Raw genomic sequence first — 72,089 nt, forward strand, 5'->3', positions numbered from 1 at the left:
TTATATTTTTGTGAATATTACCGAAAACCTCGTAATTCCAATGGGCTAAATCCGAGAATATGGATTTTAATTGTTATAGGTTTGAGGAATTTATGGCTTGTAGTTTCCAAGAGGCCTCAACAACTGAGGATAAAGTAGGGTGGTTTAACCAGGATCAGATGCATCTAAAAGGTTTCTTGAGTTTCTTGGGTTCTGGGTTTGAGTCAAACAATATTGGTGTGTGATCTGACCCTACTCTTGATAGATGGCTTACCTTTGTATCCGGAAATAATTGGATCCATTGGTAAGATTCCAGCGCTTTGTCAATTCTCTCGCAAATGTTTGCTTTGCCTTGTTTGACCAAGTGAAAGGTGCCCCTTCATAACCTGCATCTTGTAGACCCATTGAGTCTATCACTTTTGTAACAAAATATTTACTACTAGAGCTTGTGTTGTTTCCACCTTGCTTCTCTCCCGGGTCTAAGATGATGTTTAGATCCCCACTTAAAAACCATGGATTTTTAATCCCTTTTGCTAGATCTGAAATGTAAGACCACTGGGAAATTTTTTCATCAGCTTCCACTGCACCATATACACAAATAATTTCTATAATTGTTTCTCCTATTTTTGATTCCAAATGACAAATATTAAGATTCTCAGATAATAATTTTATATCCATGTTATTGTGCCAAGCAATTGCTAACCCCTTAGCTATTCCCACAGATGGAACAATGAACCAGTCATGAAAATTGGATTTCGTTAAGAAAAGTTCCATTTTGTCTAATTGGGCTTTTGTTTCATATAAAAACATTATGTCTAGTTTGTGATCCTGGCATAGCTGGTTTAAATTATCTCTAGTTAAAGGAGTTCCAATCCCTTGGACATTCCAAGAGAGGAGCTTCATTGTGAAAAACAGTGGAGGATAACAAAGCAAACTAATAATGCCAGGGAGGTGAAAATAAAGCTTTAAACCAAAATACGGTGGAAAAAACAGTTCAACAAAAACCAGAAAGAGAACATAACTAGCAGTCAGAGCAATTTGAATAAAACTCAGTTAAGAAAGAACAGGTAAAGGTACAACAAAAGATTTCAGGTAAGAAAAAAACAGAAAAGAGGGATACACCAGGGACAAACAACTTTTCTTATCTTGGAGGAAATTCAAAAGAAAAACTATGACAGATTTTCTGGCTATGAATACAGTAGAGTAAAAACTGAGGCTCTAAATTCAGAACACACAAAAGCACTAAAATTAGTCACCTTTAAACATGCAAACTAAGATTCAGATTTTAACTTAAGATTTCAGGCTAGAGAAGCTGTTAAAATTCACTGCTTATCTGTCACTAATTTACATTAATGTTCTAGTTCTGTCACAGAATTCAGGTAGGGTATGTGAGTTTTCCAATATCTAAAGCAAAACAGAGAATAAACAAAACTAATACTGCCAGTAAAGAATTGACCAGAAACAAGCAAACAACAACAACAAAGCAATTAAAAACAGATTTATACTAGGAAATGAACACGGGAGATGGTTAACAGGACAGAATAAGCAGCAGCTAAACTAAAACTGCAAAAGAACTAAAGTACATAAAAAGAAAGAAACAAGTACAAAGACTGACAAATGAACAAGCTAGAAAATAGAAGTAAAACAGGAGTTAACTTTTGGGCCCTGATGGCTGGATATCCATGAATTCTTTTCAGTTTTGTTGTAGCATTGAGATCAAATTTTGATAGACTAATCTTCATTGCATTTTGGCTTGGTGTTACCACTTGAAGAATCCCCCTTAAACCATTGATGAGGGTAGTTCTTTAAAGAGCCCTCAGATTCAGATTCTTCCAAAACCCTGATTTCTACCTGACTTGGATTTAGAAGAGCTAAAGTCAAGTCCAGGCCATCAAGTCTTGGCCTTTTTGGGACAGGTAGAGAATTGTCCCAATGGAAATAACTCTGCATTAGAGTCCAGTTTCTGAGATAAGCAGTGTTGTCAGTACTGTTTTGCTGCTGGGAAGAAGAGGCCTCATTCCAAATTCCAGGTGAAAAATTGAAAGGATTCCCAGGCCTGTCTCTTTACTGTATAACTTTTCACATATAAGAGTCCCTATTGTTGTTTCTATCAGCAGCAGTATTCTGGCCAGATGGTTGTAAATCCACTTGAGCAGCATTAATAACTTGTGAAGGCATTGAAACAATCTGATTTTCCTTATCATCATCTAACTGAGAAAGGTAATCATGACAAGTTACCTCAGTTGCAGCTTTCTCCACAAATGAGTTGGAAAGAGAGTCTTCAGATAATTCTATGTTGTCTTGAACCATCATTGGCTGCATCTGTTCTTGTTGCAGAACCACTTGTTGTTGCATTGCAAGTAAAGATGCATCTGCATGTGCTTGATTAACTTCAGCCTGGTGTTGAGCAAGATCATCTTGAATACAGTCTCTCATCTTGTGGCCAATTAAGTCACAATATTCACAAAAGTTGCAAGGGAAATTATGAAACTCAAAACACACAGGATTAACAAAGCCCAATTCATTTTCTGCGCGTACAGTAAACCTTAATCTTTGTCTGAACCTAATACTTGCCCTGACAGTGATTGAGAAACTTCCATTGCTTTTTCTTACAGGGTAAGAAAATGATAAAATCTCTCCCATGCAAGATAGGTATCTCCTTATATTATCACTTGTGACCTGAGCTGGTGAAAGATTGCTTATGGTTATAAAGAACATCTCCACTGTTGGGTACCAATTTTGTAGATCATCACTTTCTTCCCATTTTTTGATGCAGAATAAATCTCCAAAAACTCTTCTTGTAGCCAGGTTTAAAACCCTCTGCATATCATAGTCATGTTGAAATCTTATGATATAGATCCACTCACTAGCTTTTCTGACTGAAAGTCCACCATGAATCTCCCATTGAAATAACAGTGCATTTTTTACATCCCAGCAGTTTCTTTCTACTAGTTCTGCAAAGGTTTCTATCAGGAAATTTGTCCATAGAAGATGGGTGTTTTGGTATCTGGATGGAATGATTTCATTGAGGTTGAATTTCCTCCCATTACTCAGATTCAGGGACTGTTGGAGTTGATTGGTAAGTTGTGAAACATCACCATGCCAGACTGCAAACATGGTGATACAAAAGCACACGGCAAAAGCTACAGGGTGTTGAATAAGAAATTGGCTAGACGGTGAAAGAAGAAGGTTGAAAATATTTCTTAACATGTATGAGAGGCACTGTGTTGCTATGGAATTCATCTTCATCATCAAGAGTATATATAGTATCAACAAGCATCAACATGGGAATAAATAATTCTAGGAATTCATTAAAAAAACTTTTGTAATATCCACTACCAGCGTGTTGCAGAAGGAAATCAGAGCACAATTAGAAAGAATGGGAAGAACTTCACCAAGTGTATGAATTATGGATTGATTTCTAACAGATGTCAATAAGTAATAATCTAATAACCCCATTAGCAAGTAGATTAATCAGTTTCTCATAGATCCGGATAATAAAATTGTCTTTTCTAATCTGTGTAATTTGATTAAATCAATAAAACCATATCATTACTTGACCCTCTGAAGAACAAGTGAGAAGGAGCCGTGTGATATTGGGTTGAATCAGAGAGAAAAAAAACTAATCAATTATGCAATTTTTAATCCGATTTCTCTACTTTTCCGTTACAAAACTTCATCTTCGTTTTCATCACCCACTGAGATTGTTAACCTAACCCTTTTCATTTACCAGATTCAAAACAAGTTGAAGCTTTATATATATAATGATATATGTATATATATATACATATAATGTATATGTACTATTTTTCTTTATCAATAATCTTTCTCACCGAATTTTATTTGTCACGTAGGATTCTAAGTCATACCAATAATGCTAGTGTTGTTTCAAACATGACATAGTGACTCAAACACATTCTAACCATTCAAGTTTTTTTAATGTTGCGAAGTTTATAACACTTCCAGAAAATGAGAGGTGTGTGACCCTCATGTTTCAAAAGCCTTTCCACTTTTAGGAGGCGTTTAAAATACAACCAAAATTAATATTTCGAGGCAATTTGCGTTTCAGTCGGGTGATGGTATACTCATCGAATAATTTTCCTGAGAAATCTTCTGATACACACAGCCCCGGAGTCCCACACCAGAGAATTATTAGGGGTGGGTTTTGGGTCCCACTAATTTATGTGTAGTGATGTAGTGAGAGAGTTTTCGGGAGAAACTCTTCGAGACATGAATCATTTCTGGTTTTAGTCACCGCCTAATTCCTTTGTATATATTAAAATACCATGCATAGTTTCCAACATTGTCTAAAAATTTGTGATGTTTTAACCATCTTGGATAATTTTGAACGGAAGTGCTATACATCCCGCGTGATATAAATCATTTCCAAATTTTAAACTTCTCTGAGATGTATTTGTTGTTGTAAACCCGGCTGAGTTGTTATACTCTATCACTAAATATACAATTTTTGTACAACTTGTCCACTTTTAGAATGTGGATGTTCTTAAGAACACGTGCATTATTAGTAAACCTAAAAACAAAAAACCTATTTTGAGGCATATTCAAATACTTTGAGGGATACATAATAATGCAAAACATAGTCACTAGGTAAAACAACTCATCACCCCTTATCTACCCATTTTTAATTATGGCATGACAACCCTTACATGATTAATGTTAATGATTATGATTAACTAGGAATGTCAAGGATTGATTAAAATTAAATTATTAGTGGTAAATTAGTGGGATGATTTATGTGAGAGAGTTGGGGTTTTTTTGAGAAGAAGAAGTGAGAAAAACTTGGGTTTTGAGATTTTAATGATTAGAAGGGCCAAGATGTGTGATTCAAATCAGGTTCACAATTATACTTATAAACCCATTCTAGATTTGAAAATGGTTTTATATGCCTCAAAACAGGTTTCAAAAACAAAATACCCATTCAACTAAGAATACACGGAAGTTTCTATTTGATAAATACGGTGTCTATTAGGTCGGAATTTTCATATAATTGAAATTTACACTTTAGAAGGTAAATTACTTGTATACATATGTTCTGTGGGTTTTGAATTGGACTGCGTCTAAAATTACTCATATAATATGCTGGGATTGATTTAAGAACTGATCTGATAAGTGTTGTTCTTGCTGGAAGATTCAGAGTCTTCGAACACCAACCTTGGAGTCTATGCTAATAAGAATCTTTAATAGAAGCAAAAGAAGTAGTTATAGCTTTACCTAAAAGAATTGGAAGACCCAGATACTTGTCTGAAGAACTGAGTTGTTTAACTCCTAACTCTTTCCTAATAAACTCCTTATGCTGGACAGATATATCCCCCGTAATAAAAGCAGAAGACTTATTGAAGTTTATCATTTCTCCTGAGACTTCACTAAAGTTTTGGAGAATATCTTTCAGTCGATTAAGACTATCTTTTTCCACTTGAAAGAAAAGCATGCAATCATCTGCAAATAACAGATGATTGACAGGTATGGAATTTTTTATTACTTGAATGCCTGTCAGCTGTCCCAACGCTTCAGCATGTAATAAAGACCTAGTGAGATATTCCATTGCAATGATAAATAGATAGGGAGACAAGGGGTCTCCCTGTCTAAGACCACGAGATGGAGTATAAGATTTACACATGCTCCCATTAAGCCTTACTGAGACATAGGTAGTCGAAATGCATTTCTGAATTAACATTCTCCAATTTTGACAGAACCCAAGAGACATTAACATTTTATCAATGAAAGACTATTCAACCCTGTCGAAAGCTTTCGACATATCTAATTTAAGAGCCACTTGTGCTTGTTTCTTTTTGTATTTTTTCATAGAGTGTATGAGCTCATGGGCCATTACTATGTTGTCATTTATGTACCTATTCGGGACATAGGCTGCCTGAGTAGGTGAGATAATTCTCTCCATTAAGGGTTTCATTCTTGTAACTAGAATCTTGGATATTATCTTGTAAGTGATATTGCAAAGACCAATAGGTCTATAGTCAGTTGGAGTAGAAGGATGATGTGTTTTAGGAATTAGGCAAGTGGTTGTTTTGTTTATACCTTCCGATAACTGGCTTGTTTGAAAGAAGGTTTGCACAAGATCAAAAACGTCAGACTTTACAGTGGACCACTATGTCTGATAGAAGCCAGCCGGAAAACCATCCGGTCCCGGCGCATTCCAACTCGGAATAGATTTTAAGACAGAAAATATTTCATCTTCTGAAGGAATGGAAGTCAAATATATATTCTCCTCTTCAGTAATAACAAGGTAAATTATATCAAAAGAATTCTGCTTGAAAACCGGATTAGTGGTAGTGGAAATGGCAGCAAAATGATTAGTAAAGAGATTCTCAAGTTCTTCATGCGTATGACACCAATTACCATTAGGATCACGCAATGCCGAAATATAATTTTTAGTTCTACGCCTGTTAATTCTTGTGTGAAAGTAAGTTGTGTTATTATCTGCATCCTTAAACCAATGATCTCCAGATCTTTGGTGCCAGAAGTCAGCTTCAATCTTCTTCCAATACTCTAGCTTTTGTATAGTGATATTAATTTCATCTGAAATTGAGTCACTATAAGGCAAAGATTGTATGTAAGAAAGATGTTGTTGTAGCTGCTGCACTTGGATATTTATTTTACCAAAATGGTAGCGATTCCATTTTGATAAATTGCTCCGAACTTTAGCTAGCTTGTCATTAATAACTATTTTTGCATGAGAACACTGCCAAGAATCTTTTATTAATTCAGAACAGGAAGAATCGGATAACCAGCATCTATAAAATTTCCAATTATTTCGGGGTTTCACCACACTTGGATCTGTGATAAGTAGGAGAGGACAATGATCCGATCCTAAGAATGGAAGATGCAGAACCCTAGAATTAGGATACTCAGTAAGCCAATTTGAATTCTGTATATCCATATCAATCCTAGCCCTCTTATAACCCTTTCCATTAGTTCTATTTGACCAGGTATGCTTAGACCCTATAAACTGCATGTCCATCAAACCCATACTGTTAATAACCTCGCAAACCCATTTGTTAATGGAAGTTGTACTAGTAGAAGCCTCCTGATTGTTTAGGTGGACATTTAAATCACCCATAACAATCCAAGGCTGATAGACATTATCACTCAAGTCTTTAAGGAATTCCCATTGCCTTTGCTTCATCTCATAATAAGTCGAACCATAAACACAAGATAAAAGCCACTCTTGTTTAGAAGCATTAGAGGAAATCAAGAGGTGAATCATATTATCATTGCAACAAGCAATATCACATGGAAACCCATCCTTCCATAATAAAACTAGACCCCCAGAAAAACCAATGGAACTTACAAATAAGGAGTTTGGATAAGAATTATTGTTGCGTTAAAACTTTAGCTCTATCCTCAGAAACTTTCGTTTCCATTAGAAATATGATATCTGGATTATATTGTTAGATGATATCATTAAGATTATCCCTAGTTTCCTTAGAAACTAGACCTTGAACATTCCAAGTAAGAACCTTCATACTATTATTAAAGTAAAATAAACCAATATGCATATAACAGTTAAAATAACAATGATAACTCTGGAACTGAAAATAGTTTAAGAGAGAACGATATGCCTGAGCATCAGTTCCTGATGTGGAAGCTTTGAGACATTTAGATTGGTTTTTCTCAAAAACTGTCCCATGAAAGGAATGATAAGAGTTAGCGAAGGTGTATTATCATCAAGACTGACACGAGCATTTGAAGAAGACTCCTCATCAAAAGTATTAGACAAATGGCTTGAGATGTTAGCTTCAAAATGGGTTATGAGTTCTTGTAAAGGCTTTTTAAAAGTGCTGGGAGGATGGAAGTCATTTGGATCTAAATTACTAACATTTAGATCTTCAAAAGTGATATCAAAATCACCTAGAGCAATATATGATCTTAAAAGATCCATGTGAGATCCATATCCAGATTCTGGACCCATATTTGGTACTGAATGTTGTTGAGTATTTTCAACTTGACTATTCTCTATGTTAGCACCACTTTCCAGCTCACATCTTAGTTGTTTATCCATACCACTAATGTTACTAGGCCCACCCTCTTCTAGTCTTATTTTTTTTCCATGTCTATGAACCATGTCTGGTGTATTAATAGAACTAGGAAAGTTAACCTTTAACATACCTTGAGTATCACATCCCACTAGATTATCCGCCTGAGACAATTCCAACTGATTGTTTAACCGTGGATTGACAATTTTATGCTGAGTCAGAATATTCAAATTTGTTGGAACTGAGATAACAGTAGATACAGGAGGTGCAATTACTGCTTGCTCTTGCATGCATGCAACCGCATTTTGGACATCTTCATTACACTGATTCTCAGAGACTTGAATTTGTGAATCCTCTCCTTCTTGTCGAACTTTTTGATGGGTAGCCTGAGTATTCTTGACCTCCCTCATATCTGGATTCTTCCATGAAGGCAGATCAAAAATAGAAACAACTGATAGATGACCTCTCTGTTGCTGAAGGAGATAACTTGCTATTGTTGCACACTCGGACTCCTTATGATCAATGGTATAACAGAAATCACAGAGATTAAAAGGTTGCTTTTCATAAAACAGACGGATCCACTTTTCTTCTCCAGCTGCATTTTTCATCCAGAAACCTCTTCTCAGAGGATCACGAACATCAACCAACACTAGTGCTCTTTGAACTTTACCTTTGGGTACTACATAGTCTGGAGGATCTAACTCTTTAACTTTATCCATAGCACCAGCAATCTCATATACAATATCAGTATTTGCAAATCCAAGTTGCATGTTGTATAAACGCATCCATAAAAGTTGCTTGGTAATATCAACCTTGCTTCTTGGTGTCCTTGGGTTCCATGGTTCCAACACAAGGAGATCTCCTTCAAAAAACCAATGAAGAAACTTGAAAACTACTTCAAACTCATCATAGGTTTGAAACTTAATCAACTAGCTACCATCGTCTTCTTTTTTTATGAAGATATCTCGACTTTTCGGCCAGAGCTTCGTTAGTTCTTTGTCAAGGTCACCAACTGTATAAACTTTTGAAGTGTAAACCTTACCTAAAATCTAAACTTGTATTGGTCTGCACCTTGTAACAGAATTTCAGTTGATAACTGAGGTTCTTTCAGAGCTCGAAGTCTGTCAGTAATGGTGGTAAATTCCATTCTTTGTTGTACATCTCCTATTCCTCTGTCCATAGCAACAAAGTAAAAAGAGAAAAAGAAGATATGGGAGAAAAGAACGAGGTGTATAATAGTTATAAAGAAATTACCACCTGTTTTTTGATTAGTGAATGTTGAACACTTGGCAGGATCCATATGACATCTGAAGGAATTAAATATAGGGTTAATGATAAGGCGGCTTATATGTCGGAAGTTATGGAGCTCGAGAATACGGGTAAGATAAACAAAAGATTGGAAGAATCTAATTGATGGGGAGTTCTGCAGAGTAGTATTATAAATCATCCCGTGCAAATCAGATATCAAAAGGTGTGTATAAATCAAACGAGGAGAAGAAGGAAGAGTATTAGGCAAAACCGCTCTAACATCCCAATCTCCCCCAAGCGCCAATGTCAGACCTAGAAAGAGGAAAAGTAGGTGAAAATTATATTCATTATAGATTAAAGAAGTATAGAAATTAACTAAAACAAACAGAAATCATTGAGAAAGATAGAATCAGAAGAAGATGATGAACGAGTTATCAACGATTCAAGCTGAGTCTGTCGCCCGATTTTCCTCCAGAACTTACTCAATTAGATCTAATACAGCGAAAATGTTGGTGGGTTCGAACAAAAAAATAAAGGTTACAGTCCTATTTCTTGGAGTACACTATGTTATCCAAAAGAGGAGGGAGGACTTGCTTTCAGAAACCTAGAATTGTATAATCATGTTCTCATGACAAAGTTAGCATGTAGGATGTGTACGGAGGAGGATAAATCATGGTCTCAGTTAATGAAAGCCAAGTATTCTCCACACAGTAACTTTCTACATATGCAAGAACCACCTAGCAATTCATCTTGGATATGGAAAGGTTTAGAGATTGGTCTACAATATGTTAGGCAATTCCATAGATGGGATGTTAGATGTGGAACAAAGGTTCTAGTTTGGTATGATAAATGGGTAAGAGGTTTAAATAGTCCTCCTGTTCCAAAAGATGATTTTGCTGAGCCTATTAGAATTGTCTATGTCTCTGATCTAATGCTACAGAATCCAAGAAGATGGAATGTTGATTTGATTAGAAAGGTATTTTCAACAGAAACTGCTAATATCATACTGGATATGCCCCTAGTTCAGTTTGGTACAAACAAACTCATTTTGGAACTAACTAGAACTGGTGAATTTACTGTAAAATCAACCTATAGAGAGCTTGTTAGACAGTCTCATACTTCTTCTGCACCTAATAGTACTGACATACCTAAGTCAGTTTGGAAACAAATGTGGCATATGAATGTTCCACACAAGGTGAAGGTTTTCATTTGGAAGTGCATTAAGGATATAGTACCCACAAACCAAACTTCATAAGTATAAAAATGATATTCTTCCTACTTGTGCTAGATGCAATCAGGCTGATGAAACTTTGGAACATCTTATAATGTATTGTGACCATTCCAGATCTGTGTGGTTAGGCATGTCTGTCAATGTCTATGCTCTGCAATCACATAATATACAAGTAAAAGACTGGATCTTATCATGGTTTCAACAACATTATGATGGATCACCTCAGACTAATACTGACTGGATATCTATGGCAGTGATCACAATGTGGTTCTTCTGGAAAAATTGATGTGTCAAAGAGTTCGAAAACAAAATCCAAAACCTGAATTCTACTCTTTTTTCTATTAAAAACATGTTGAAATATTGTTTTGTGCACCATGATCAAAGAACAGTTCAAAAAGATGAACATTGGTTGTTGCTTGATTCAGAATATTTGAAACTTAACATGGATGCTTCTTTTGATAGTGATTCTTCATATATGGGAGTGGGATTAATTCTTAGAAATTCTACAGGTTCCTGCGAAGGCATCAGAGGAAGACTCTTCCATGGAGGAATAGACCATGAGCATGCAGAATGCCTTGCTTTTAAAGAAGCTATTCAATGGGCAAAAGAAAAAGGTCTGAAGAAAGTAACTTTTGAAGGTGATTGTCTAAATGTCATCAACTCGGTTAAATATGCTAAATCTTCAGTTCACTAGATGAATGAAGGTCTTGTACATGAAATAAGGCATCTACTATCTAATATTTCTTGGTTTAATGTAAATTATGTAAGAAGACAAGCTAACAATGATGCGCATGTAATTGCGAATGAAGCTAGAACTGGTAGACAATCTTTTGACTATCAATGTAATATTCCTGAAATTGAAAGAGATCAGTAAGGATAACATGTCTACCGTTGTAAGTTAAGCTGTAGTTTGTTTTTCTTTTAATAAATATCTTGGTTTGCATAAAAAAAAAAAAAAGAAATTGGACTGCGTCTTGTTCAGTCCTCCCTAAAATTTACTTCATTGATAATTTTGATTTATCCATGAAGAAAAATTACCAATTGATAATCCATGATAGGCGACTCGACCTTGACTCTCTATAAAATGAAAAGCAAATAAAAAGGAATCTTTGACTGTTTGACAGATCATATTTTTGTCCCAAAGTCATCAACCTAACCAGGTGGAAGATACGAGAGTATGAAGTAATAACGTCTGAGAAACACATCTTGGTTAGATTTCCCAACAAGATTCCACTCGTTGGAAGACTTATCTACAAACCATGATACCGCAGCTCCTGTGCCTTACATTAGTGGGGAAAACTCCATTGTGTCTTAATCCGATGTTTCTATTTGCTTAATTAAAATAAATAAAATAAAATAAAATTAGTACTGTTTTGATATTTTATTGGTCAATAGCATACAGAAAACTAATGTTCCATTTTCCTCCTCCGAGTTTCCAGTCTCCTTCTTTGTACATGACTAATCAAACCGGCCGCCTTTGAACTTCAGGAATGTCATTTAAATTCTTGGAAGAACAAAATTCTTTCACAAGACTACTTCAACATCTCATTAAGCACTTCAATCCCCAGCTAATTAACCTGACATATCTGCAGCATACTAAGCTTCAATCACTCTCGAGCTTTTCTTTCTCTCTTTCTAATATGATTTCTCATCATGGCTCAATCGATTCCCTTTTGTTTCTCAAGCCCGTTGTTATCTTCTTGTCCATCTTAATGTCCCACACCTATGTTTGTATTGCTCAGAAAAACAATCAGGAAGGGTATGAGAAATGTAAAAACAATTTCACGTGTGGAAGTCGTGTAAACGTCGGCTATCCATTTTGGGAAAGTTCGAATTAATATTTGAAACAAAATAATTCTTTGGACAACATTATGTTTATGCATGAACATTAATTTGCATGAACGTTTTATATCAAACTTAAATTTGCATGAACGTTTTTATATCAAACTTAAATTTGCAAGAACGTTTTATATCAAACATAATGACGCACGAACGTTTCAAATCGATATTAAGTGATGCATGAACGTTTAAAAGCGTTGGAAAAAATCTGAATTAATTGAAATTGTTTTAATGCGCGTTTATGAGACCTCTCTCTATTCTCCCCTATATAAAGCGATCACTTTCTCTCATTTCGTTTTGTGTCCAGAAGAGCTACTATCCTCTTCTTTTCGTCTTCTCCCCCTGTGTGGTCCTTTATTTTTCATTCCGTGCGCAATCGCTGTTGAGGTCGTAAGAGTGGGAAAGTACTGTAGTGCTAACAGTGCTTGCAACGGGCAGTTTTATCCTGGATACGAACTTGACCACAGGGTATAGGCATCACTCATTCTTGAGGCGTACCGGTCAAATATCGTGTTAAGGACAGCGTGTTGAACACGTGACTCTGTCCTCTGTTTGCAGTCCAATTGAGTGTTTATTTACCTTTCAGAAATTAATCTTTTTATTCTAACATCTTTCTAACATCTTTCTTGAGTGTTTTATTGTTATAGACGCAACAGAACCAACATAATCCCATCTCAAGTCTTTCTCTATCCCTTTCTCTCTAGGCGTGAGGTAGTTGCCTATGTTATCTAAAATGTCTAAACTACCCCCAACATTTTTAGGTGAATATACTCGACTAAGTTTAAGGTCCCGGATCGATCTTCCATAAAACCCAACTTTTACTCACGGCTTAATACTTTCACCTTTTATAGGACATAACATAAGTAGACAAGCTGAAAACGGTGGTCTGGAGGAGTTCATAATTGGGTTATTTTGTTTTTGGTACTCAAATTTTGTCCAACTTTTGAGCTTGGTCTAACATTTGTCCAGCTTGGTGTTTGGTACTTGGAAAAGACGTTGACCCTCGTTGACTCGGTTAGATGCTGACTTCCGTTTAATAATTATTAAAAATTTAAATGAAATCTAATTATTAATAAAAGTTACTAGTATACCCATTCACTTTACCAAACAAATCTCTAAAGACCTAAATTATTTCTACTTCATCTTCTTACGCCTCCATAAAAATCACAACTGATAACCCCATGAACCATCTTTATATCCTGATTCTGAAATCGAGGGATGATGAGCGACGAAATCCAAATGAGTTTTATGAAATTGGATCGAGAAATAGAAGATTCAGATGAACTGAAGTCTATAGAGGGGGTAGATCTGTGCAGAACATATTGAATCTAAAAGTTGCTGAGATGGGAATTAGTTGGAGATGAAGCTGTTACTGATGAAATTGACAGATGGAATTGGTTAGGGTTTTGTTGCTAATGAGAAATCAGTGTAAAAACTGAAGCTGTTGTAAGTCGATGTCGTGGATTTGTGATGGGATTTAAGCACTGGAACGTTGAGGAGAAGAATTAGGGTTCGAAACTACAAGAGCTTGGTTCTGTTGGCAGTAGAGATCGATGATACGGAAGAATAATGATACAGTTACAGAGAAGAAGGAGAATTGAAGATGGGTTTTCCTCAGATTTGAATTCTAAGTGTTCGTAGGGGGTTTTATTGTTGATGTTCATCTGGTAGCTGGAGTGGCTGACGCAGGTTGATTGAGATTTGGTCTTGATCGAGATGCAATTGGCATTTGTTGATATGGAATTTGGTATCAATTTTGGGGATTTCTAGCAGTGGATTAAAATTAGTGTTTACATCAATGGAAGATGAATTTGGCGGTTTTGTGAATAGATTCTGATATGAATTTGGGGGTTTTGTGAATGGATTCTGATTTGACAACAAGTAAGTGGATATTCTCTTTCAATTTTAAGGTTTTCGATGTATGAATGATCTTATGGTTGAATGACAGAAGAATTGATGTTCGTTTAGTTTGAAAACGGGTGGGATAATTCTGAATTTGGTGAAATTGATTCAACAAATCAATTTGGAGAAGGTTGCCCTGGATTATATTCTCAGAGACTTGAGTTGATGTCAATGGTGGTTGGATCTGTAACCGTTGAAGACTGACTTCATGTGTAATATTTCATGGGGTTTATGCCTAATTGATGTGTGGGGTTTGTTTTAAAAATGGGTATTAACCGAGTCACAGAGATTTCGTTTCGTGAAATGCTAGTAGCAGAACAGAAATGATGAAATGTGGAAGGTTGAGAAGATGGTGAAGAGAAGTTAAGTTCTGTAATCGGAGATAGAGAAAATGGTGAAGGGAAGTTATATAATTGTGTAAATATTTGTGAAGTTAAGGGTGCAATAGTAACTTTGACTAGTAATTAGATTTTATTTAATGTTTTTTATAATTACTAAACAGAAGTCAATATTTAACGTGGTCAACCCAGGTCAACGTCTTTTCCAAATACCAAACATCAAGCCGGATAAATGTTAGACCAAACTCAAAAGTTGGACAAAACTTGAGTACCAAAAACAAAATAACCCTTTATAATTTCGTTATTACGGTGATCTATAGTTGAGATTGATAAGATTGGCAATTTGGCATACATTCTAGCGCCTAGGGTAGTTCATTTGGAACCTGAGAAATGCATGAATTCCTCTTATAGGTAAATCTAAATGTTGCATGTATAAGCCACTCAATAAAATATACTGTAGTTATAATATATCTTTACGATCAATTTAAAACAACATCACGAAAAAGAAAAAAAAACATTTATTAGAAGACATTCAAGATTCTCTTAACATGTGTAGAAGGATTTGTTCTGATATGGTAACCTTAAATCTTTTGTGGTTCAAAACTTTCTGGAGCTTGTTGTTCCACTATGTGGTGTTTAGTTGTGCAATAAGGGTATTTTTGTCCTTCACAATAGGATGACATAAGTATTACATGTCTCGTGGATGGGCCATTTGAAAGCTGTTGGCGCTGCTTTCTTGTACCACCAAGTCAAGAATCCACACGCCACGTCAACACCCATTTCAAACGTTAAAACCTACTATAAAATATCAACCATGACCATTGCCTCATGTTTTTCTTCTCCGTTTCCCTCCTACCCTCACTATTCTAAAGCCTCACTGCCTCACTCTTCTCCTCCGCATGTAATTCTTCATTTTAAAGTTGATGAAAGCAAACATGTTCTTCAATGAACTCTTCTTCCCATTCTTACTCAATATCATCATTCTCATATTCTTACTAGAACCTGTCTTAGGCCAAAATAATCAAAACCCAAAATTCAGAGCTTGTGAACCCAAGAAATGTGGCAATAATAATCCAACCATAAGCTATCCATTTTGGATTGATGATGAGCAAGAATCCTACTGTGGTCACCCTAACTTCAAGGAATCTTGTACTGATCATAAAATTCCTATTCTTCGCATATCCGATGGAGATTACCTTATCCGCGATATCTCTTACGAAAACCATTCGCTAGTAGTGACTAATGCTGCTGCAATTTATGATAAACCAAGTTGTCCAATTCCTCATAGGAACTTCACCCTCGTCGGTTCGCCTTTCTCGTTTACTGATTACCACATTGATCTATATTTCTTCTATAATTGTAGTTTGGTTCCTACTCAATACTTCGTATTTCCTATTCCTTGCGCGAGAACTTCTAATAAGAGTCTTAGCTCTTATGCAACAATCATTCATGAGGAAGGAGGATTTAAGTTTTTGAATTCTAGCTCAGAGAAGTGTGAGTCTCTAGTTGGTGTTCCAATTGAGATGGAAGAAGGAACGAGTCTAAATACTTTGATGACAAAGCAGTACTCTGACCTGGTGAAAGAGGGTTTTGTTTTGACATGGAATTCATCAGTAACTGAGTGCAATGACTGCCAAAGAAGCGGTGGACGTTGCGGTTCCGAAAATACGAAATTCGTATGTTTTTTCCGTGAAGGATCTCATCAGAAAAGTTGCAATCATGGTAATTCTAACTTCATCATCCCCTGTTTTTGCACAGACCATTTTGCATTTCATTGCATAAACATGAGGTTATGCCTAACCATTTTGCTTTAGATGTTCAAATGCATTTTATTTTCAGCGGCATTAGGCGATACTAGAGAAGCTTTACAGGGTTCGACTCTGGGCGACTTAACCATCCCCATGATTGCTTTTCCTTTTTGGGGTTCGGCACCACGGTGGTGGTGGTTTGGCCAAATTCCCATCAAGGGGACAACTGGATTATAGAAGTCAATAGTCAATGGCATTTGGTAGTCATTGAAGTCAACATCTAAAAATCCTAGCTTTAAGAAAAAGCATCACCAACCCCAACCCAGCTAGTAGACTAGACAATTCATCAGTGCATTTTTCTTCTCCACTATGATACTATCCATTCATCATTTGTTGCCTTCTCTATTTTTTGCCTGTTCTTCTCTTATCTCTCTAACTCAGCCTTAAAACTGGTCCTATCGTTTTACAATCACTTGTCCCTATAAGGCTATGACTCATCTCTTTCCATAAGTGTCTTGGTGCCATCTCTAACAGGGGAAGAGCTAAGTAAAGGCTAGTGGGTCATTTCCCCCATTTGTACTCGACTCCAAAAACTTTCTAAGTCCAACTTATATCTTGTTTGTCCCAACAAAGCAGAGTATTAATTTCCTCCCCTACCTCTGCTAGTGCTCTCTGACGCTTCTTAATTCGTAACACCATCTGTGGCACTTCTCTTAAGTTCTGAACTTCAGACATAAGCCCATGCTGAGTCACTTCTTATAAGTAGTATTATTACTATTACCATAATCAATGAGCCAGTTGGTTATATATCATTTGGGCATAGAATCAAGCTAATCAATACCATGCATATCATAAGATATGGACTGATCAAGCCCCTTGGAGGTCCCACGGAAGTGCTAGTGTCGTGTTGGTCCTTTCGAATTTCAACTCTTGATCCTTCTAGTTGGTACTGCTCAATCATTTAAGAAGACGATTTTCTTAACTAAAACAAGAATCATATCTCTGTTGAAGTAGGGATGTTAGAAATTAGGAGAACTTATTAGTACCAAACTACCAATGTAGAAGTAGTAATAATTGGCTTGTTTTCCAATAAGTAGGTGAACTCTTTAAAAATGAGAACATATCTCTCACCTACCTCTCTAGACTGCTTCCTGAAAGTTGCTTCTGCAAATCAAATTTACTCCCCACATTCTTTTGTGCGTTTTAAGATATATCCTGCATTCGTATGCATACTTGTTTCAATCCCACCTTTTCTAACTCAAGCTTGCGAAGGTGGGGGTAATTTACACACCTTCTGTAAATTTCTTAGATTATGCAGTGAGCCTAAGACTTAGTATTATCCATGGTAGTTAGGTGATTATGATAGAAACCTAACATGTAGAAAAAGTCTGCCCTATTGTTAACTTCTAATATCCTTTTGGATCCATCCTTGAATACATAGGAAATTTCATTTTAATATAATTCTCTTATTAGATTACAAATTTTATCTTTGGAAGTTGGAGTTACTTGTCACATCTCAATTAGTGCCGAAGCCATCAAGTTTGGTGAAAAATATGATCTAGTAGTATACAATTAACAAAAGACAAGTCTAATATCACTGCTAGAAACATGTTAAACTAACCTCCAGCAACCCCCCTTCTTCCTTTATTTCTTGTTCTTCAAGATCAGTATTCATTTCTTCCTAATGGATTCAATGTTCAATGTTCATTTCATACTTCACATTGCTATCTTCTTAACCTTAGTTCAACTAGTTCTATCAGCTGATTTTCGGTTTGAAGCGTGCAAGCCTAAAACCTGTGGTGGCAGAATAATTAGATACCCGTTTTGGATGCAAGAAGACTATTGTGGGCAACCAGGATTTGGAGTTACTTGTAAGAACAATGATCCCATTTTAAATGCAGCAGGATATGATTACATAATTCGAGAAATCGACTATGAAAACGTTTCATTACGAGTGGAGAATCCGGTCATAGCCGATAAAAAATGTCCTGTCCCTTTCCAAAATTCCACATTCAATGATCAAAGTCCCTTTAAAACTGGTTTCAATGTTCGGGAACTTTCATTCTATTACAACTGTTCCAATCTTAATTATCTTCAGTATGAGAACTTCGCTTATAGTGTGACTAGTTCTTGTGCAAACTCTTTTTTGGATGGTAACCTTGTTTCTTTTGCTATATTTACTCCTCCGAAAGATTTGGTTATGGATCCGTTGACATGCGAGTCTTTAGTTAGAGTGCCTGTAGAATTGGATGCAGAGCCAAGTTCTGAAGACCAGGGCATGGATTATATGCATTTATTGAAAAAAGGTTTCGCTCTAGGATGGGATAAAATACCGTGTACTGGGTGTGAAAAAAGCGGTGGATATTGCGGATTTGATAGGAGTAGTGGTTTCGTATGTTTTTGTGAAGATCACGCCCATTTCGACAGTTGCAATGGTGCATTGACCCCACCCTTCATAGTTGTTGCGTCTATCCCACCTGGTGTAGATGACAAAGCTCACGGTATAGTTTTCTCCTCCCAGGCAACTTCTGTTTACTTTTCTGATTTCTAGTAATTAAGGTTAGAGTTCTTCATTTCTGATAGTGAACAAGAATCTTGTATATCGTGGTCACCCCCAACTTTTGCAATTTCCTGTCTTGATTTCAAAGTTCCTATTCATCTGACGAGTATCACCCTGTATTCCGACTTCTAAAGGGAAACAGTCTCTTTTAGTGACTAATGCTGCTGCAGTCTATGCTGAAGCAAATAACCATTCCTAATTGCAGCTTCCTTCTCTCATAATCCTATATCCTTGGCATATTTCCACAGTTGGAGTTTGGTTTTTAGGGATCAAGTGCCCAAAAAATTTAAACAAGGGGAAACTTGTTAAGAAGTGTTCCATTTTGACATTGAATTAGTCAGTCTCCTGTTTTTTCATGAACCCTCTTCTTTTCATGGCATAAACCATGTTTCCTAGCTATAATATGAGCATGATAATGTCAACTCCTGGACAGGAGATATTCCGCCTTATCTCCCTTCCACCCCTTACCAATTTGGAGCACTTTTATGTGCTCAAATTTTGGCTTCAAATGGGGTTGTTTGGTAAGGTGTCTACTGTCTAGTACTTCTTGCTCTCCTTTTCATTATTTTCTGCCTTTCATCCAAAAATAGGAGTCATTTATGCAATCATGCCTATTCTTATAAGAATCTCTCAATGCACAATAACTCTCCACTCCAAGTAATATTTTACTAACAGTGGCTGTCATTAGAAGTTATTATGTTCACATCTATGATGTTCAACGGTGTGACTTTGTAGCTTTGAAGTAATCAAGTTTATTAAAAGACAGAAAAATAAATTAGACTAATACAACTAGCAATGACTAGTCAAATATCACTCCTTAGAACATGTTAATGACATCCCAGTTATTCAACAGTTTCCATTTCTGTCTCTTCTTCTTTGTTCTCTTTCAACATTAGTATTCATTTCATTCAAATGAATATAAACATCAGTGTTCATCTGATCCTGCTAATGGGTACTATTATCACCCTAAGCTTAATCAAATTAGCTTTACCACTCGACTACTATCGGTACGAAGACTGCAAGCCTAAAGATTGTGGAAACGGCTTGAATATTAGCTACCCATTTTGGATTGAAAAAAACTACTGTGGGTATCCAGGATTTAACATTACTTGTAAGAACAATGAACCCATTTTATATGCAGCAGGATATGATTACATAATCCGGGATATCCATTACGGCAATAGATCATTTCGAGTAGAGAATCCAGTTGCACATAGTAGCTGTCCTGTTCCTTTTAGAAATTCTACTTTCAATGATCAAAGTCCCTTCAAATTGGGTTCCGGAGTTCAGCTTCTTTCGTTCTTTTACATTTGCACCAATTTCAGTCGTCATTTATATATGAAGTACATCTACCCTGTGCATACTTCTTGTGTAACTCCATCTGATCACAAGATTTTTTCTCTCGCCGGGTTTGTTCCTTCCGGGGAATCGCTTTATGATAGGTTATCGTGTCAGTTATCGGTTCATGTTCCCGTAGAAGTGGAGCCAGGGTCCAAAACAGGTCAGGTTAACGGTTATATGCCGTTTATGAAAAAAGGGTTCACTTTAGAATGGCATAAATCACCATGTACTGAGTGTCAAGCAAGCGGTGGATATTGTGGAGTCAATAAGAATGGTCTCGTCGTGTGTTTTTGTAAGGATCGACCATATGACAGAAGATGCAAAACGGGTATAGTTTTTTTCAACTGTTTGTGTTCACAATTTTGTTCCAGGTTTCTTTCTCTTGATCACCTTTTAGGTAGATTTCAAGGCCTTAGGATTTTTTACTAATCTAGTAAAGAGGCATCCCATCCGAGCTAATTTCTTCATTCTTGATTGCACAGGAAAGTTTTCTATCTGGTGTTTGACAAAAAACTAATCAAAATACTAAACTTCTCATCATTTAGAAATACAAACTTTCATACCCACAAAATGGCCTTCTGTTAGTCCCACCACTAACTACACAACACGTTGCCCTTGTACTCTTGCACCAAATAATCCGCACAGCCCAAGCTTCTACTCCTCTGATTTTTGACTTGTCAATTCAGATATTAATCAATCTAACTATAAAATCTTTGATTCCTTTCATATGTATTAGTCCTCTCTGTGTTCATATTGAGTGGTGTTCGATTTCTCAAAAACTCTGTAGCTTATATTTTTCCTATGTAGAATCTTTATAGATCTTTAAGTTGGTTTCGTATGAAAAATATGTGTCTGGACCTGGTGATGTGAAATTTGTTGTGAAAGTCATGTGTTCAGTGAGACCAGTTTTCACAGCCAACGGTCAGATTAATCCAGGCGAGAAATCTCAAGATTTCTCTCGGGTTTATCATTTTTTGCAATTAAAAATCACAATCAGAAGGAGAAAAAGAAAAGTCTTTGCTGATCACTTTGTGGTTGGTTTGCACTGTAGTTTCATGGGAGCTTCCTCACCCTTTCAATTTTTCCAAGTCTTTAAGTCATAAAGTCTAAGTCAACTTAACGTATCAACTTGGGAAAGTGGAAAATATCATTGGTCCCTGTTTGCTTCAATACTGTGCTCATATCATGTGTAGGCTTATTACTAAACTTTCTTATTGGTTTGCAAAGAGCGAGTCTTGGTTGGGTAATCATTAGTTAGAGGAACACAATGATTCCAGTTCTTGGTATCCTTTACTTCATCTTTCTCCTCTTAATAAACACCATCTTGGCCGATCAAGAACAAAAATGTGAAGCCTCTGATTATTGTAGAGTTTATCCCACCAACTCCGACAGTATCCATTCTGAGTGTGGGGTTTTGCCATTAAATTGTACAACAAAAACACTCTTAGACAGAGAGGGGGAAAGATATCAAGTTAGAAGTCTGTGGCGGAATAAAACAGTTCTTATTCATGATCAATTTCTTCAACAACAATTGAACTCGAAAAACTGCGATTCCACTTACAGGGCTCCATTACATTATTCTTCGATTTTTTCTTCCGAGTTAATAAGCCCTAATCTCACCTTTTTCAAATGCTACAAAAAGCAATATATTAGTGAGGCTATTGTCCGTGAACTTAGAAAATATCAAGGCTGCCGCGATGATCAGTATGTTATATACTATAATTACCCAGAGCAGCTCAATCAATCTCAGATTCATCTTTTTCTCTCTTTCCCTCTTTGTTCAGTTGTTCACCTACCCTTAGTTCATAACCCACGATCACTTACCAACGATAGCGATCTGTTTTCTCTTTTTACTGCTGAGTTTTATTGGAAATGGTACTGGTCACGTGAGTGTCTGGAGTGCTCCAAAGGTGGAGGCCACTGTCTTCATGATAGTATTAACCGAACATTCAAATGCGGTATAGAAATGAATATGGATTTTCTTTTTTCTGCTCTATTGATTTACTACTTATTGTGATTCCTGATATGTATCAGCTAATTAAGAGCAATTATAATGTGAAGTACTCAAGTACAGTAGATTGTGTTGTTTTAGGAGGATATGGGACTAATTCTCTTTTTTCATGGCTATGCTGCAGATCCGGGGCCACGTCGAAACAAAATTATTATAGGTAAATATGCATAAATCTCATCTTAATAATGTTTTATGGTGTTCAACTATTCATTCTAATTTCTAAGAGTTTTTCCTTTCTTCTTTTATTTAATGGCACAATTTTACATTGTTGGGGGGTTAATATTTAGCTAAGTGTATTCTTCAGGTGTATGCGCTGCAATTGGAGCAAGTCTTTTAACTGTCCTTGCATTTATCTTATTCCGACGCTGGCGTCGGAGAAACGATCTTCACAAAAATTCAACCCTGATATCTCGAAGCATCTCTCCTGATCTCTCTATGCAACCAGATCCTGAAAAGGGAAGCTCTTACTTCAACACCCCAATTTTTACCTATAAGGAACTTGAAGAAGCCACCAACAATTTCGACTCCTCCAAAGAACTTGGTGATGGTGGCTTTGGCACTGTTTATTACGGTATGAATACATGGCAGATCCCTCTCTATTCTTTGTGCAATTTATGTCTGTATATGCGATCATTCATGGACGAGGTCCTATTTTATATACATGCAGGAAAGCTTAAAGATGGGCGTGCTGTTGCAGTAAAGCGGTTATACGAGAACAATTGCAAGCGAGTTGAACAGTTCATGAATGAAGTTAATATACTATCTCTCTTACGACACCAGAACCTAGTTTCCCTCTACGGCTGTACCTCACGCCACAGCAGAGAACTTCTTCTTGTTTACGAATACGTTGCAAATGGCACCGTCGCTGATCACCTCCATGGAGAACATTCCAGTGCAGGCATGGTTACTTGGCCTATTCGATTGAGCATTGCCATTGAAAGTGCTGATGCATTGGTGTACCTTCATGCTTCTGATATCATACATCGTGATGTTAAAACCAACAACATACTCCTCGACAAAAACTTTCACGTCAAAGTAGCAGATTTTGGGCTCTCCCGGCTCTTTCCAAATGATGTCACTCACGTCTCTACAGCTCCTCAAGGGACTCCTGGGTATGTTGATCCTGACTACTACCAGTGCTATCAACTTACAGATAAGAGCGACGTGTATAGCTTTGGGGTTGTCTTGTGTGAGCTTATATCATCGAAGCCTGCCGTAGATATCAACAGGCATCGACACGAAATCAATTTGTCGACCATGGCGCTTAATAAGATCCACGGTGACGCACTGCATGAGTTGGTCGACATGTCGTTGGGGTTCGATACGAATGCTAGTGTAAGGAAGACGGTGACATTAGTGGCAGAGTTGGCCTATAGGTGTTTGCAACAAGATACGGATGCCAGACCTTCTATGGCAGAGGTTTTGGAGGTTTTGAAAGAAATTGAAGTTGAGGGTTCAAAGGTGGTGAAACCAGGAGAATTGACTGATGATGCCAAGCTATTGAAGAATTATCCACCAGTATCGCCAAATTCAGTCACAGACAAATGGGCCAGCATAACCAGTACACCTAATACTAGTTCTTAAGATTTCTCTCCCTATTTTCAGATCTTAATCGTATTATATAAATCTTGTAATAGGTACTATTAGTGTACTTAGAACACGATAATCATCTGTTTGATATATTTTTTCATCTGTTTTGGATTTCTATATATCATCAATATGAGTATGTGCATAGTAAATGGAGAGTAATATATTCACTGCAGGTGATAGTATTTAAGGATTCAATTATGTTGATATGCTTGAAGCCGAAAGGAACTGAGATGCGAAGAAAACAAGAACGCCAGACAAATAACTAGAAAAAATAACAAGCTCTTCTTGATTAACTAGAGAGGTTTCTAAAAAATACAAGTTCAGGTTTCCAGGAAAGCAAATGATTCTGTTTCCATTTAATTCAACTCACTCAGACAAAAATACATACATATGATTTCGAGTGCATAGTGGTCACAAATACAGTTTCATGGTACTGGAATTTTAACTATTTTATCCCCAAAGTTCGAAATTCAAGACCACGGATTATCATCATTAAAATCTTTTCTAGCCTTCCTATGAAGTGTTGCAACGTTGCGAGGGGACACAGTGGAAAGCATGAAATTAGTACCTTTTCTTAGCTCATATCCTACGTGAATTGGTTTGCGTTTTTGTTGTCACCACACCAAGCCCTTTCTTCTTCTGTACCTGTCAACACTCATCCGTGATTTTTCAGTTTTGCTTGGCTTCTTAGATTTCTCAAGTCGGCTATCTAAACTGTTTCTTGAGGCCTCTTCTGGTGGCTGGTCAGACACAACTTCAGATAACTCAGATTTTGCACTCTCCAAAAGTTTAGTCTGCTCACTAGTCGTTTCCTTTTTTGTGGTTTTGGAACTGCTAGTAGACGAAGCCTTTGACTTGCCAATGGCTGATACAAATTTCTTCATGTGCTTAATATATTCTGGGTATAGTTCAAGATTGCAATGGCCACCTCCACTTACCCACAGTGGTTCGTACTTCTCCTTACTAAGCTCCCAAAGCTGCTTACCATGAGCACAATCAACAACTTGATCCGCTGTCCCCTGGAGGAAAATTAACAAACCGTCACTTCCATGTTTCCACTCGACAAATCTTCAACGAGGATCACATGTTTACAACTTGCAAATTACACCAGAATACTTACGTGAATTACTAGAACTGGACAGCTCACCAAAAGTATTTTGTCAATATTCTGAAAACTAGAAGGAATTAGTGGTAGCTTTCATATTATATATCTTAACAGATAAGTAAATTTTAGTGGTAAATCATTACCTTGTAAATGTCAAACCAGTATGTTCGTTTTACAGGGTACAAAACTCTCAAACCAGAGAGAATTGGACTATGTAGAACTACAGCTCTTAAGTTTGGCAAGTGAGAAGCCAGATCTAGCGTTGGACCACTTCCAACAGACTGACCATATAAAATTATTTCCTCATCTTTCGCTCCATACTGCTCTTTGACGCATTTATATGCTGCCTCAATGTCTGCATACGTGTTAGATTCACTTGGCTGTTTCACAAATCAAAAGAAAAAAAAAACAGAAAGCTTAAATAATGATAGAGAGAATACATCATCCTTTTGTAGATCCAAATGGCTTCTAAGTGCAATCTTAAGTACATCAATATAAAACAAAATCATCTGTAAGTAAACATTGTCCTAACTTATGCTAAAAAGGTCAGATAATAGCGGATATCTCAATCTTCAAAGTGTGACAGTTGCTATTTAATCTGATAGAATTTGAAAGAGGATTATCAAGGAAGTTGTCTTGTCTTCCTGGCCATTCCTGAATGGTATACGTAGCTTACTTGGTGGCCATAGCTTCCTTGCAATATGGTTTTAAGGCTTCCCAATCCTTCCGTGGTGACCCACTTAAATTATCAACAAAGTTTGACGCCAAATATAACTAGATAATCATTACAAAAAATTATACAAGGAGTACTTATTTTCCTGAAATATGTCATGCATGTATATGATGTTCTGAAGAGTTGAGGGTCATCAGTTTTTCAGTATTTAAAACTTCCTATCTCTCCTTACAACGCTTCAAAGCTTTTGTAAGTAGGACGGACGAGTTACCCACGGTAGCTTGATGTTTGATTAATGGGATTACCATCAGACATGATATCGGAAAATATTCCATGGAAGCATTATGGAACTAAATTACCAACATCACTAATCTCAGGAAGAATTTTGGGGACTGCATAGCCATTTGTTAGCTTGATGCTGAGTTAAGAGTGGGAGACATACACTACATGCTCTTGCCACATAGATCTCAATAAATGATGGTAGCTCGTCATTCAAGTTATATCATAACAACTACAGGTGGATTTGGTTATTCTAAATTCAAGTACCCATGAATGTTAATCAAAATTGATACTAAAAATGAAACAAAGAGTTCTAAGCATCCAACCTTTCCGGTCGATTGTCCATATCCAGAGTAGTCGTACCTGTAAACCATGGGTTCAAAGAAGAACAAAAAGATAAGATATTAGCATTAAATTCATTGTGTTACTAAGAACATATGAAGAGCCAAATATGAACAATTTTTTCAAGTGTCTATACTCAAGACTTGTTAAAACTAAACAACTGGCATGTAAAAGTACTTCTGCAAAGTTCATGAACCATCGCAAGGGAATACGCAACATCAGTTCGACAGGAGATTCTCCTATCAGACTTTTACTCGAACGGAAAACAAGAGAGATGTTATAAGAGTAACAAGAATGCATTTGAAGTGCCTATAAATGCCATGAATTACAAACACAGAGGAATAAGAATATAAGTATACAGTAAGGTAGTAATTTAACAACTTTATACTGAACAAAATGCAAATGACAGAACAAAGACCTTAAATCAATGTAAGAGCCCATTAAGGCATGTTGTTTCTAAAGGAGAACTTTAACTCTTGACAGTTGACAGTTGCTCCGAAGACCCGAAATACTGCATCTGAAAATTGCAACTATAACGATGCAAGTGCCACGTAGTGTCCATCTACTGATTATTTCAGGAAAACTATGATCTCCGAGACAAAAGCTTGTCGAAGTTGAACAACAACAACTGACAAACAAACATAACACGCAAACACCACTGGTAACGATATCATCTCTCTTTCAATCTCAAGAAAAAATTTCTGCCTCATTCCATTTTTCGACCCACCTAATCAAATTGAAATGTATTCATGCTAGTTATGGGTTGGGCATTTAGAAGATACCAAAAATTAGATTCTCCAAGATCCAATTGAGTGCATTACATAAGCCTAAAGCTATTTTTATCACCAAAACTAACTAATTTGATACTTAAAATAAATCCAATCATAATTTATAGAAACAAAAATACTCCCTGTTGCCCCAAGAATCCAAGTAGCAAACAGATCCCAGAAACAAAACCCATCCATAAATTTCCAAATTAGGCTCAAATTACTTACTTTTGGAAATTCTATTGTTCATCAATCAAAGTTCATAACCTAAAAAATTAAACCCACATGCACATATATAAGTAAAATGAAAAGAGAAATGAAATTACCCCAATAGATTGATTCTGAGACGAAGACTTAATTCAACAAAAAGCTCAAACATTTGACCTAAGTCTGCAGCATTTCCATGAGAATAAAGAAGAGTAGCAGTAGCCTTTGGATGCTTAAAATAAACGGCTACGATTTCATTCCCTCTTCTAGTCTTCAGTTTCAACACATCAACGTTATCCCTTTTTGGTACTTCAGGTATCACAAAAAGGGTCTTCTTACTCTTAGCCGCATCATCACCACCCGCTGCTGTTGATGAAGAAGAAGATGATGTAATTTCTTCTGTAATAACAGTATATGAAGATGGAGTTGGGGGGAAAAAAGCAAATTTAGCTGCTATTGATGAAGTTACTCCACCCATTTTCTTCTTCTTCTTCTTCTTCTTTTTGTTTATTTCTTCTTCTCATTTCATATGAGCAACTAATTATTATTTTTCTGGGTTTCAAACCCTCAAAAGACAAACCCTTGAAAAAGATCTAAGTAAATTAAAAAAGGGATCTTTGTTTTCTCAGATTTTTCTGATTAGAAAAATAATTTAGAGTTTGAAGTTCTGAAGAGAGCAGATGAAAAGAGAGAGAGACAAAAAGAAAGAGGGGGTTGGGGTTATAGGAGGAGGAGGAGGAGGAGGAGGAGCAGCCAGCTGAGCCAGCCAGGTCATGGTGTGTTATATGGAACGTGGAGTGGACTCATTTTCATTTGGTTTTGTTGGTTGTGTCTCGTCTTTTTCAAGCCTTTCTTCTTCTAGTGCTGTTTTCTTTTCTGTTATGGTCAATTGATGCTATTGTACCTGCAATGGAGTGGTTGTGATGGAATTGGTTGAGTTGTGGAATTAAGTCTTGATACAAATAATAAACATATGCAGATGATAGGGATATCAGATTTGGCAACTTGCTCAACCATGTTAAAATGCAAAGTATCCAGATATATATGCGCATCATTTACCTCAAAAGATTCACCAGATATGCTGTATTTGGACACTTGCCCTGTCAAGTCGTCAAGTTGGCGTTGTTATTGTATAAAAATAGTGTGACAAGTGCTGCTTAGGCATTGAGCCGTTTTCTAAAGAAAAAAGTTATTTATTTAAGCTAACAACCAACCAATTTCTTACTAGTTTGTGTTTGTTTAGGATGATCACTTATTTGTTCGGGGTAATGATTGGGGGGAAGAAGAATCAGGGATGCAGTAATGATTGGCAATAAGAACTGAGGATAAGGTAATGCGTGTTGTAGTTGGAGGGCCGAAATGTATTAGCGCATAAATTTAATGTGCATCTCTAGATTTCTTTGTAAAAAAATTTGAAGCAGATTCTTTGTAAATGCTCATAAAACTACGATCCAACCAGTCAACCACAATGTGCTCAGCATTTAACCGGGATAGAATTTTAACTTTCATATAAGGAGACACTTATTTGGGACCCGGGTTGCCATCCTAAATTAGCTCTCATGGGGTGAGCATTTGGGATCGAATGCGCGGATCCGAATAGTCTCGTCCGTTTTTTTGTACCGTTCGTTAATGGATTGGACGTGGATATAATTTCTGCGATCCAACTGATGTGGATGCTACCCTAAATATATGTTGGACGTGCACACCTGTTATATTGAATATACGTATGGAATTTTCGTAAAATATTGGATTTTTATGGAATTTACAAAGAACTGATTTCTATTAGCATTTTTAGGGTTTGAAAGTGAGGGTTATGTCATGTTTAGATGAAGTGTTATAAATAAAATTTTTGGATCATTTGCATCTAATTTGTCTATCCGCGCATCTATTGGACGCTGGACTAGATGCGGATGTCAAACTAGAAATCAGTCATATATTAAACTAATGAGAATGAGGCTATAACTGTACGATCCAGAACATGCTTACCCTTTTCATACAAAGAAGCACATTTTATATACTTAGATATGTCCAAAGAGTCGTAACTCCGTATATTATTGTGGAAATCAAGAGAGAGTAAATGAAAGAGTGGGAACCACTCATAGGATAAACCATTACTTTTATAGATAGATTTTGTACAACTGTACCCTTAAAGAGTAAAAATACATAAACACTCTTCGGGAATCATTGTACACTATTCCTGCCCTGCATAAGTACATTATATATGTGAACAACTCTTGTGCACACGTTCTACACTAACTTATGTAACCTAACCATGAGACTAATATTTGAACACTCTTAATCAAGTGGGTGGTAGATGTCTAGCATACCAAGCTTGTCAAGGAAAGAGTTGAATGGTCGACTTGGAACTCCTTTTATCAGTATGTCTGCAATCTGATTTTCATTTCTTACAAAGGAAGTGTTGATGACTCATGTATTCAAATTTCTCTTTGATGAAATGTTTGTGATCAATTTCCACATGTTTGGTTCTATCATGTTGGACTGGATTGTGAACAATGTTGATGGCAACCTTATGGTCGCAATGCAACTTCATATGACCTTTAGGAGTGAATTCTATCTTTGTCAATAATATTCTTAACCATAATAACTCGAATTCTGCTTCTGCACTAGATCTAGCTACAACTGATTGCTTCTTGTTGCGCCAAGTTACTAGGTTTCCTCCTACAAATGAACAATATCCAGAGGTAGACCTACGATCAATCAAGGAGCTTCCTAATCTTTAACTGTGTATGCTTCAACCTCCGTGTGGTTATTCTGAAAAAAATAACAACCCTTTTGCTGGTGCATACTTTAAGTAACGAAGTATTCGATGCACTGCATACATATATGTCTCTCATAGAGCATGCTAAACTGGCTTACAACACTGACAGAGTATGAAATATCAAGATGAGTGTGAGAAAGGTAAATTAGTTTTCCCACTAACCTTTGATATATTTCGTTGTTCATCAGAATGCCATCGGTGTCTTCTCCCAACTTCTGATTTGGTTCAACTGGTGTGTCAATAGGCCTGCAACCCAACATCCCTGTCTCGGCTAAAAGATTCATAACCTATTTCCTTTGAGAGTTTTATATACCCCTTTTTGATCCTACCACTTCAATTCCTTGATAATAACATAACTCTCCTAGGTCCTGTATCTCAAATTTTTTGGCTAAATAAGATTTCACTTCCCTATTTCTTCCACATCATCACATGTCATTACAATTCCATCCACATAGGCAATAAGCATGGTAATTTTCCCATTCCATGACATTTAAGGAACAACATATTATCTGCATGACTTTGCCGAAATCCATATATCATCATACTTTGGGTAAACCTACCAAACCATGCCCTTGGAAACTGCTTTAAACTATATAAGGATTCTTCAACTTGCAAATTTTCCTTTATTAGTAGTAATTTGAAATTCATGAGAAACGTCCATGTATACTTCCTCTTCCGAATCACTATTAAGAAAAACATTCTTCACAACGAATTATTGAAGTGGGAAATCCTTGTTTGCTGCCAAAGATAACAAGACACGAATAATGTTCATTTTAGCAACATGAGCAAAGTTTTATTGATAATCAATTCCATAAGTCTGAGTATAGACCTTGGACACTAATCTTGATTTATATCTTTCAATAGTTCCATCAGAATGGTACTTCATAGTGAATACCCACTTGCAACCAACAATTTGTTTTTCCTTTTAGTATCTCGACCTTATCCCATGTGAAATTCCCTTTTAGAGTTTTCTTTTCTTCCATCAGAGCTTACTTCCACTTTGGATCATCAAGAGCGTCTTTAACCCTTGTAGCAATTGTAACAGATGATAGTTTATTTACAAAAGCAGCATAAGAGGGTGAAAGACGATATGAAGTTACAAAGTTAGTAATTGGATGATCAGTAGAATACCATATTGATTGCCAGTTGGTTTGAAGATCCTATGAATCAACTGGTTGAAAACTGGACAGTAAAGATGGCTAACACTCTTTGGGAAATTTGGAAAGCACGTCGTAAGTGTGTATTTGAGAATGCCAAGCTAAACCCAATAACGGTAATAAGAAGCATTCAGCATCTCAATGAAATCACATGGAAAGAGATGAAGAGGAAGCCTACACAGGTTACTCCAACAGCAGCACCAAACAGCACATATCCATCGCGACAATGGATACCTCCTTCTAACCCTTATTATTCGATATGTTGTGATGCTGCTTATAAAAAAACTAATGATTTATATCACTCGTGAATTGGTCTAATCCTGCGAAATTTTGCAGGAAACTTTGAGCAGGCAAAATGCTCATATGCAAACAGATTAGAGAGCGTCGAACAAGCTGAAAGTGAGGGACTGCTGCTAGCTATGGAATGGGATGAAGAGTTAAAGCTTCAATGTGTTCGTTTTGAATTGGATGCGCAAGTAGTTGTGCAAGCATTTCAACATGATCATCACATGGCAGCTTGTGAAAATCATTCTACTATTTTAGTAATTAAAGAAAAATTATGCAACAATCCATTATGGAGTTACAAATTTATTAATCGCAAACGTAATAAGGCAGCAGATCTTTTAGCTAGGTACGCGAGTATTTTTAGAGTTAGTGAGACTTGGATTGTCAATCCTCCAAATTTAATTGCTCATGCAATCCTAAAGGATGCAGACAATACTGTAACTCTTCCTTAAGTAATGAAAAAATTTCTCTCTTTGCATCCAAAAAAAAGAAAAGTAGAATACCATATCGAGTTGGAGGTTTACGTGTACAAGTAAGATATTTATCTTCCAAAATATTTGTGGAATCATCAGTTGAATCTACATCTGCAACATTTATGGACTCATGAGTTGAAAGATCATCTTCATTATCTCTTAAGGTTGTTTCAGCAGAAGCTGTAGAAAGTTCTAGTTCCGCTAATTGAGGGCCTTGTCTCTTCATTTGTAAACTTGAAGCTGCGGAATAACATAGGTTGAGGAGTGCCACTTTCCTTAGATATTGAACCAGGAATACCAAACCAAGGATGATCTTTACAATATGTGCTATGTTCCCCTTAAAGAGATACCTCTGAAATACTCTCATAAGTAGGCTTGATCTTCACAAAAGGTTACATCCATATATACATAGATATTTCTCGTATGAGGGTGACAACACATGTAGCCTTTCTGAGTAGCTAAATATCCAAGAAAAAAATAAAAATAAAAAAACTTGAGAGCTCTTGGATCCAATTTACTCTTATCTTATATTATGGACATAAAAAATACACCTAAAGATTTTAACTAGAGAAGGACCATGAGGTTGGCGTGAAAGCCCAAAAGAAAGAACAACATTAGGTGTCTAAAAATTCAGAACCCAAGAAATTATCTTCTTAATCGTTTGTGTTATAGTGAGGACAACATCACCATAATATCTTGTTGGCACATTCATTTGGAACAACAAGCACCTAATGACTTATAATAGGTGACGATTTTTTCGCCCAACAACTCCTTTTTGCTGAGGGGTATCAGTACAAGAGGTTTGGTGGATAATCTCATTTTCTAAGAAGTAAGAGGAAAGACCTTGCTTTAGATACTCACCATCCCTATCAGATCTCAACACTTGGATTTTCTGTTAAACTGGGTAAGAACAAACTTATGAAAGTTCTTGAAGACAGTGTGAACATGACTGTTAGAGCACTGCTCGGTCGAACTCGCATGTGTTGCTATCTCAAGCATGTTTGTCAATGTTAGTGATCAAAACTATAAGTCTTGATTTCTAGTCTACTTATAGCTAAGTCTCGGACTAGGATAGAAAGTGTAGTTGAGCTCAAGGCTCCATGGCGATCATAATACAAAGACGAAGAACTACTCAAAGAACTGGTGGAACTTCATCGACTAAAAGGTATGTAGAGACTTGAACTTATCTATCACTCAAAAGTATATCTACTATATCCCCTATCTTGAGACAAAAGTCGTATTGCTATATAGACTTTGATTAGCGACGAAATATGTGTTGGTAAGCTTTCTCTTTGGCCAAGTTCATCTTTACTAGTGAAGAAAGTCATCTTAGTTTCAATTATTTGAAAATCGCTATGACGAAAAATAGCTTGTGAACAACAACTATATAACGTCCTCTAAGAATGTTTCAATGATTGAAATGAGAGTTTAGAATATATAACCTTGGACATTGTGTGGTAACACATACGTGTGTAAGTCCTTATTCCTTGAACCAAAGTATGCATACTTTGCTGCTCAGGAAAACCGGAACTAAAGTCCGCGTACCAGTACGCGTACTATCAGAAGTTCACGCCCCGAGAATTTCTGCTGGAGTTTGTGAACTGAAAACAAACTTATTCTGGGTACTTATGTCCGCATACCAGTATGCGTACTTAAGTTGGTTATTTTCTAAAAAAGGTTATTCGTGAACTTAAACTTATATAAACTAAGGAATGCATACTTGCAAACCGTGGCTAAAAAGTTCATGAACTGATTCGAGTGAATCAAATCGTTTTTGCTGTGATTGTGTCTTGTTTACTTCTATAAGATCTAAGCAATTGAACAACTCTCTAACTAGTTCATTTGAATCATTTGAACTAGTTATGGTTAAGAAGAATATGGTTGATATGAAAGTGCTCATATGGATAACCATTTGATTAACTACTGTTGAACCAACTAAGTATACATGTTTGGGTATGGTTACACAAACCTAAATAAACGTGCATTTCATTTGTGTGTAACAAGCTAAGTTCGATCTAACAGTTGAAAGATATTAGCTTGAATCTAATCAGGTTTTCATCTAACGGTGAATATTGAATGCTTCGTTACCAAGATAACATTGATTGCAAACCCTGATTTGAAAGTCTATATAAAGGAGAATTCTAGCAACTGGGAAACCTAATCCCCATACCTTCTATGTGATACTAGTTGTATTAGCTAGAGTTAATTCTTCTTTAACCTTAGGTTTCTTCTCGAGACCCTGTAGGTTAACGACTTGAAGACTTCATTGGGATTGTGAAGCCAGACCATGTTGTCACCTATTCTGCGTGATCTGATCTTGTTGTTTCTATCGTATTTGAGTACAATCGTAAGATTGGCTTGAGATTGATTTCTCCGATAGGCAAGATATATAAGAAGTCACAAACACCTTCATCTCATCGTTTGTGATTCCGCAATATCTTCTTTCGCTAGTCGATTAAGATTATTGTGAGGTGATTGATAATTCTAGGTTGTTCTTCGGGAATATAAGTCTGGGTTATCAATTGGTTCCTGTTCACCTTGATTTTTCAAAAGACGGAACAAAAACTCGTAGGTATTTATGTGGGAGACATATTTATCTATTACCGTAGACTTTTCTGTGTGATACAGATTTGTTTATTAAAGTCTTCGACTTTGGGTCGTAGCAACTCTTAGTTGTGGGTGAGATCATCTAAGGGAATCAAGTATGTAGCATCCTGCTGGGATCAGAGACGCAGGTGCATAACTGTACCTTGGATCAGTGTGAGATTGATTGGGCTTCAACTACAGTCCAGACCGAAGTTAGTTTGTAGTAGGCTAGTGTCTGTAGCGGCTTAATACAGTGTGTGTTCAATCTGGACTAGGTCCCGGGGTTATCTGCATTTGCAGTTTTCTCGTTAACAAAACTTCTGGTGTCTGTGTTATTTATTTTCCGCATTATATTTTGTTATATAATTGAAATATCACAGGTTGTGCGTTGAATCGATCAATTGGGAAATCCAACCTTTGGTTGTTGATTGAAATTGATTGATCCTTGAACTTTGTCTTTGGTATCGTTTAAGTAGTTTCTCTTGTATTCAATTAGACTCGCATATTTCTATTTGCTTGAGTAAGTATTGAATCGAGAAACTGAGATATTACTCTTTGATATAATTTTATTAAGATTGAATCTGACTGTCTAGTTGATTCTCTTAAAAGTATATTGGAGTTTGTCCATACAGATTGCTAAGCGAAATATTGGGTGTGGTTGTTAGACCCACGCTTTTTCAATGACTCTTTCAATATGTAAACCCAATAGACTCGTGAGTGATTATCAATAAAGGTGACAAACCAACATAAACAACAAGCCGTGATGATACGTGAAGGGCCCAGACATCACTATGTATGATAGTAAAAGGAGATAAAATCCTATTCATGCTTAAAGGATAAGGAACACAGTGATGTTTAGCTATAGCTAACATGCTTCACAACAAAACTTAGATATATCAAGTTATGAAAACAACTTAGCGAACAACCTTTGAGAATATCCAAAAGAAGGATGTACTAATTGTTTATGCCATATCCATACTTTCTCTTCATAACTAGATCCACTTGTTAATTTATAAGATCTTGTGTTGCTCTCTTCTCTTGTCTCTTGTAATTCCAAGTAGTAAAGTCCCCTCTCTTTTTACCATAATCAATGGTCTTCCATGTGCAAAGACCCTGAAAAGCATAACGTTAGAGCACTGATCGGTCGAACTCGCAACTTTTGATATCTCAAGCTTGTTGTAAAATTCTGTTGTACAAAACTATATCTTGAAGATGGAGATCAACCGAAGACAATTGGAGAACTTCATCAACAAAAGGTAACTAAAAGATGAACCATCCTATTTACTCAAATGTTCACCATCCTATCTTTATGACACAAATTCGTATGACTATGTGGACTTTAAATATTGCATAAAAGAAGTTTGGAGTCGAGCTTGTCTTGTTGAATATCTCGAAATATGATTCAAAGCAATAGTTATTCATATACTTGATGAATTTAGTTAAGAACAATTTATTGTTTATGAACTAAGTAATGATTCAAGATTGATCATTCGAGAATTGCCTGGGCGATGATATTTGGTATTGATCATTTGGGAATGTTTCGAATTGATTAAAACAGAGATATAGAACTACTGAAAATCTAGATACAGGACGATACACATACCCAACACGCATACCGACTCAACTGTATTGGTTCCGGATCAGTGGAACGCATACCCAATACATGTACCGGCGTAGATCTACGGTTGGAGACTTTGGGTGCACATACCTGATATGCATACCTCAATCATTTGTTAGTGAATTGGCCTTTTATGGTACGCATACCCTGTATGCATACTAAAGTGTCTGAGTTTTGAAACTGATTTGAGATACACGTACCCGGTACGCATACCTTGGTAGTCTGAGTTCACGAACTGGGTTGGTACACATACCCAATATGCACACCATCCTTGTCGAATATTTTCAGATGCATTCAAACTATTTTCTACGATATGTTTGGCATTTGTTTAACTCTCTAAGACATTTCTAATACATATTTGATCACTTAATCACTTGTGATTGTGCAGCAAGATTAAATTCTAAAGTGTTAAATAATTGCGACTAAGCTTACGGCCAACCGGCCATGAACTATCATTTTACACGGTTCAGTTATGGATGACCATAATATATATTCTATTATGTGATTTTAAGTCGAATTTCTCATATGCTTACATGAAACTCTAACCAGTGTTTCATCTAAACTAAGAAAGTGTTTGATTGATTCCCAAGCTACCTTAGCTTGAATTTTAAGCAACCTTCGATCTTGAGAGTCTTTAAATAGAGAAACCCAAACAACTGGGAAAATTAATCCCTGACACTTATGTGTGTCCTAGTTGTATGCTAGAGTCGTCCTCTATTAATTAACCTAGGTTTCCTCTGAGAAACATAATTAGGTTAACGACTTAAAGATTTTACTTAGGGATTCGTGAATCCAGGTCTGACTATCTTTTACCTTGTTAGTTCGTGTATCCTGATCTTGTTTTTTTGTTATTGAGGTTTTGTAATCTCTTTCAGGCAAGATAGATAGTAATCATAAAGTTTTCTTCGTCTCATACTTTGTGATTCCGCAAGATAGATATTGATAAGATCTTAATTGAACTTTTCTAAGATTGTTTTTGTCTAGACTGCTCTTAGGGAGTCATAAGTATCGAATTTTGAGGTTTGTCGGACTTTCTCTATTGTAAACAAAGTTCCTCACCTTGATGTCACGATCTAAACGGAAATCAAATAGGCTTATTTGTTAGGAGCATATTTGTATCAAACTTCTTCACTTTGGTTGAAGAAACTCCTAGGCTGTAAAGGACGTCATCTAAGGGAATCAAGTGCATTGAGCCATGCGAGGTTCAAGAGAAGTAAGGACCGCGGTTGTAACTGAATTGCTTGGAGGGTTGATTCGGTCTTATATATATTCTAGTACGAAGTCTGATAGTAGGCCAGTGTCTATAGTTGGTTAATACAACTCGGTGTTCAAATCTGGACGAGGTCCCAATATTTTTTTGCAGGTGCAATTTTCCTCGTTAACAAAATTTCTATGTGTCTTGCTTTACTTTTTACTTTCGCATTATAATTGTGTTTGATATTGAAAACGCGGGGATACCAAGTACACCCAATTTTTTTGTTCGGCAACCTGTATAGACAAAACTTAATACAATAGCAAATAGACCATGTGAATGATCCTTGACTATATATGTATATAGAGTTTATATCTTAACCTCTACTTAATCAGTATTTGTATAGACACGGGGTCTGTGAACTTGATTATTAAGCAGAGTACTTGGACAATCTCAAAAATCAATATCCAAAATCAATCTAGTCGTATCCAAATAATCCAATCGGAATTCTGCCAAGTGATTAAACTTGTTATCTATCTTTCAAGATAAGAATTCTACAAGAAACAAATCTCATAATCGATTACAATCAAGTGGACCTATCTACTTAGATTGAATGCGTACAACCCTGTGTAAATCCAATTATAAATATAAACAATATAATGCGGAAAAGGAAAAACACAAGATACTAGATTTTTTTTTGAATGAGGAAACTGCAATAGGAGAAAAGCCCCGGGACCTCATTCAGATTTGGACACCAAACTGTATTAACCCGCTACAAACACTAGCCTACTATCATACTTTGGATTGAAATGCAGTTGAAACGGAATCCGCCCTCCAAGCGATTTAGTTACAATCGCGCTCCTTATGTCTCTTGAACCTCTCAAAGCTCTACACACTTGATTCCCGCAGCTGACGTCCTTTACAACCTAAGAGTTGCTTCAGCCAGACTAAATACTTTTGATACCAATCTGCCTCTAACAGATAAGCATATTTGATTTCTCTCTAGATCAAAGATCAAGGTGAGGAAATCTTTTTGCAATAGACAAAACTAGCAAACCTCATAAATCCTGAACTTACGAATCTCGAAGAGCAGCCTAGATTCTTAATGACCTCTCAAGAACAAATTTCAAAGATCAATTAAGATCAGTTTTTAGATATCTATCTTGAGAAATCATGAGTTAGTATGTGATTACTATCTATCTTGTCTGAAAGAGATTACTAAAACCTCGATAACAGAAAAAACAAGATCAGGATTCACAAACTATCAAGGTAAAGATAGTCAGACTTGGCTTCACGAATACCAAAAGCGAAGTCTTTTAGTCGTAGACCTAATTATGTTTCTCAAATAACACCTAGGTCAATAGAGGACGAGTCTAGAATCAACTAGGACACAAAGTGTCAGGGATTTAATTTCCCAGTTGAAAGAGCATCTCTATTTATAGTTTCTCCAAGACCAAGGGGTTGCTTAGAGTTCAAGCTAAGATAACTTCAGAACCAAGCAAACTTTATTCTTGAAAAATACAATAAAAGAATACACACTTGGCCTGATTACGAAACCGTGTATAATGATTGTTCAGTTTGGCAACTTAGCTAAAGAACTGAAAACAATTTGATGTTCATTTAAACACCTAAGAGTTTAATCATGATGCATACACATAAGTGGTTAAGTGATCAATGAAGTCTTATAATTGTTTTAGAGAGTTTTAGCAATGCTAAACGTATTAAAAATACGTATTTGAGCATTTGCTAAAATATAATCCGGGATAGTTGGTAGAACGGTTCGTGAACCGCATGGCTTGTTCCGATTCAGGGTGCAACGGTGCGTGAACCAGGTTCTCCAACCCTACTAGATTATCGTACTCAGTTGACAACGGTTCGTGAATCGGATTCGCCAACTGCTAGCCTATTATACCAACTTTGAAAATTCATTTCACCAAGGTTCGTGAACTGTTCCCCTCCTGTATTTATGAAACTCAGGTATCAATGGTTTGCGAACTGGTTCTCCAACTTACAATTAGTAGAAATATCAGTAAATTCAATATTTCTCTCTTATGATGTTTGAAATATTCCCAAGTGATAAAATCATTTGCATGGGAAATTTTCAGTTGATCCAAAAATTAATTCATAAAACTAATATTGTTAAGGACCGCTGAATATCTTTGTTAAATCATATTTCAAGATTTTTCACAAGACAAGCTTGACTCGAAACTTCTTCTTTTTAAATCTACTAGATCATACGACATAGTCTCAATAGATAGAATAGTGTGATAGTGAGTAAAATAGAATGGTTAGGTCTTCACATACTTGATACAGAAGTTCTCCAAATGTCTTCGTTGATCTTCAGTCTTCAAGGGTGATGTCGTCTGATACTCAACAACAAATTCTAACCTAGTCTGAGACTTGACTTAGCAGACTAGAAATCAAAATATAGTTTTGATAAACTAATATTGACAACAAGCTTGAGACATCAAACTTGTGGGTTCAACCGAGCAATTAATGCTCTAACATATATAATTAAAGCAAAATCAAGTGATTTGGTAAACCTAGACAGTTTTTAACTAAAACTGTATGAAACCTATAAGACTTGTTCTTGAGAATTTATATCTTGAAATATAGATTACAAGAGTTTTTCTTGTTGGAAATCGATTCCTTTACTGTTCTGCTACATACTGGGTTGATCTTGGATATTGATTTTTGAGGTCATCCAAGAGTTATTGTACACAATCAAGTTCACGGATCTTAGATCTAAACTACTGATTGTACAAGAAAGATGAACCGTGTATACATATTGTTCAAGGATCATTAAGTTGGTCTACATGCTATTGTATTAGGTTTTTTCTTATAGATACAAATGAAAAATTGGTGGTGTACTTGGTACAAACCGCGTTTTCACATAATGTGTATCAAAGAAGGCAACACAACACTTTAATGCTTTAGTTATCTAACTAATGGAGAGTAGATTGCAAGAGAGGTCCGGACATGTAACACCAAATAAAGGGACATGGAGCTAGTTATTAGAATGTTTCCTTCACCAGAAACAATAGTTGGAGACCTATCAACATTCAAGATACAAGGTTTACTGGGTTTGGGATTGTAAGTTAAAAATATGTTAGACTTGATAGACATGTGATCAGTTGCTCCGCTATCGAGAATCCAAGGATCCTTAGGTGACATATTTAGATCTAGCTGCATTACCAAAGGTGCCTTTGTTACCTGGTTGAGCCATATAAGTAGACCCAACAAAATTCTCCTTGGAAGACAACACTCGAGCATACTCTTTTATCATTTGCTCCATTTGGGCTTGAGATGGTTTAGAAGAAGCGCTGCTCTTGGGATACCATTGAGACCTCCTCTTCTTCCTCCAATATTTCTACTAAAGAAGCCATATCTCATATTACCATTTTGTCATTGTAGATGCCCATTGAGCTTGAAGCATGTTACCCTGGTATGTGTTCTCTTGTTACAATAATCACAATATAGCGAGTCTTTCTCTATAGGAGTTCATTTGTTTTGTAGTGTGACTGTTGAAGCATTAGTAGAGATGGTAACAACCTTTAATGCTGAACTTCGTTGAGATAATGGAGATGTCATAGCAACTTTGCGAAGTTTTTAAGACCTCATAATTCCATAAACTCCATGAAGTGTCGGCAATCTAAATCAAAGTCTAAAGCTGCAAGGAAATTATTTTCAATGTTGTTCTGTAACTTGATGGTGTCATCTACACACTCAATATTACATGGATAGAAGAAATCAAGTTCTTTCCACAAAGCTTGAATAGCATTATAGTAGACCGACAAGGGTCTATTATTCTGTAATGTATCGTCAACGATTCAAATCATAAATTTGTGTAGCATCACCACTCACCACATAGATCTGAGAAATTCCATCCTACACTTCTTTGTTGTGGCTAGGTGGTGTGATGATTAGAAAGCACACAAAACACTTGCAAGTATACAAGGTCAAGATTTGTAATAAAAGGGGGAGTAGGGGTTTGTCCACAGGGAGAGGAGCATATAAGAAGTTTTCCTAGCTAAAGTGTGTAGTGAGCTAAGGGCAGGCAAGGTAAATGGCATACAGACAAGAATGCAAGGTAAGTAAAGAAAAACAGACAATAACCAAGGCTTGGAAGATAAAGCAGCAAAGAAACAGCCAAGAAAAGCAGCAAATAACCAAGGCTTGGCAGCCAAGGGCAGGGTGAGTTCAGTGCACTGACTTCAGTGCACAGTAGCTACAAAGTGCAAGAAAATGAAAGGCAAGAAAAGTAACTGAAGAAAATGACTGATCAGGAAGCAAACTTAGAACTGAAAATGTAAATTACTAAGAGGGAATTGGTGGGTAAGCCAAGGCTTATGATCCACCTTGTGTCCTAATCAAGTGGCATGTTTCTAGGTTATGTTCATTCCTAAGCATACAACTAGAAATGGAAGAACACCAACTTGCTCACTAGTCTACCCCTAGCATTGGCTGTCTTTTGACAGTACAGCCAATCACAGGCTCTATGAGCATTGGCATCTCTCATTTGCACAATCAAAAACATACAGGGAAGAACTATCCTAGCTCATTTACACTTGACAGTGCACAAGGCTTCACTGAGCCTTGGCCTGAAGCTGATTAGCTCATGCTAACCATGTATAAAACATTCACATTCATCATATGATATAAATTAGACACAATCAGCAACATATCAAATAACTAAAACATATGCAATACTCCACTGTTAACTGACAAGCACTGAAATTTTAAGTTCATAAAAATTTGTCTCAAATTCTCTACTGGCTAGTCCAGAGAGGTATACAGTGTCCTCTACACACTTCACACAACACCCATTTATACCCAATACACATTTTTTGGTTTTCCCCAATTTTTCCCCAAAATCAGTAGAACTAGGGTTTGGTGAAATTGATTTACCTACTGTTGATGAGATACTCGCTCCATCTCGTCGACCCAATCTTCTCCTGCTTCTTCTCGTTCCTCTCATGCTCCAATTGTTGCTTTAATCATCACTTATATCCCCAATTTCTCACCTAGGGTTTCAGTGAGCAGAGAGATGAGAAATTGGAGAAATTAGTGATGCTAAAGAGATGGTACGTGATGGTGATGATGGGCTTAGGTAGAGTAGAGTTGGGGAGAAAATAGTGGAGTGATTTGGGGTGAGGTGGTGGTGATGGAGACGGACATGGTGGTGGTACGGAGTATAGTGGTTCTGCAGAGGGGGGTGATGGAGGAGATGGGTTCGATGGAGAAAGGGGAAGGGTGCGTTTGTTTGAGGTCTAGGTGCTCGGTCGCTAGGGTGTGAGGCGAGTGTATCGAGTTTGATGATCTGAGACGCTGAGCCGTGGGATAGGGAGATGAAAGATCAATCGGACGGTGAGATGAAGTGAAGCTTGTAGCGACCGCTGGATTATATAATACAACAAAATCAACGACGCCAGATGGAGTTAGGTGTTGTAGTGTTAGGCGGAGATATCAAACGTTGATGAACAGCAAGGGAGCAACCGTTGGATTCAACTACCATCTAATCTGAAGGCTTGGAATTTCAGCGCTGTGGTGCTTGGCAGAGACTTCAGATTTTGATGTTCTATGAAGGAGCGACCGTCGGATGCTTCTGAGAACTGATCTGACGGCTGAGAACGGAGGCGTTTTTGTGTGTAGAAAATGAGGTTGTGCGCACCATTCTTCGCGGCTTCCTTGCGTGATTTCTCCCGGCTTTTCACTACTTTTCTGCTCTATTCCGCTCCGCAATTCATCCAGACTTTATTTATTACCTAAAAATGCAAAATTAATTAATAAAAATATTTATTCTTGAAAACAATGAAAATACAGAATATGGGATAAAATGTAGAATTAATGCATAAAAGATGAGTTAAATTGCCAACAAAAAGGGATAAATATATACATTATTTGGCACTCATCACTAGGCGCATAAAACTTCTACTTAGATCATGGGACATTGAATCCAATAACCAACTCATTATTAGGGCATTTTCTTCCACCCAAGTCTCATATGTAGGGTCTGTGGTTGCTGGACATACTTTGCTGCCAGTTAAATACCATATATTTCCTTTACCGGTGTTGTAAAGTTTCATCTATGAGACCAAACAAGGTAGTTGATAGCATCCAACAAGATGTCATCTTGACATTCATAGTATCATTATGAGATAAGTCTAGAGATGTTGTACTCCTAGATTTTGAAAAACTATTATTCTCAGAAGTACTAGACACAACTCTACCTTTAACTCAACAACAAAGACAAACTTCAAAGGAGAAATCAACTTACGAACAACCATTGGTTCTTCAAGAGCATCAGTTTGTAGCTTCTTTAAACCAGCTTCAGGATCTAACTTCCGGATCTTAATCCCAAATCTAAGCAATGGTAGATCAAGCTAAAGAACGCAACTAAGATGGGTTTTCTCTTCTCTCTCTCTCTCTTGAGATCTGATACCATGTGAAAATCAAGAGAGGGTGAATGGAAGAGTGTGAACAACTCAGAGGACAAACCCTTGAATTTATATATAGATATTATGTAGTTACAACATTACCCTTAAAGGGTGAAAATATCTGAACACTATCCACGAATCATTGTACACTAGTCCAACTTGCGTAACTATATTACACAGATTATACATGTGAACAACTCTTGTGCATAGATACTACACTAACTTATGTGACCTAACCATGAGCTTAATATTTAAACAATTATATAATCTATAAATCTAAGAAATGTAATAGTAGTGGAGGTGAATTTGGAGACAAAGCAGAGACTGATATCTCTCTGCCTTTAATTACTCCGAAGAAGAAGAAGAAGAAAGTATTGGGAGCAAAAGTAATCCAAATATAGATGTGGAAGACGATGCAAGTGAGGCTGGTAACGTAAAGAAACGAAAAAAATCTCACGAAAGGTCATGAAACTTTTGCTGCAGAAGATGCTTCAGATATAACCTAGAGGTCTACAGCAAGAAAAACTAAAGTTGAAGCTAGAGAACAAGCTCCAGCAATGCAATAATATGACTCCGCTGACAGGGTTGGATGTTTTTCGAGATTTGTTTTAATTTGAAGCTCCACTACTTTGTGTTTAAGGCTCAGCTTTGAGTCTGATTGAAATTTGTTTTCTGTTTGGTTTATTCAAGAGTAATAGGGGCCAAAAGTCAAGAGATCACTTTTATAACGACATGGATAAAAATTCCAAATACTTTAACATCAGAGCTAATCATAGAAGGGTACGAAACAGAATTGATTCACTTCAATCTCCAGATGAACATGGTGTCAGGATAGAAACACTATTGAGAATCTCTTATTTGCACATTTCAAGAAAATTGGCACTTCATCAAATCCAGCAGATCCTTATTAATTTCTTCAACACATGTCAATCTGCATCTATGATCAAGATAATGAAGATTTAGTTATGATTCCAACAGATCAATAAATTCATCACGATCTTATGTCTATAGAGCCATGGACTTCACCATGTGCTTCGACTGAAAACCGGCCCTGCTGTGTGCGCCTATTTCATTCGAATACCAGCCTTATGACATTGATCAACTCCGGCTTCGTGGATTCGACCAACACCGACCTTGTTTGCTGACGTGGCTTAATACCAGCCTTGCTTGCTTTGCCCGAACGTGGGACACGCCGCGTGCCTGTTTTGCTTGGGGGTGACTGTGCCTGCTTTGACCAATCTGGGGCTAGCTGTGCCTGATCAAGTGGGACCCGCTGCGTGCCTGCTTTGACCAGACACCAAACCTGTTGCCTCACCCAACACCAGACTTTCTCCTTGACCAACACCGGCCTTGCCTTGACGATCACCGGCCTTGCTGATTTGACGAACTCCGACCTTGCTGATTTGACGAACTCCGACCTTGCTGACGGACATCGCTGCCTCGACCGACACCGGAATTGCTGCTGTGACGTCTTGCTGACTAACACCGGTCTTGCTAACCAACGTCGATCTTCCCTTTGCTCGTGGGACCCAGGCTGCTTGCTTTGCCCAAACGTGAACCTTGTATGTTCGAACGTAGTGTGGGTCCCGTTGAGAGCGTTGAAGCAGCTTCTGGAGCGAGCAGGTCCTGGAGAGCGTTAGAGCAGCTTCTGGAGAGAGAAAGAACCGGAGAGCGTTGAAACAACTTCTGCTGGAGAGAGTGTTGAAGCGGCTTCTGCTGGAGAGTGCTGAAGCGGCCTCTTCTTTAGCTTGGTTTTCCTTTGAGAATTACATGCTTCTTGATTGACTACCTCTCTTGTGTTGAAGAAGTTCTTGACTGACGTCGAAGGAATTTCATGCCGAGCCTCAGTCCCCAAGCGTGGTCTACGTGGCTCCATCTTGTATGCCCGATGGGTCTTTTGTATGTAATGGTTGTTGATATGGTGAAGCTCTAGATGGTATCAATCGACGAGCAACAACAGTTCTTGGCAGCAGCTGTGATCAGAAAAGACTGGCAGGGAGAGGCGTGGTTTCAACGTGCACGAACTTGGCACCCTCTTAAGTCCCAGGTGCAATCTTCTTTGGTAACGGAACTTCTTTTTACACGGGAGACAAATTCTGAAAGCGTCTCTCATTGATGTAGTTACCGTCGATCCAGATATGGAATATCTTGGACGTTGTTTCATTATTGCGGCAGTCTTGCACGTGGTGCTAGAGTTGAAGTTGGCAATTTTGGACGCGCAAGATGTTGTATCTCGGTGGCTTTCCTCTAGCTCCTTTAGTGAAACTGCTTACAGAAGGCTGAAGGTTGTATTGCCTGTTGGTGAGATGTATGCTTCCGCGAACATCATGAGGCTTTTCATTACTGGCAGGCTTGTTCTTCTAGCAGAGCAGGTGCTGTCGCAACTAAGCGTTTAACAGCTTTACGGATTTCAGAGGATGTCTGAAAGCGCAGGTTCTTCGACAAAGAACGATAGACAGGTTCCGTCATATTGATGCACAATTACACCACTTGTTGTTCAGTCACATTTGGATCGTGACCCGTAAGTCCTGAATTCGGGACGCTCCAGGAGATCTGAAGATGTCCCTGGCTCGCTCTTTGTCCGGGCTGACATGATAGGTGAACCCTTGTGATGATTTGGAGATGACAATATTCGTTGAATCTTCCGAAACGCTTCTTGTTGTAATGCGGTCCAGACGAAACTTTCTCGTCTCTTCAGCAAGGGAGTGAATGAAGCAACGAGCTGGGCTAAGCCAGGTATAAAACGTCGAATTCACCTTGCCCATGAAGCTGTGGAGCCCCTTAACGGTTAGCGACAGCGGCATTGTGAGGATAGCTTGAGTCTTGTTTGACTACTATATCGTCCACGTAGTCTTCAACTTGCTTATGCATCATGCCTGGAAGATTGTCGTCATAGTGCGTTGATACGTTGCACCGGCACTTTTCAAACCGAATGGCATTACGGTATAACAAAAGTTTCCAATAGGGTTTGAAAAGATGTCTTACTTGCACCATGCTCATACATCCTTATCTGGTTGTAGCCGCTACATCCATCCATGGAGGAGAACATGTCGTGTTCGCTGGTAGCATCTACCAACATGTCGATGTTGGGTAGAGGAAATTGCCATTGGGGAAGCATTCGTTCAAGTCTTTGGAATCCATGCAACACCTGATCTCGCGCCTGAATTGCCTCGGAGATTGTTTGACCGGATTGGATCGGAGATTGTATGAATGCTTACACAAGGTCGAGCTGATGGAGATAGGCCTAGGAGATTCCTCATCGTCGAGCTTATCAGTTGTGGAGTTGGTACCATCTTGCAGCTGTCGTGGAGCGTCTAGCACTTCTTCTTGTGGCTGATCGTTGTTGTAGCATTCCGTTGGGTGTAGAGAAGAATTAAGACGCCTCGTCAACAAGGATGCATCATGGGGCCTAGCCTTCGATGATGCAGGTAGGTCCTCCTCCTGGATTGACGCTCACGTGGGGAGTGGGATGCAATGTACTTTGTCTGATCCTTCCCGCGGAGCTTCCCTCGGTTTGAATAGTTCCACTCCGCATATTCGTACGTAAGGAAACAATGATGCAGGAATACGAATGACTTCTTTATTCAACATAGTCTTCAGGCATTGGTGATACGTTGAAGGGACGATCTCGTATGTGCTGGTCTGGTTTCATTCAAAGTCTTTCATTGTGGTAGGATGCCATACGATCTTTCCTGATCGAACCTTGGCCGTCCTGAGAGTCTTGAGAGTAATCACATTCGAAGACGCTCCCGTGTCGATGAGGGCCCTCTTGATCTTTGAATCCTTAATGCGTGCAGTAACGTGTAGGGCCCGGTTGTAACCTTCTTCTGGTTGATTGCAGCAAAACGTCTCTGCCCGTTGATTCTTCGAGAGGTGTAAAAGTTCGCATAAACTTTCCACTAAAGAAACGCTTCCTGATCCACCGGCCTCTGGCTCATAGTGAGACTGTTGACTTGAGGAGGATCGTTGTGAGGATCCGTCCCCAGTGTAGGAATCTCCATGACAGGACCGTTCATATCTGATGTCACTTCTTTGATCAGGTCCATGTAGGTCCGCGTCGCTGAAGTACCTTCTCCGGGTGCGTTGAATGCGTTCCTTGTTGGCTCCAGGGGATGTCGCGGATCTTGTGGCAATCAATCAGTTAATGTCTTAAGAAAAGTGAGTACCTCTTTCTGTGTTGCAGCCATATCCGTTTGAGTCTTAGCAAGGACTTCCTGCCTCTCCATGCGATGGTATTGGAAGATGGTCCTCCTCTTGCTCCTCCATATCGTCGTTCTGATGAAGGGGTGGAAGTTTTTGCTCTGGTGACCGCCGGAGGCGTTACACTTGAGGAGATGTCGGGATTTGCGGCTGCTCTATCTCTGGTGATGGGAGGTGTTAAACTTACTGGAACATCTCCTGCTCCGCTAGTGTTGATAGTAGAGGAAGCAATTCCACGAGATACATTGATGGTATTGACTGGATGCACGGTGACACCTGAGATATCAACACCGAGAGTGTTGTCAACGCTAGTCCCTTCAGGATTGGTCGCTGATCCAGACCTAAGATCCACCATTTTCGAAATCAGTAAAATTGAATTGGTATTGAAGAAATTGACTTCACAACCGAGAGATTAATCTCCCACTGTGGTCACTAATGGTTTATGGGTGAAAACTATTCCCGACGAATTTGGTAATTTGGGGTGTGTGGATGAGGAATGAATCTAAGCCCTAAACAAATGCACTGCACGGGAGTGCTTTGTGATTCGAGAAATCAATCTGTACAATTCTGGCCTAAACAAAGAAATGGCCGTTCCAGACTTGATTTGGTCACAAAGTGAAGGAGATGGGGTTGATCTTAGGGAGGGAAGCGAAGAAGGTGTTGAGATTGTGAAGGTGTTGGCTATGTATGACTTGTATCAGAAAGATGAACTGGCTTGCAGAATGAAAGCTATCGAATCTGGTGTTGGAATACGATTGTATCAACACTTGGTTTATGTTGTCTTGTTTTTTTTTGAAAATAGGGAGGAGAACCTATTTATACAAGTCATTGAGCCTAACCCAAGTCTTTCATGGGAAGTGGAGAAAGTGGAGTGATGGAGTAGTGGAGTTGAGTGTGTTAGTGTTACACGATCAGTCTTGCCCACTTCTCCCATCATCACTAACCGTCCATGACTTCCTGACACGTTCTTGTGATGGCGTGTTGTGCGCTGCACGCTGTAAACCGCCAGACCAATACCCCAGTATGTATCCCCCAGTTTGTGACATGATTGATGTCTCGAGTATGTGGATCGTGGGACCCACAGAAAGTAGCATGTAATGCTAGATTAAATAACTAAGTTATTTAGGGAGTCGGTATTTATGAAATATCGTGTAAATCCTATGGATGTAATGCATCCAATGTATTTAGCATGAGTGAAGCATCGTTGTTTTAAGGCTTAATGGAGTAAGTCACGATTAAACGTCTTAAAATAGATGCATGTCTATCCATCTTCAAATGATCGTTTTGGGTTGTACAGGTAAGTCCTGACTTGGCCGATCACTTGGTGTGGTAGAGTGACGGATAGTAATCACCACGACACCTCATTGACCAGTTAACTTCTGACCAGGGTTGTATAACCAAGCAGGTGAAGTTGAACGGACGAGATGATCTTTGAGACACTCATCTGCGACCGTTAGTGGAATTAGGGTTTATGAAGAGGTGTGCACGCATCACTCTTCAGCTTGGTCGAATCCAAGCTTGGGACACGATTTTGGAAAGGCCGATTAGGCATGCATGTAGACGACATTCCGGTGTACATGTCCATACCTCATTGTCTCGTGAAAGTGTAATCTAGATCGCTCAATTTGTCCGCAAAAGAGGAGCGGATAGGATTGATTTGCGACAGAGATTTTGTGCCGCAAAGGCCGCGCGTCATGCCAACTTTTGGGCGCGTGTTTCGATGCGGCCAAGTCTGGTGTGCAAACGACGGTCTGATGTACACGCATGTATTTCATTGTCCCATAGAAACGTGATCTAAGCCACTCAATTTGTCCGGCAAAGTTGAGTGGTCGATATCAGTTTGCAATTGAGAGGTGTGACCACGCCTAGTTTGGGCGTGCGAATCGAGGCAACCAGGCATGATATGCCTTGGACGATCGAGTGTGGAGATATATGGGCCTACGGTGATCATGTTGATGCGCACCAGACCTGCCTAATCCATTCCTGGACCCTTCATTCGTGCAGAAGAAAATGGACGCTCGTGATGTTCAAACCCTAATTAGGGCTTCACCATCCATGCATCATGCCTTGTTTGGGCGCACGAACTGGAACGACCAACTATAGTTGGTCCTGATCGATCGGTCATGTGTGTAGGAGGGACCACGGTGATTGTGTTGACATTCTATGGGCCCTTTGAATCTACATCTACACCCTCCATCTATGCCTGCGAAGATGGATAGTTGAGACTGCTTTGCGACACATGTAATGTGCCGCAGATCCTAAATTAGGGTTTCACGTCTGCGCTGCTTTGGCTGGACGATTTGGCAAGCCATGCTACCCTTTTGGGGAGGCCGACCATGTGGGGCCCGCATTGGGTCGGTGGTGAATACTCCAATACCTGCCTGAGGGTTATGGATTCGATCTGAGCCATCCAATCATGCTGGTGAAGTTGGATGGTCGTGATCATTTCTGAGACTGATATGGACAGTCCATATGCTCAATCGGGCTAGTATAACACTCCGAGAGTTATAGCCTGTACGGGTATTTCGCATATGCTTCATTATTAATGCTTGGAGATTCGTGTTGCTCTGCTGAGAGCAACACTCAGTCGTCATGCCGCACCAATGATAAGAGTGGAGCAGTACAAGAAATACAAGGCTGGTCATACATTAATAATGTTATTAATTCACAAGGTATATGGGATTGTTGCTACATGCTCCATTTTAGGTGAATTAGTAAAGTGCAGAAGTATTCATCACTTATCAGTGGCTCGATCCTTTGCAGGATGTCAGCGCATAATTTTGGCTTTTACAATTTTAGCCCTGAGCTAAAATCCACCATCAACACTACCTGATCTACAATGCAAAACAAAGCTTGTCTAAGTTAGGCTAGATAAAGAACGGTTGAGATTTGTCTAGAGAGAACATAAATCAATGGTTATGGTTTGTTGAACCCAACATTTATATTATTAGTATTTCATTAAATTTTGATAATAAATATTCTATTGATAAGTATTCCAAAATAAATGTTTCATTGATTAATCTAATAAATACATTTTCATTAATAAATAATAAATTATTTGATATTAGCTATATGGTAGATATTAATGGTGATTGTGGTGGTCGGAGTAGGTGGTAGGGGCGGTGGCGATAGTGGTGGTGGGTGTTAGTGAGTCAGCGACTGGTGAAGGAGTGACGTTAATGGTGGTGGTGGAAGAAGTAGTAGTGACGGAGCAAAAGTGGTATCCTAAGGTAGATAAATTATTTAGTTACTCTTGATTATTAGTTCTTTTTCTTCTTCTTTTAATTATGTTTTTAGAAAAACCAATTGTTGTGATTAACAGACCAAATACAAGGTTACATGCAATTAATTATAGTGGATTGGCTTTCTCATATCTCTTCTATTTATTTTCCCTTTCTCAAGCATATGATTATGATTGAGAAAGACTTCATGGGAATAGGTAAATAGTGAAGATGAAGAGACAAGAAACGAAATGGATCAATAATTACAGGTTACTCAACTTTACGAAAATGAATAAACCCAAAATCTATGTAAATTTGGGACGATTTATATCACCAAAGAGAAAAAAGTAAATCCTAAAATTGACAGATTTAGTAAAATTGAATTATCTTGAAGTAATTTGGATGCTTTTATTTTTGTTATAAATTTGGTGAATGACTTTGGATGATATTTATTTATTTTATTTTGAAGTATGGATACTACTTAGCTTTTTGAAATCGTTTTCTACTGCCCATAGGATTCGCTCTAACAATTAACAATGTTTGTCTCCAAGGTTGTAAGACTACCGGATAAAATACTAAAACATTTGAGGATAAAGACATTTTTGCTAACTAACTCTTCAATATATCTTCGTACTGTTAGCACACATCGGATTGATTTTCCGAAAACAACTACAATATATAAGAATCGAGAGATACATATAAATAAATATCCTTTCTCATGCAGTTGTGGCCAAGATTTGTCTAGGGAGAAGATAAATCAGTGACTATGGTTATTTACATCATTATTGTATTATTGATTTCTCATAATAAATATTTTATTAATCTCTAATTACAAATGCCTTATAATTATCTTAATAAATATACTTTCATTAAATTTGTTAATAATCATATCAATAAACATTAGGGATAGTTGGGGTGGTGTTTGTGAGTTGTGGTACATGGATCCAGTGATGTTAGTGATGGTGGTGGAAAATGTAGTGCTAATGGGTGATTCTGGTGGTGGTAGTGTGGGTGGCCAATGTCTATATCGTTAGGACAAAAGTAACATTTATCATGGATGTCGTGCTTGATTTTTTTTTATTGTGAAAATAAGCTGGTTATAATAAGAAAAAAACAATTGTACAGGTTGACCGCAAATTGTCCCGAAAAACAACCCGAGAAAAATCCAAAGATTGTAGGGTAATGGATATACCATTGAGATAGTAAAGATTTTCAGTTGGTCCTACTACATGTCTTACTCGGTTATTTCTTCGAGACAAATATTTCGGTCAACCTAAAAATTCTCTGAAAGAAAATATAACAAATAAAAAACATGGAGAACAATTGTCATTTTACATTGAGAAAATTTTATTGACAAGGATTAAAATTAACATAATTTTGTTTATTTAATTATGGAGGCCGTGTTGTTACGACACGGGTACGGTTCTAGTTACTTTTATAAGGTAGAACCGATTTCCTTAAACTTCAAGATGTCAACATACTTTGAACACGGGCAGTAATTCTTATCATTTATTGTTCAAATATATTAATTAGTACTCAAGGTGATCCTGTGCCGAAATAAATTAAGAATCTTTTAATTAAGGTTTTTGATTTTATATACATTAATTACTAGTAGTTAGTGTGTACCTCTAGAAAATAAAAATTAGTAATGTGCATTTACTAGATGGATATTTTCTATTGAGAGATTTCGGAAATATTGGACAAGCATTTATTGGAATTATGAAAACCGAATTTTGCCATTCATTGTATATCTTGAGGATATTTTCGGTTTTGGAAATTCCTTGGTGTCCAAACATCCTCGGTCTATAAATAACTAAGTTTTCCTTTCTAGCAACCTATCCTAAGAGCCAGAAAAACTTCGTTTCTTGTTGTTTCTGGTGGAGCCGTCTATTCAGAGAGGAAAGTATCCTAATTAAGTGAAATCTCTTACGACCGTTCGTTTAAAGACTTATATGGGATCAAGAATCTCTACGAGTACCATTGGTGGAAAACTAGATAATTGCAGTGTTATTAGTTTTCGATTGATTTGATTGACTAACGGTTGTTGAAACCTTGTTTGCACCTAGTTTGTTTATTCTCGAGAATCTTCTCATCTGATATAAGATTCACTCAAACTATATCGAAGTATCTACGGGATCTTTAGAACTTTTTGTATATCTAAAGACATCTTGTGATAATCCATTGTTAATAGACTCTGTTATGTGCGTGATTGATCACAAGAGATTCAAGTGGTGTTGTGCAGGTTATTGAATATTAAAGAATATTTGAAGACGAAGAAGATTTCTCATTGGTTTTCGTATCTTGTGAATTTGTGTGCACAAACCTTGATGGGATGGGATCCAACTAGAATCGGATTTATTTAATTGATTAGTTGCATGAGATCAGCATTCTCAATATATCTCATTGAGATTTATTTTGATTGAGTGTGAATCTATACTTGACTATTTCGGAAGTTAAAGTTAGATTGATCTAACCAGACAAAGGAGTTTATTAGATTAAACGGAAAAGCCTTTGTCAACGAATCATCTATATCTTATAACAAAGATTGATTAGAATGGTTACCAAATAGATTTTTCCTTTGTTATTTGGAATACGATCCAAAGGAATTGTTATTCACGTGCATGACTCTAGAAGTCGAAGGTGCAGGGATACTGAGGGAACTAAGTAGATAGGGGTAGTCTGCTTGGTCTCAACTATACGAAGTAATTGGTTTATATTTTGTATAGCGGCTTAACTCCGAGAGTATTCAAAACTGGACTAGGTCCCAGGGTTTTTCTGCATTTGCGGTTTCCTCGTTAACAAAATCTTTTTGTGTCTTTTACTTTGGTTTCCAAATTAAATTATTTATTATAATAAAGTAAAATACACATATATGTTAACTCTGTTACACTTGATAGTGACCCTATAGAGTTTGGTTATTACTGAACCTATTATAAAGTATCACACTTTGATTATCGTATTGTCTCGATCTTGTATCCATAGTCAATCACACAAGTTATCTTGTGTCGTATTGTCTCGATTTCGTATCCATAGATGATCACCCAAATTGTGTCAATATCGAAGTTGTTGTATTGTCTCGACTTTTTCCATAAACGATCACACTTGGTAAGAGGACTTATAAGTTGATAAATAAAAGATTCTGATGTATTTAGATACCCTCGTCTTTTCAACAACAGTTCTTCGTCTTAGACTCTTGTGATTCCGCAATAACATCTTCTGTTAATCAGTTAGGTTATTGTGAGGTGACTAATATTTCTAGGATGCTCTTCGGGAGTGTAAGACCGGATTATTAGTTGGTTCCTGTTCACCTTCATCTTTGTATCAAAAGACGGAACAAACATAATAAAGGATAGACGGATTATTAGTTGGTTCCCTCAGTATCCATGCGCCTCCAACTTGCAATAAGTCACTGATATTATTTTTGAATGATGTTGTAGTAATGAGGTTCAAACTCTCGGACTTGTGAAGATTAAATTCAAATATTTAATAAAATTATATACAATATTAACAAAGTGGGCGAGAGGTAACCAAGACACTAGATTCCACTATGACGCAAAATTGAATGATACATATTTCAAAACTCTAATTATCTTTTAAGACTCTTATTTCTTAATTCACAAATAATCTGAAAAATTCTCAAAAATTAATTGTATCCCCTAAGCATAGATTATCTAAACAAAGCATAACCTATCTAATTTAATCACAACTAATGAAGAAAATTTTTGCAAAAAATTAAAAACTCTGCAAAAGCAGTGATTGAGTGAATTATAAATTAGAGAGAATAAATGATTACTAATTATTCATGCGTAAATAGCTTCCTCACTGCCTTGGTTGTGGGAGAAATTAGCCTCTCATCATGTTGGAAACACGCTCAAAAGTTGATTTCATTTATGCTCAAATATGGGTTTACAAATGATGAAAAGGGAGAAATAATTCAAAACCGGGTTTGTAACAATTATATTTGTTACAAACCAGAGAACTACGACCCTCGGTTGTCACTGTAACAAATAAGACTATCCTGCGACAGTCGCCGAAACTGTAGCAAAATAAGACTGTCCCGCGACAGTTTCTGAAACTGTAGCAAAATAAGACTGCTCAGTGTGGGTCTTATGTTCTTCGCGTTCTTCAGCAACAACAGAAAAATGGCAGCTCTGTAACTTGATTTTTTTCTTCTTCTCTGGCTCTCCTCAGCCCCCCAAACTCTCGACACCCCTTCTATGATAACTCAAGACCCTTTTTATACACCTACAACACAAGAAATCTCTTCCATAACTCGAGATAATCCTCTCTTTACTCGGGTGATAAAAAATATTTTCGGGAAGATTTTCTTCCCTGTTTTATGATTTTCACGCGTTCTCAGCTGTGTTTCTTTCCTTTTATACCTTCTTCACGGTCCAGAATATTGATTAAGTCTTCCAATCACGAGCAGTACACGTTTAAACTCGTGTAAGTTTGTGTTTATCCTCCAACTCACTATTTGGATTAAACCAAGTTATCCAGCCAAATTTGATCGAAACAAACACCCATACCAGATTTTCTATGACATATCACATCTACCCATGAAGTTTCAGCGATTGAATCGCACAAAAACTCCTCCAAAATCCGATCGAAAAATCTGCCTGTGAAAAGAAATATTTTCCCGCCAAAATATTTTTTGAATTTGTGAAGAAGGTCACCCCTTATCCAGTGATGGAGTCCGAATAACACGTCCTTTGGGGTGCCTTAAGTAACTTTTCTGGGGTGTTTCCAGCATTTTTTCTGGGTTCCTCCGGCGCATTTCTGGGATGTTTTTAGTCTCTATCCTGGGGTGTAAAACACCACTTTTCGAGCCAATTTTGCTGCAAGAGCTTATTTTTCCAAAAACATCTACAAAAACATAAAATAACACCATAAGTATTTAATCGAGTCTAACAATACAGAACATTGAGAACAAAATAGACACCTAAATGCGTCTATCAGTCACGCACTTGGAACAATTCCTTTGGTTCGTATTCCAAACAGTAAATGAACAACAAATCTGTTCGGTAACAACTCTTTTCAAACAATGTGATATGAGTTTGACAAAAGGCTCTTTTGTTTATGCCAATAAACTCCTTTATCGGGTTCTTAGATCAATCTATTCAACTACCAAAGTAATTTTTTAGACTATGCGATCAATACTATTAATCACAAAAAATGTATTGATGTTGATCTACGCAACTAATCAATCCAATCTATCAAAAGATAAATCGATTATAGTTGGATCCCCAGCCGATCAAGTTTTGTGCACAGCAAAGATTATGAACTCAAATAAGAAATCTTCTTTCTCTTCAAATCTTCATTAAACACCTGCACACAAAAAATTTGAATCTCTTGCGATCAATCACACACAGAACGGAGTCTATTAACGATGGATTATCACAAGACGTCTTTAGGTCTACAAACATTCTAAAGATCCTCATCGATACTTCGATCTAGTTTGAGTGAATCTTATATCAGAAGAGAAGATTCTCAAGCATAAACAAACTATGTGCAATCAAAGTTCAACAACCGTTAGTCAATCAAATTAATCGAAAACTAATAATAAACTGCAATTATCTAGTTTCCCACCAACGGTACTCGCAGATCTTCTCAATCCCAAAGAAGTCTTTAAAACGAGCGGTGCGGTCGTATTACTTTCTTCTCCGAATAGACGGCTCCACCAGTAACAACACAACTAGGTAGTTTTGCTGGCTCCGAGGATTAGTTTGCTCAAAATGAAAACTTCAATATTTATATACCAAGGAAGGTGGGACACCAAGGAATTTCCAAAACCGAATATTCTCAAAGATATGCAATAAAGCCAAAATCGGTTTTCATAATTCCTGGAAATGCTCTGTCCAAATATTGACCGAAATCTCAGTAGAAAATCTCCAATTAGTAAATGCACATTACCAATTTTTATTTTCTAAAGATATGCATTTAATTACTGGAAACTAAGAGCATATAAAACTAAAAACCTTAATTAAAAGATTCTCAATTTATTTCGATCCGGGATTCTCCTTTAGTTATTAAGGAATATCTTTGAACAATAAAAGATAAGAATTACCGCACATGTTCAAAGTATGTCGACATCTTTACTTTGTAAATCCTTTTTCATATTTACAATCTTGGAACCGATTTGTTATCCTTAGCTCACCAAAAAGATCTCTATCTACTACAAGGGTCTCTCGCTCCTTTTATATGAGTTTACATAGTGGAGGATAGATAATAAAGCCCCTATTTTCGGATCTGGAGCGCATCAATGTCGCTCAAATATTTATATTACCGCACGGTTTCTTTACTGCCACATAGATCTTCACACTATTATCGTGACTAGGTGACATCATTTGGTTTGTCATCCTAGACATGTTGTATGCATTCGTGTTCGCTTGCTACTAAAGGAATTGTTTCGCATACCAAATGAATGTGCAATATTTTGTACCCACATTTTTCCTCTTCTCATATCGTTCTTTTGGTAGAGAGTGCGGTATGAGAAACTCTAGTTTATTGTTTTGCTGCACAAGTCCATCTTTTCGTATTCCTTTTGCTTGGCAATTTTTCCGGAATTTCGGCATGAAAGCTTACACATGTTAACTCTGCCACTTGATATCTGACACGTCCCTGATAACCGCCTCTTCATATCCGTTCGTTCTTAATTAATGCACTGATCGAAAGAAATATCTCGGGAGTTAAGATGAAATCCTTTATTTACTGTGACACGTTTTCTCTTCTTTCTTTTTACCTTCTCTCTTCATATTTTCTCGTTCTTTGCAACTTTCATCAGCTGTTGATGTTCATCTTTTTCAGCCTAATCTTTGATCGTTCTTTACCACTTTCTTCGCATTCTCTTCCAATCGTTCTTCCAATCTTTCAAACTCTATTCTTCGTCATTATAAGTCTTCGACTTTGGGTCGTAGTAACTCTTAGTTGTGCGTGAGATCAGCTAAGGGAATCAAGTTTGCAGAATTCGGCGTGGTCCTAGAGATGTAAGGAACGCGACTGTACTTTAATCAGTGTGAGACTTGGTTAGGGATCAACAACATTCTAGTATGAAGTTAACTTGTAGTAGGCTAGATTCTGTAGCGTCTTAATACAGTGTGGTGTTCAAATCTAGATTAGGTCCCGTGGTTTTTCTGGATTTGCGGTTTCCTCGTTAACGAAATTTTTGGTATTTGTGTTATTTCTTTTCAGCATTATATTTATTTATATAATTGAAATATCACAGGTTGTGTGTATTTTAATTAGTTGATAAATTCGACCTTGATTGTTGGATAAAACTTGATTTACACTTGGGCATTGGTCTTTGGTACCGTTCAAGTTATTTCTCATATCAATCAGGCTCGCAGATTTCTTTCTGTTTGATTTGTTGATTGTATTGAGAAAGAGATAAAAATTCTTTGATATAATTCTTGATTGAGTCTCGCTTTTAAGTTGGTGCTATCGGAATTAAAATTGGAGTTTAGCCATACAGATTGCCGAACGAATTATTGGGTGTGGTTGTCATCCCCCCGCTTTCCAATTGGTATCAAAGCAGGCAAACACGCTAAGACCTCATAAGGATGTATTTTTAGCAATCTGACTCTATGGGAAAATATGATATTTTCTGACAAACGCATCACCAGGAGTAACAGTTATGTTTCTTTGGAATCTATTAAAGAGAAATACTTGTCCGACTCAAATAAAGATGAATATCTTGTTCCCATGAAACATGCAAATATTGATAAGTGTTATCCTTTTTACCTTACTAATGAGTCTGACTCTGAAGTAGAAAGGGAAGCAGCCAAATAAAGTGCAGCAATTCTAATACAAGCTAGAATTCAATCCACTGAAGTTAATAGGATGAAACACAAATTCGATATGCTTATTGGTATGGTTAATGATCGTAACTCTCAATTAAAGATTCTTCGTGAAGAAAAAGCCGAAGTAAAATTTACTAGAGGCCAAGCTGGAGGAGAATGCTTTAGAGATTAAACAATTATTGATTAAACTCTCTATTCAATGCAAGGTTTGTTCTGAAGAGTCCACTGTACCTATTGCTTCTGACAAAACTGAGGTGTTAGAAAACATGACTACTTCTAATCGTGGTTCTCTAACGAAATCAGTTTCTGAATCCAAGCTGCAATCCCTTCCTATCATTAAAGATGTGCTTAAACCTTCCTCTAATCAAAGAACTACTGCATATCACGGGAGGAAGAAAGCTTCTAACGATTTTTTTAAACCTACTCTCTCTAATCACTCCGGCGATCAGAAAGTATGTTTCTTTTATGACACAAAGGGACATGTTCGGCAGAAGTGCAAATTAAGGTTGGATGATAATCATATTGATCGACTCCAACGCACCTTAAATTTAATACTCAAAAGTGTATCTGACATTCGTATGTCTAAACCAATTGGTTTTAGAACTCACCCTTTGAGACCTTCCAGGAAAATCAGTTCAGTTTGCTCTTCTAATGTTCGAACCTGTAATAGTAGCTTTGACACGAATCTGTCAAGGAGGTTTCAAAAGAATCCTTCTCAAACTAGTGTTGGGGATGGTTTTCAAGGTGTGAAAGAAATACCAAAAGATGTAAACCACAATGGAGCTATGAAGGATAACCTAAATCTGGTAATTAAAGGGTACAAAGATCTTACCAACAGGCTGTCAATTCCTCCAAACAAACTTCTTCGGGTAAGGATTCAAACTTAGTCTCATATTTTGATGATAGTAAGTTTTATGATGATTTTTCACATCAAAAAGGGTTTCCTCAAAAAATTAGAAGAACAAAGAGGTTTAACCATGAACATTATTCATTTGATGAGCACAAAGCTCATACTTGTGTAATTAATCACAAGGTTGAAATCTTACTCATGAAAAATCCTGTTGAGTAAGATATGCTAATGATCAGGTATACTTAATGGCAAAATGTTATCTGTTTAGTTAAGCTATTTTCTTTTCGTTTATAGCTAAACTATTGTCTACAGACAACTTTGCCTGAGTATCTTTTTTTGAATAAAGTTTACTCCAATTTTTTTTTTGTAACATTAAGTTGATTACAAATAGCTTTTGTGCTAATCTTGTGCTCTAAATTTTCTCTTGTGAGAACATAAATTTATGGAGCTAAGATTCGTGAAACAACATTTTCACTTAGCAAAAATTACAGTGTAACCGTTCCAAGTTGCAAATGGGTTGTTACAGCATCTCTAAAGCTTTTTGGTTTGGGTTAAAATAGGATGTTCGTACGAGTACCCAAATAAGAAAGTGACGAATCGATTATAAAAAACCCTAAAATTATATTCCCTAAAAACCGTTTATATACCTATCCTATTGAGTTGAGTTATCTCAATCTAGGTTATTTTTTTTATCAAGAATGTCTTCTCCTTCTCGCTCTTGTGATTTTACGAAAGGATTTCTTGATAAGGGTATCAGTTATAGATCCAAAGGGAAGAAGAAAAGAACTCTAGTAGAAGTTTGTTAGAGCATTTCTCGGTCGAACTCGCAAGTGTTGCTATCTCAAGCTTGTTTGACAAGTTTAGTTGATCAAAACTATAAGTCTTGAATACTAGTATACTTATATCTATGTCTCCGATTAGGATAGAATGTGTAGTTGAGCTTTAGACTTCACGACTTGAAGACTTCATTTGGGATTCGTGAAGCTAAACCCAACTATTTTCTCTGTAGTTGCATGTTCTGATCTTACTTGTTCTATCGTATTGAGTTCTATCTTCTGTAAGATTTTCTCGAGATTTATGTCCTGTAGGTATATAAAAAATAATCACAAAGCTCTTCGTCTCATTCTTTGTGATTCCACAATAACTTCTTCTACTACCATATAATTAAGTTATTGTGAGGTGATTTATATTTCTAAGCTGCTCTGGAGTATAAGACCAGATTATCAATTGGTTCCTGTTCACCTTGATTTATCAAAAGACGGAACAAAACTTCATAGGTATTTCTGTGGGGGACAGATTTATCTATTAGAATAGACTTATTTGTGGGAGACAGATTTGTTTATAAATCTTCGACTTTGGGTCGTAGCAACTCTTAGTTGTGGGTGAGATCATCTAAGGGAATCAAGTGCGCAGAATCCGGCGTGGTTCAAGAGGCGTAAGGAATGCGGTTGTACCTTAATCGGTGTGAGACTTGGTTAGGGATCAACTACATTCCAGTCTGAAGTTAACTTGTAGTAGGTTAGTGTCTTTAGCGGCTTAATACAGTGTGATATTCAAATATGGACTAGGTCCCGGGGTTTTTCTACATTTGCAGTTTCCTCGTTAACAAAACTTCCGGTGTCTGTGTTATTTCTTTTCTGCATTATATTTGTTTATATAATTGAAATATCACAGGTTGTGCGTAGTTCAATCAATTGGTAAATCCGACCTTGATTGTTGGATAGTAATTGATTTGCACTTGGGCATTAATATTTGGTACCGTCTAAGTTATTTCTCATATCATTCGAGCTCATAGATTTCTATCTGTTCGATTGCAGATTGTATTGAGAAATTGAGATATAACACTTTGATATATTTCTTGATAGAGCTTGCTTTATAAGATGGTGATCTCGGAATTATATTGGAGTTGGTCCATACAGATTGCCGAACGAATTATTGGGTGTGGTTGTTATACCCCCGTTTTTTTTAATTGGTATCAGAGAAAGAAAACACGTTAAAGACCTCATAAGTCTGTGTTTGTGGAAATCTGACTCTATTGACAGAAATGCTATCTCTATAAACGCACAACCTGGGCATTGGTATGATAGAAGATGTAAGATCAGATCACACAACTACGATAAAAGTAGTATCGGTCTGGCTTCACAATCCCAATGGCTTCACAGGTTGTGTGTATTTTAATTAGTTGATAAATTCGACCTTGATTGTTGGATAAAACTTGATTTACACTTGGGCATTGGTCTTTGGTACCGTTCAAGTTATTTCTCATATCAATCAGGCTCGCAGATTTCTTTCTGTTTGATTTGTTGATTGTATTGAGAAAGAGATAAAAATTCTTTGATATAATTCTTGATTGAGTCTCGCTTTTAAGTTGGTGCTATCGAAATTAAAATTGGAGTTTAGTCCATACAGATTGCCTAACGAATTATTGGGTGTGGTTGTCATCCCCCCGCTTTCCAATTGGTATCAAAGCAGGCAAACACGCTAAGACCTCATAAGGCTGTATTTTTAGTAATCTGACTCTATGGGAAAATATGATATTTTCTGACAAATGCATCACCAGGAGTAACAGTTATGTTTCTTTGGAATCTATTAAAGAGAAATACTTTTCCGACTCAAATATAGATGAACATATTGTTCCCATGAAACATGCAAATATTGATAAGTGTTATCCTTTTTACCTTACTAATGAGTCTGACTCTGAAGTAGAAAGGGAAGCAGCCAAATAAAGTGCAACAATTCTAATACAAGCTAGAATTCAATACACTGAAGTTAATAGGATGAAACACAAATTCGATATGCTTATTGGTATGGTTAATGATCGTGACTCTCAATTAAAGATTCTTCGTGAAGAAAAAGCCGAAGTAAAATTTACTAGAGGCCAAGCTGGAGGAGAATGCTTTAGAGATTAAACAACTATTGATTAAACTCTCTATTCAATTCAAGGTTTGTTCTGAAGAGTCCACTGTACCTATTGCTTCTGACAAAACTGAGGTGTTAGAAAACATGACTACTTCTAATCGTGGTTCTCTAACGAAATCAGTTTCTGAATCCAAGCTGCAATCCCTTCCTATCATTAAAGATGTGCTTAAACCTTCCTCTAATCAAGGAACTACTGCATCTCACGGGAGGAAGAAAGCTTCTAACGATTTTGTTAAACGTACTCTCTCTAATCACTCCGGCGATCAGAAAGTATGTTTCTTTTATGACACAAAGGGACATGTTCGGCAGAAGTGCAAATTAAGGTTGGATGATAATCATATTGATCGACTCCAACGCACCTTAAATTTAATACTCAAAAGTGTATCTGACATTCGTATGTCTAAACCAATTGGTTTTAGAACTCACCCTTTGAGACCTTCCAGGAAAATCAGTTCAGTTTGCTCTTCTAATGTTCGAACCTGTAATAGTAGCTTTGACACGAATCTGTCAAGGAGGTTTCAAAAGAATCCTTCTCAAACTAGTGTTGAGGATGGTTTTCAAGGTGTGAAAGAAATACCAGAAGATGTAAACCACAATGGAGCTATGAAGGATAACCTAAATCTGGTAATTGAAGGGTACAAAGATCTTACCAACAGGCTGTCAATTCCTCCAAACAAACTTCTTCGGGTAAGGATTCAAACTTAGTCTCATATTTTGATGATAGTAAGTTTTATGATGATTTTTCACATCAAAAAGGGTTTCCTCAAAAAATTAGAAGAACAAAGAGGTTTAACCATGAACATTATTCATTTGATGAGCACAAAGCTCATACTTGTGTAATTAATCACAAGGTTGAAATCTTACTCATGAAAAATCCTGTTGAGTAAGATATGCTAATGATCAGGTATACTTAATGGCAAAATGTTATCTGTTTAGTTAAGCTATTTTCTTTTCGTTCATAGCTAAACTATTTTCTACAGAAAACTTTGCCTGAGTATCTTTTTTTGAATAAAGTTTACTCCAATTTTTTTTTGTAACATTAAGTTGATTACAAATAGCTTTTGTGCTAATCTTGTGCTCTAAATTTTCTCTTGTGAGAACATAAATTTATGGAGCTAAGATTCGTGAAACAACATTTTCACTTAGCAAAAATTACAGTGTAACCGTTCCAAGTTGCAAATGGGTTGTTACAGCATCTCTAAAGCTTTTTGGTTTGGGTTAAAATAGGATGTTCGTACGAGTACCCAAATAAGAAAGTGACGAATCGATTATAAAAAACCCTAAAATTATATTCCCTAAAAACCGTTTATATACCTATCCTATTGAGTTGAGTTATCTCAATCTAGGTTATTTTTTTATCAAGAATGTCTTCTCCTTCTCGCTCTTGTGATTTTACGAAAGGATTTCTTGATAAGGGTATCATTTATAGATCCAAAGGGAAGAAGAAAAGAACTCTAGTAGAAGTTTGTTAGAGCATTGCTCGGTCGAACTCGCAAGTGTTGCTTTCTCAAGCTTGTTTGACAAGTTTAGTTGATCAAAACTATAAGTCTTGAATACTAGTATACTTATATCTATGTCTCCGATTAGGATAGAATGTGTAGTTGAGCTTTAGACTTCACGACTTGAAGACTTCATTTGGGATTCGTGAAGCTAAACCCAACTATTTTCTCTGTAGTTGCATGTTCTGATCTTACTTGTTCTATCGTATTGAGTTCTATCTTCTGTAAGATTTTCTCGATATTTATGTCCGGTAGGTAAGATATAAAAAATAATCACAAAGCTCTTCGTCTCATTCTTTGTGATTCCACAATAACTTCTTCTACTACCATATAATTAAGTTATTGTGAGGTGATTTATATTTCTAAGCTGCTCTGGAGTATAAGACCAGATTATCAATTGGTTCCTGTTCACCTTGATTTATCAAAAGACGGAACAAAACTTCATAGGTATTTCTGTGGGGGACAAATTTATCTATTAGAATAGACTTATTTGTGGGAGACAGATTTGTTTATAAATCTTCGACTTTGGGTCGTAGCAACTCTTAGTTGTGGGTGAGATCATCTAAGGGAATCAAGTGCGCAGAATCCGGCGTGGTTCAAGAGGCGTAAGGAATGCGGTTGTACCTTAATCGGTGTGAGACTTGGTTAGGGATCAACTACATTCCAGTCTGAAGTTAACTTGTAGTAGGTTAGTGTCTTTAGCGGCTTAATACAGTGTGATATTCAAATATGGACTAGGTCCCGGGGTTTTTCTACATTTGCAGTTTTCTCGTTAACAAAACTTCCGGTGTCTGTGTTATTTCTTTTCTGCATTATATTTGTTTATATAATTGAAATATCACAGGTTGTGCGTAGTTCAATCAATTGGTAAATCCGACCTTGATTGTTGGATAGTAATTGATTTGTACTTGGGCATTAATATTTGGTACCGTCTAAGTTATTTCTCATATCATTCGAGCTCACAGATTTCTATCTGTTCGATTGCAGATTGTATTGAGAAATTGAGATATAACACTTTGATATATTTCTTGATAGAGCTTGCTTTATAAGCTGGTGATCTCGGAATTATATTGGAGTTGGTCCATACATATTGCCGAACGAATTATTGGGTGTGGTTGTTATACCCCCGCTTTTTTTAATTGGTATCAGAGCAAGAAAACACGTTAAAGACCTCATAAGTCTGTGTTTGTAGAAATCTGACTCTATTGACAGAAATGATATCTCTATAAACGTACCACTAGTCTTCGATGGCTCGAATTACTTATGGTGGAAAATTGTTATGCGTGCCTTTCTTCAAGCGCGTGATTTTCAATCATGGGTTCGTGTTGTTAATGGCTATAATCCTCCAATGGTTACAGTAAATGGTGTAACTGCTCCAAAGGATATTGGTGAATATGAGCCTGTCGAGATTCTTCATGCAAAGAAAAATTCTGACGGATTGAATGCTATCATCCATGGAATTACCCCAGATCTTCAGCACCATGTGACTACGTGCACTCGGTCTAAAGATGCTTAAAATATCTTAGAAACCGTATTTGAAGGGAATACCTCTGAAAAGGAAGCTAGGCTTCAAAACCTAAATTCTGATTGGAAAAACCTTCATATGGCTGCTAAAGATTCATTTGATGAGTTTAATCACAAAGTGTCTGAAATTGTTAATGCATCTTTTGCATTAGGTAAGACTATTCCTGAAAAGGACATTGTGATGAAAATTCTCAGGTCTCTGCCAGCTAGATACAATTATAAGAAACATGCCATCGTTGAAGGAAATAACCTTAATACACTTTCTAGAAATACTTTTTTGGGAAGTTAAGGATCTTTGATCATGAGCATATATCCAAATCTGGAAAGGATATTGCTTTCAAACACAAAAGAACGCTAAATTACTTGATAAAAGTAAAAGTGTTGGCAACTCTATGGATGATCCTATTGAGACTGATTCATCAGATGAGGATCTTGACAATTCAGTCTCTCTGATCACAAGACAGTTTAGAGATATTCTTTTGAAGAGAAGTAAACGGTTCACCAGAGATAAACCCGGATCATCAATTAACCTCATGATCGTGCCCCTCCTAAAAACAGGGATACTGTCGACACTGATGATGAGGATATTCCACAATGCTTCAAGTGTAAAGGTTTTGGTCATTTTGCTAATGAGTGTCTAAATCGTAGAAAATATACTGGAAACAAAGGTCTTGCTGCAACTCTTGATGAAATGTCTGATCACTATGATTCAAATGAAGATGAAAAATTACGTGTTGCACTCCTTGGCGAAAATATTAATTTTGATAATTGTAACAATACATACATCAATCTTGATATTCTTCTTGGAAAAACTTTTTCGACCACTTTGGTGGATAAAAAAGATTTTACTCTATATACTGAAAATTCTATCTCACATGTTTCAGGTACTTCAATTTTTTTAGCATCATGCTCGGCTATGGTGCCTGAACCGTCCTCCGCATTGACATGTTATTATTGTACTTTTAAGGGTCATGAACTCTCAAATTGTTCAAGTACAAACATAAAATAAGATATGTCAACAAACTTCAACGTAGAGCAAGTCGATTAGCAAACAAATTTAAACTTGTTTTGAAGTCGAATCCATCTGAGGTATGTAAATTCAACTCATCTCCGAAGAAGTTAATTTCTAAAGAAAAAGTTAGACATCTATAGAAAAGAACTAGATCTAAACGTTCAATGAAAAAGGAAACTGATAATTCCATACAAGAATCACATGGTGAACAGATTATTATTCACCCCAACACAGCCTAATTGTGTTGAAAGTGCATCTTGTCTCATGTGCCCAAATTCAAAGAGACAATAGTTATGCACAATCAGGTTTTAGGAAAAGAAATTTTTCTTTTTTTCTTTTTGTTTTTCTGGATTTCTGTTGATCTTTTCATATCCTCAAATGGTATTGAAAAGGTTTACCCTGTTTGATCATTAAAAGAGGGTTAAAATCGATAATTATACCTTTTTTAGGGTTGAGAGTTGTTCGTATGTGAATCTTACTTACTCTGTATATAGGTTCCGTAACCCTACATTCCTTTTTCCTTCCCTGAAAACTCTTTTTATCAAAAGATTGCTTGTGGAGCTAATTTGTGTTGTTCTCTCACAATCCCATATTTGAATGGTGACTCCAAGCATCATATCTTCTGATGGAAAATATGTTAACATGATTGTTAAGCCATCAATCATGAAGGAAAAAGGTAAATCTCATTCCTCTACAACTTTGAAGAGAAAAAGGAAGAATATGAAGAAACCAAGGGCTAACCCCTCAAATCTTCAGAAGTTTTCTGGTGTTCTTGAAGAGTTGAAAGAAACAAGGATGGAGATGCGGAAAATAAAGGCTATTGTTCTAAGATCTCTTGAAATTTAGAAGGCCCTGGTTTGGCATCGGTCAAGAAGGTTTGTTGGAATTAATTCCTTTCTTCATGAACCTTATGTTCCAATGTATGTTGACGACAAGGAGTTCGGGGAAGATAAAGAATTTTTCAAGAATCTTAATGTCTAGGAAACTTCTTATGAGAATTTATTCTTGTGTTTAAGAAGGATAACTAGGGTTCGGAATAGCAAATATTGTAATTACACATAACAATTGCCAACGATTTTCATCTTGCAATGTTTTAGATTTATTAATTTAAATTCTAAGTTATTTGGAAGATGATTTTGCAGTATTAATCTTTATTGGTTTTATGTATTGCAAAAATATTTTTTGGGATATGTGTGTTTGCGTATGTGAACTATGATTATCTCATATATGTCAAAAGTTAAGTCTATTATGTCTTTATGCAAATATTGATAAAAGATAGAATGAACTTTTGAATATTCCGCAGTATCGATCTTTCCCTGATCCACTTCTATGTGAAAGTACTGTATGGCTTCGTAAGTTTTCTTATGTTGAGCATTTCCGACTAAATTAATCTATAAGGTCTTCTTGTGATTAATTTATTCGAGTTTTCTGGATACAAATTCATTTTCATGTAATTTGTTAATGTCCAAAGAAATCCTTCTTTTCTTGTTAAAACTGAGGTCCCTCTTGTTGTTCTTTCGGGAATGACATTTTATGGGGGAGAGTTCTTAATTGAACTCGTGCTTAATTGCCAAATATTTATGGGGAATGCAGCTGTGGAATATTGTAGGAGTTATCTTGCATCTTCATAAACTCCTTGATGAATACACCAAGTTTCGACTATGTGAAATCATTGAAAAAAAGTTGATATATTCTCTTTTAGTCATGAATTATCTCTTTGAAAATTTCATTATGATCCCGTAATTTTCGTACCTTTGCCAATTTATATTGACAAAAAGGGGGAGAATTATTTTTTAGTTCACACTACATACATATGGTTTACGGATCATTATGTAAGGGGGAGTGGTTTTTAGTGTGAGATGGAAGTATTGACTAAGGGGGAGTGATACATATTACCGTAGTATTATTATCAAAGTTGTGATACAATTGGACTTTGATGTTGTGTAGTAATATTATGACACTGTATAACAATGATTGAGAACAAATGTTTTCATATGTTTTCTTAATGTTATGGCTACGGAATCAACAACAATGATGCTGAGTTGAACACGTTCAGAATCACTGAAGTACTTGGAGTGGCGAAGAATTCAAGGAATGTTGAAGAACCAAGGAAATCAAGCATGATGGATGAGAATCTACAAAGTTTATTTATTTTGTAATCCATATGTATTGATAGTTTTGTCACTAAAATTGACAAAGGGGAAGATTGTTAGAGCATTGCTCGGTCGAACTCGCAAGCGTTGCTATCTCAAGTTTGTTTCTCAAGTTTGGTTGATCAAAATTATAAGTCTTGATTTCTAGTCTACTTATACTTATCTCTCGGATTAGGATAGAATGTGTAATTGAGATTTAGACTTCAGGGCGTTCATCGATTGAAGACAAAGATCTACTGAGGAGAGCTTGGAGGAACTTCATCAACAAAAGGTATGTGGAGACTAAAACATATCTATCAATAAGAAGTCTATTCTATCCTATCTCCCAATTAGACTAAGTTTTATAGCTATATAGACTTTTATATTATACATTTGATATTTCGAGCTGAGTTTAACTCGGTTATCTACTTCTCAAAATATGTGTTGGAAGCTTTTTGCTTTAGCTACGTTCATCATATTCTTTACGAGTTTAGTTGGAAAAGTTTTATTTGTTGGAAACAAAATAATAAGTCAAAAGATGATCATGTGAAAATTTCCTTGAAATATCTTCCATGATTTGTGTGAGATAATCATTTGATGTCAACTCGGAAAGTTTCGTATTGATCATTCGATCACTTGAAAATTACTTATAAGCCAATAGTTTGTGTGAGACAACTATTGTCGTCTTTTAAGGATGTTTCAATGTTTGAAATGGGAGTTTAGAACAAAAACCTTTATCTGGATACAACACAGTATGCGTACCTAGTATGCAAACTGTTTTTGTATGATTCAGGTCCGAGAACCTTGTTTGCATACCTAGTATGAGAACGATTTTAACTGTTAAAGTCCGGGAACCAAGTTTGCATACCAGTATGTGAACGGTTCTACCTGAGTTAAGGTCCTGGACAGCAGTATGCATACCCGTTTGCAAACTGCTGGACAAGACCAAAGTCCGGAAGCTATAGTTTATGTACCTGTTTGCAAACTTAGTGGTTAAAGTTCTAAAATCGATTAAGTATGTTTTTCATATTAATGAAAAAATAAATTTATGAATTAAGGAATGCAATCTTTGCAAACCGTGGCTTAATGTTCATGAATTGATTCTTATGAATCAATCCGATTTTGATTCAATTGGTTCATATATATTTTTGTGAAATAGTGAACAATTGAATAATTCTATTTGAAAAAAAATTAGATTCATTTGATTGTCTTTCATGATTGATTGATCATCATAGTTGGTCTAGTAGTGTTAGATGAATGTGGTTAAGACAAAAGTGTTCATATGGATAACTTCGGTTAATTATTATTGAGCCAACTCAATATACACGTTTATCTAAGGTTAACCATATCTAAATGAAGGTATATTTCATTTGTATGTGACAAGCAAAGACCATCTAACAATGGAGATATATTTCTTTGGTTTTAAGCGGACTTAGCTTGAATCTTAAATCAGGTTTTCATCTAACGGTGAATATTGAATGTTTTGTTACTAAGTTATCCTAGCTTTGATTGAAAGCAAACCATGATTTGAAAGACTATATAAGGGAGAACTCTAGCAACTGGAAAACCTAATCCATGAACTTTCTTGTGTCCTAGTTGCGACTAGAGTCGATTCTCCTTTAACCTAGGTTTTTACAAAACCATTATAGGTTAACAACTTGAAGACTTAATTTAGGATTCGTGAAGCCAGACCCAACTATTTTCTATATAGTTGCGTGTTCTAATCTTACTTTTTATATCATATTGAGTCTCATCTTCTCTAAGATTTGCTCGAGATTTATCTTCAATAGGTAAGATATAAAAAGTAATCACAAATCTCTACGTCTCATTCTTTGTGATTCGACAATAAATTTTTCCACTACCATGTAGTTAAGTTATTGTGAGGTGATTGATATTTCTAGGCTGCTCTTCGGGAGTATAAGACTGGTAAATCAACTGGTTCATGTTCACCTTGATTTATCAAAAGAAGGAACAAAACTTCATAGGTACTTATGTGGGAGAAATATTTATCTATCAGAATAGACTTATCTGTGCGAGACATATTTGTTTATAAGTCTTCGACTTTGGGTCGTAGCAACTCTTAGTTGTGGGTGAGATCATCTAAGGGAATCAAGTGCGCAGAATCCGGCATGGTTCAAGAGGCGTAAGGAACGCGACTATACCTTAATCGGTGTGAGACTTAGTTAGGGCCGAAGTTAACTTGTAGTAGGCTAGTGTATATATATGCTTAATATAGTATAGTGTTCAAATCTGGACTAGGTCCCGGGGTTTTTCTGCATTTGCAGTTTTCTCGTTGACAAAACTTCTGGTGTCTGTGTTATTTCTTTTCCGTATTATATTTGTTTATATAATTGAAATATCACAGGTTGTGCATAGTTCAATCAACTGATAAATCCGACCTTGATTGTTGGATAATAATTGATTGGCACTTGGGAATTGGTCTTTGGTACCGTCCAAGTTATTTCTCATATCAGTCGGGCTCACATATTTCTATCTGTTCGATTGCAGATTGTATTGAGAAATTGAGATATAATTTTTGATAGAGCTCGCTTTATAAGCTGGTGCTCTCGGATTATATTGGAGTTAGTCCATACAGATTTCCGAACGAATTATTGGGTGTGGTTGTTATACCCCTGTTTTTTGAAAGTGGACACTGTCAAATCTCAAAACTCCGAAGATTATCCTGATGTCTCATGCTATTATGCATATACTCATCAAGATGTAGAGCATGATGATATGGTTTCTGCTGAAGTTGTTCATGATTTTCTTAAATTCCGACCTTGTTCTCATGAAGACATATGTTAAAGATCTTCTCAATGAGGATATCTTCTCCGAAGAAGCAGTAGATGATGTTAATCACAAGCTCAAAGGTCTTAAAACCCATGAGGGTTCCGAAATGAACTTTGATTTTAGTACGGTTTTGTTTTTATTTTTAGGATTTGATTTTATTTATGTCTAGGAAACTTCTTATGAGAATTTATTCTTATGTTTAAGAAGGAGAACTAGGGTTTGGAATAACATTTATTGTGATTACACATAGTTATTTCAACGATTTTCATCTTGCAATGTTTTTAGATTTATTTATTTATTACACAGTGATTACACAAAGTTATTTGGAAGATAATTTTTGCAGTATTTAATCTTTTTGATTTCATATGTTGCAATTGCTTATGAGATATATACGTGTTTACGTTCGTGAACTTTGCTTATCTCATATATGCTCAAAAGTTAAGT

The 72,089-nt window shown here is 36.8% G+C and overlaps 2 protein-coding genes across 6 annotated transcripts; one reads left to right on the forward strand and one right to left on the reverse strand.

The window, feature by feature from the left end:
• The first annotated feature begins 15,404 nt into the window (after positions 1-15,404).
• On the forward strand, positions 15,405-23,948 carry LOC113282223 (LEAF RUST 10 DISEASE-RESISTANCE LOCUS RECEPTOR-LIKE PROTEIN KINASE-like 1.2). 4 transcript variants are annotated; one of them, XM_026531196.1, is made up of 4 exons: positions 15,405-16,271; positions 22,334-22,366; positions 22,514-22,780; positions 22,877-23,948. In XM_026531196.1, exons 1-4 carry the CDS (start codon positions 15,473-15,475, stop codon positions 23,791-23,793), a joined length of 2,016 nt encoding a protein of 671 aa, XP_026386981.1. In that variant the 5' UTR covers positions 15,405-15,472; the 3' UTR covers positions 23,794-23,948. The 4 variants fall into 4 exon arrangements, with proteins under 4 accessions (XP_026386981.1, XP_026386980.1, XP_026386982.1 ...); XM_026531195.1 differs by lacking the exon at positions 15,405-16,271 and adding an exon at positions 17,928-18,798; XM_026531197.1 differs by lacking the exon at positions 15,405-16,271 and adding an exon at positions 19,703-20,526.
• Positions 23,949-24,062: 114 nt separating this feature from the next.
• On the reverse strand, positions 24,063-28,093 carry LOC113282224 (alpha/beta hydrolase domain-containing protein 17B-like). 2 transcript variants are annotated; one of them, XM_026531201.1, is made up of 5 exons: positions 27,292-28,093; positions 26,183-26,219; positions 25,048-25,284; positions 24,920-24,967; positions 24,063-24,811 (listed from the first exon to the last, which is right to left on the reverse strand). In XM_026531201.1, exons 1-5 carry the CDS (start codon positions 27,648-27,650, stop codon positions 24,734-24,736), a joined length of 759 nt encoding a protein of 252 aa, XP_026386986.1. In that variant the 5' UTR covers positions 27,651-28,093; the 3' UTR covers positions 24,063-24,733. The 2 variants fall into 2 exon arrangements, with proteins under 2 accessions (XP_026386986.1, XP_026386985.1); XM_026531200.1 differs by having other exon boundaries at positions 24,063-24,818; positions 27,292-28,077.
• Between the last annotated feature and the right edge of the window lie 43,996 nt (positions 28,094-72,089).

This window comes from Papaver somniferum, chromosome 5, assembly GCF_003573695.1.
Source record: "Papaver somniferum cultivar HN1 chromosome 5, ASM357369v1, whole genome shotgun sequence".
Lineage (NCBI taxonomy): Eukaryota > Viridiplantae > Streptophyta > Magnoliopsida > Ranunculales > Papaveraceae > Papaver > Papaver somniferum.

What these genes read in the sequence shown, in the direction of transcription:
- LOC113282223 (XM_026531195.1), top strand. Translation starts at nt 17,982, where the DNA reads ATGGATTCAATGTTCAATGTTCATTTCATACTTCACATTGCTATCTTC. An exon ending in TGTAGATGACAAAGCTCACG is followed by an intron (nt 18,799 to 22,333) that starts GTATAGTTTTCT and finishes GCTATGCTGCAG; the next exon opens with ATCCGGGGCCACGTCGAAAC. An exon ending in TCGAAACAAAATTATTATAG is followed by an intron (nt 22,367 to 22,513) that starts GTAAATATGCAT and finishes TGTATTCTTCAG; the next exon opens with GTGTATGCGCTGCAATTGGA.
- LOC113282224 (XM_026531200.1), bottom strand. Translation starts at nt 27,650, where the DNA reads ATGGGTGGAGTAACTTCATCAATAGCAGCTAAATTTGCTTTTTTCCCC. An exon ending in ACTGGTTTGACATTTACAAG is followed by an intron (nt 24,968 to 25,047) that starts GTAATGATTTAC and finishes TCTAGTTTTCAG; the next exon opens with AATATTGACAAAATACTTTT. An exon ending in GTCCAGTTCTAGTAATTCAC is followed by an intron (nt 24,819 to 24,919) that starts GTAAGTATTCTG and finishes ATTTTCCTCCAG; the next exon opens with GGGACAGCGGATCAAGTTGT.